We start from the raw sequence: 72,089 nt of genomic DNA on the forward strand, positions 1-72,089 counted from the left end.
GCGATCAAAACTCTTTGCATTTGCATATGTAGGTGTCTCATCAGTGTTAATTTTTGCATCCCATTAGGCATGCCATAACCCTGATGGAGGAGCTGGTATATTTTTCCCCTCTTGGCATTGTTGGCTCAGGTCATTTCAGTCATTAAGCTCTTTCAAGCTTGTCTTGTCTTGTCTTGAGGTCAATTTCCCAGGTCTAGGGTTTTGGTCAAAAATGTTTACAAGGTCATGTTTCTGAAGGTCAATAAATGTTCAGCAAGCCAGAGGGATGATCGTAAAGATGTTTATTCGAGATTTTTTATCTTGTACAGTTAATTTTCACCTTGGATTTAAAAACTCTGTTTTTAAAGCCAAGGTCATTTTTCAAATTTTTGTAAAAAGTGATGAAATTTCAAAAGACTTCAGCGGACAGCATGTAACCTTGGTCCCCTTGCCAAGATCCCTCAGATGATCTCCCTGCAAAAAGAATCAAGCCAAAGCACTAAATGAGTCAATTTCAGGACAAAGGAAACCAAAAAGTCAGTTTTATAAAGTGTCAAAGAGAAACATTAGAAAGTGGGTTTGAGCATGAAATTTTTTCAAATGAAACTTATAAAAACCCAATCTCCCTCCTTTCACTCTCATTGTGCATCCAAGACACTTGCAAGAGAAGTTTGAGTGAGTGATTGAGTGAAAGGAGCGAAAGCAGAGCAAGTTCGGGCGTTTGACAGGGGCGCGACCCGTCAGGCCAGGCGCGCGACCCGTCAGAGGCGCGCGACCCGTCAGAGGGGTTCCCACAGTGTATTTTTGCAACGGGCGCGACCCGTCAGGCGCGCGCGACCCGTTGGGCGTGGTGCGCGACCCGTCAAGCAATCTCCCTCCAAACTTATTTCAAATTTGCTCAAACGCCCTTCAAGCCATCAAATTGCTTGAGCATATAAATAAGCTTTTTACAGGCAGAAACAACAGTACATTTTGTCCACTTTGCTCCTTGAACAATGTCAGAAACCGAAACCTATGAGCAAAGTGATGACCAGTCATCAGCTTCAGAGATTGAGGTATAGAGGGGGCCTCATAAGGGTGGTAAAGGTGGACATCATAAGCGAGAGGAGCCCACCTCTTTAGCAGAGTTACAGGCTTGTCCTATGGCAGTCACATGTTTTCAGTATATGTCTTGCTATGAGTTTTGTGAGAGGATCTCTCGGATTCAGCACCACAGAGAGTTGGCTCGCCTATTTGTTTTACACTTGCATGATGGACATGTCAACCTTGCAGGGGTGAAGTTGACATTGACACCCGAGGTGATCTCACATGCCACAGGGATACCTAATGTTGGGGAGGTGTGGAATAAGTGCAAGGTGCTGGATAATGTTCACTTTGAGCCTTTTGTCCGGCCACCATTCATGAGACATTTGGCAGGTGTGTTTCCTTTCAGGTTTCTCAGGAGCGAGTATGCTCCCATGATGAGGCTCATCATGCACTATTTTACCTGTGAGGGCAGATTTTCACAGGTATATTCATATCATATTCGCCTCTTGATGCACTTCACCCGAGTGAGGATGATGAACATCCCTGTTTTCTTCTATCAGAACATTCAGAGGATGGTGCCCATGTTGCAGAGGAAGAGCCCGGCACAGCAGTATAGAAGACTGTACCATTATGGTTTGATTCAGCTTGTAGTATTGCATCAGTTGGCTCAGCAGGGCATCTCATGGGAGGAGTTCTCTCTCGTGAGTTTTTCACAGCACCACCCTCGCCACATCCTGAGGTTGTTCACGAGGAGGGAGGACCATCCCAACAGCATGACATCCCTGTCACTAGACATGTCAGCTCCTCACCCCTAGTTACCTATCAGAAAGGCCCGAGGACCTTATTTGCAGCAGCTCGGCGAGTACTATCTCCACACCAGGTGGAAGGGGTCTCGCCTTCTTCATCAGCACCACGAGTGTTATCTCCACACCAGGTGGAAGGGGCCTCGCTTTCTTCACCAGCACAGGTACCAGAGAGGGGCAAGCAGCCCATGATTGATGAGGGGCCATCAGGAGTTCCAGATATTGAGCTTGTTGATCTTGAGGCCAGTTCTCCTGACCGAGAGGCAAAGGAGATCATTCAGCATCTCAGAGCTGAAAATGATGCCTTGCAGAGGAGATTAGAGGGTGCACAATGGACCATCACATACCTGGAGCAGCGCAACAAACAGTCGGAAGATGAGCAAGCACTTGATGAGCTATGGAGGATTCGTAGTGACCGAATCTTGAACCGAAGAAGACCCGGTGACCCATTGCCCGCTGATCGAGAGTCCATGCTCATCCGGGTAAATGCACACTTGGAGAGGCTGTTGCCTAAGGCCAACCAAGAAAAGCAATTGCTAAGGAACATGAAGAACCATTACTGGGCAAGAATGCATGTGTGCAAGGCGAAGATGAAGATGTTTCAAAGGCGGTTGACCGAGGCACTAAAATGGAGAAAGAGGCCAAATCCCCTCCGTATCTTGGCTGAGGCTTCACTCAAGGATCAATGCACTAAATAGCCTAGCCACAACACAAATCCCAAGAAATTTTGAGAATTTTGGGTGAATTTTGGCATTTTTTGGCAATTTGCAGGTTTTTCCCATTAACGGGTCTCACCCCCCGCGCGACCCTTCATCATGGCAACTCCTTTTGACAAAAACTCAGAATTTCCAGATTTGTCATGCAAAGTTACACATGCTCATGGATGGACTTGAGATTTGGTGAAGTTTTGGGCCTCCAGAAAGTCAAAAAACTAGCAAAAAATGACTTTCTGCCACTTTTTTGAATTGCAGAAAGCAGTCTTGGGAGATTTAATTTTTGACAGGGCAAATGAACTCCAAATTCAAAAATTCCAGTTGGGTTGTAAAGTAGACTCACAGGCCTTTCCAACAAGCCTACTTTTGCTCAATTTGGCCACCTGAAAGTGCCCCAAAGATGGCTCCAAAGGCGCGCGACCCGTCAGGCAGGGGCGCGCGACCCGTCAGGCAGTTTTTTCAAAAAATGCACTGTACAGCCCAGAAAACGCAGATTTGACTCAGTTTGACTTTTTGGGATGAAATGTGATTCTTTTTTATGTAATTACTGTAATTTTTAGACACTTTTACTCTTATGTAACACTTCTAGAAGATTCATTCATGAAAAGGGTAAATATTAAATGAATGAATTGGTTTCCAAGTTTATAGAGGCAAGTTGTTTTGACTGCCTAGTTTGTAGTGCTTAGTTTAGAAGTGGTTGAAACAGCTCCTAGGATAGTGAGCTCGACCCATGGAGGTAGGGAAAGAGGTTAGATCATCTATATTATGTACTTTCTTTCTCATTTTCATGGTTGGACTCTTGAGGGATAAGCTATCATTGTATTATTCACTGTATCTCTGCAATTTTTGGCTAAGGAAGACCAGGGTTTTGCAGTCCTCTTTGGGATTCTTGTGGACTCATGTGTTGATGGTGTGTTTCTCAATGTACTTGTAAGCTTGTTATGTGACTCATTTCCTTTCTTTTACTTCTGCACATTAAACAAATGAAGTGTTAAAGTAAGAATTCATGCTTGCCATGCTCTGCTTTTAAGTTTGTTTAATTTCAATGTTTTCTACTGTCTAAAGAGAATTCAAAGTTATTGTTTGCTCTCTTTAGCTCTTCACCTTTCATTCCTGACCACCCACCTCAAATCAAAGGCATCAATACTGTCTCCTACCTCGCCCCAAAGAACCCCCTGCAGAAACTGTGTCCAATCCCCGCACCCAAAATTGCCCTCTCCTCAGTTTGCCACCAAAAACCCAAAAAACCCCAAATCAACCTCTTTGATCAGTTTACTAGCCTAATATCAGTGTTACCTTGTTGGTCATCTCATCCATTGAAGATTTTACCGAGATAGACCGGAGAGAGCCTTCTCCTGCCCCGTAGGGCTAGCTACGAGGCTAAATGGTTTGATGTTGCCTTGAGGTTTGCCTTTCTCAGCCTGAGGTGAAATTTCAAGCGCTAACACCATGGATGTAATGATTTAGTGATACGGGAGGACCTAGAATACCTCAAAATTAAAAGTCACTAAAACTCTATGAAAGTGTCACCATGATGAAGAGCTCGACAATATATTTCCAATGCAACTTGAACGAGATCAAATGGAATTCGTTTGAGAAAGTTATCATGTTTTGAAGTTTTGCAAAAATAGGCAAAAAGGGAAGGATAAGGTGGCATGTGGTAGTTCTAGAGGGTGACACGTGGTATCCCATCAGGGTAACACATGGAATATTGTACGATGACATGGTGATCATGTGGCATAGGAGATGATTGGATGGAGTGGCGTGGTAGAGCTTGGAGTTGACACGTGGCAAGGGAAATGATGTGGTAGAACGATGTGGCATATGGTGTGGTATTCTACGTGGAAGCTGACTCAAAAAATGATTTGGATTTGGGTTCTAAATGTGTGTTAGGTGGACCAATCCCGAAGTGACACATGGACCAATCACGTGGTGACATATGGCATCCTAATTGGACAAAATGGTTCTAACCTCTGCAGAATAATTAGGTAGAGATTCAAACTCTCGATCTCAGAGAAAACAAACCAATAGACCAACCATTGGGCCACACATTGTAGTTATTATCTAATGGGCGAATATTCTATTGAAAGTTTATGATTGGAGTAGATTACTGAAATTGGGAAAGTTTGCAAACTTGAACGCACGACCTCCCCCAACAAACAACAAACTAACATTCTATTTCAAACACATTAGCTAATACACCACACAAAGAACATGTTATTGGATTGAATGCAACTGTATGTTGGGAATAAAGAGCTATGGTGCAACACCTGCGGGTCGACCCTGGGTCAGGCGTGCCCCAAATGTTATATAAACAACCCATTTGCCAATGCACGAAAATCTTGTTTGTGTGATAGAAAGCTTGAACCCTTTGCATATTTTGGTGACTTTATCACTATAAATGTGGTAAATACACTAATTTTTTTCCCTTTTGGAGATCAAATAAAGGAGAGAGTGTTTTCTAGGCCCTTCTTAGAGGTTATTGTAGAACTACAAAGAAGAGTGATAGTTTTGAGATTAAGGATTTTGATGTAAAATTTGTTATTTTTCATTGTAATTGAAGAGGCCACTCCATTGGAATCATACCTAGAGACGTAGCCCACATTTGGTGAACTCCGTTATTAATATTGTTGTGTTATTTTTATTTCTTTGTGGTTATTCTCTTTTGTTCATAATCCTTTCAATGTTTTCTATCAAGTTTGGTATCTCACATTCTGTTTAAGAAGACAAAGCATAGGCTCATAAATAAAAAATCTTGATCAAGTTTGGTATCAGAGCTTAGTGAGCTAGTTTGATTTGGTTTTTGAGTGTGGATGATTACCAAGCCTAAGCTCAAAAAAGGATAAGGTGAACTTGAAGCTTACAATCTTGAATTTGATTCAAGGAGCTTCATGCAAAGAGGAGAGATGGCCTCACCATGATGAGGTAATCCTTTTAACTTTGATTCAATTTTTCTCGAAACATTTAGTTTGATGTAGGTAAGGGTGGAAGATCTCTACAGTGAAAGGCTTGGACTTCAAAGAGGATAAGGAACTAGTCAAGTCAAGAATGAGGGTGAGTTAGACCCCTCTTTCTCCTTCTTCTCATCCTCCTTCAAGACCTCCCTCTCCTCCTCATTCTTCATCTCCTTCTCCTTCTCATTCTACACCTCCATCTCCTCAGAAGAAGATTGCTTCAAAGAAGCCATTGTTAAGTTGGATGTCAAGTTTGAATTGCCTATGTATAATGGAAAGCTTAATAAATAAATATTATATAATTAGATTCGAAAAATAGAAATTTATTTCCATGTTTAACATATTATTGAAGAAAGGGTAAAGATTCAGCTGGCCTCTCTTCGACTTGAAGGTCTAACGCTAGTTTGGTGGGAAATTAAACTTCAATAAGCTATAAAAAATAACGGTTAGCTCCTTTATTCATGGTTATAATTCACTACTATATTAAATAAATAATTTTGTCCTTTAGAATACACCTAGAAAGAAATCATGGAATGGAAAAATTTGAAACATGGAAAAGGACAAAGTGTGCAAAGCTTTAGTGAAGAATTTAGGAAGAAGACATTGGCTTTAAATATTCCATTATATTTTCCATTCTATTCCATTATTTAATGCCACTAATTTGGATTAAGCATGTATCTAAGATACTCATGTTGAGTCCAGGGGAAATACTAGGCAAAGTGATTTCACAAATAAGAAACCATGCAAGTTCTATAAATGAAAATTCAAATGAAAAGGGAAAGCAAAGAAGACTACTATAGTGAAGAAAGAAGAGGCAAAGCATAGACATGTTCTCATTGTAAAAAGGAAGGGCATGATGATTCTCACTATTGGAAGATACATTGTAAACGAAGGCCTAAAAGGTTTGGAGGCAAAGGAAAGCAAAAGACTATTGCCACAATGCAACAAGATTTGGGATATAATTTAGGGGATGAAACTCAAATCATAGTTGTAGGAGTGCAAACTAAAACATCCTCTCATGCTAGTTTTAGTTCTTCTATTCCATATCCTAGTTTTGAAAGTAGAATAAGCTAAATTTTCATATAAGGGCGATAATTAAGCATACAAAAGTTGATACTCCTTTTTATACTGGTTCCCAAGTCAATTTAATATCTAAATCAATTATCAAGAAACTAGGATTTGAAACAACGCCTCACAAGAAATCTTATCCTCATGGTTGGGTATGTGATGATGCAAAGAGACAAGTAATGAAGCATTGTAAACTTAAATTTGTTGTCACTTCAAAATTTGTTGATGAGTTTGAATTAGATTTGGTTCCTCTTGATATTTATGGAATTATATTGGGAATCCCTTACTTGTATAATAGGAAAGCCATATGCTTCAATGAGGAGAAAAAATATCACCTCACGAAAGATGGGGTTGAGTATATTGTAAGAGAACACAACATGAAGACTAACTTATCACTTGTTAGTGAAGGGCAAAGAAAGAGGCTCATAAATTCTTGCAAGAACTTTTTACTTATGGTTGGGAAAGAAAAAGATGTCAAACCATTAGAAGATTTTAAGGGTTTTGATCCTTCTCATAAGGGTGAATTAGTTAATCTCATTTTTAACTATGATGAGATATTTTAGGAACTTGAAGGACTACCTCCCAAGAGGGAGATTCAACTACAAGAAAGTGACCCTCTTCCAAATTTTGGTGTGTATAGGATGAACATGATTGAGAATGTAGACATCAAAAGGAAAATTTAAGAATTGATTGAAAACAGAGTCATCATACCTAGTTCCTCTCCATATCGATCTCCTATTTTGTTTGTACTGTTACATTCCTATACCAATATGTGTCATAATTTATGATTGACTTAGTTTATCTTTGTAATATGTACATACCTTTGCTTTCTGCAAATGTTTTCCATATTCAAAAGTTCAAAAAAATTAAAAAATGTAAAGAGGGTATGTCCTAAAATAAAAATAAAAGGACAAAAAGAATAAAGAAAAGGTCAAAAAAGATGAAAAATGAACCCCAAGTAAAAATGAAAAGACCATGAAAGTGTGCAAGACCAAATGCCACTACTATTTACTTTTCTGCGTAATAATGATTGTGTGAAACTTGTTATTCATGCCACAATCCATGGTAACCAAACAATTTAATCTTGGTTATTCCATGTTTTGAATTTCATGCTTAGAGATAGAGAATAAAATCCGACCAAACAGTGTAATCTTGGCAGATAACTAGATTAGGTAGAGTGAATAAAAGGATCTCAACTATTTAATCTGAGCCCTTGGATGTAATAAGGTTAGACTTAGATATATTTCCATTGTAAAAGAAAAGAAAAGTTTGATAAGGGTTTGGCAGTTTAAGTGCACCCTAATAAAGAGTAGAAAAAATGGTAGGATGTGTAGATGGGTAAGTAGAGGAATGGTTGCAGAATTGTGCATGATGAATAGTTAAAACTCATATCATTTACTTTCATCATCATGTTGCTTTAAAAGTATGGATAACAAGGAAACATTTACACAAAGTCAAGTGTTTAATTTCCTCATTCATTTTACCCCTATTTCACTAATTTCCCACAAGTAATAGTCAAAGTGCCCAAAGCCTTAAAGTTAAAGGGGCTCAGAGCATTTCTCTGACTTTTGGAGGGACCGGACCCTCGGCCCAATAACTTATAAGGTCTAAAGAGCTAAAACCCCTCATCAACATTAACCCCCTTCATCATCCACTCATTTCCCCTAAAAACCCTTTTTCCTAGAGTAAAATCATTATTCGCTTAGGAAAAGTAATTATCCCTATACAAAACCCCTTCTCACAAAAAACCCACAAAATGCACCTAAACCTAAGTTATAATGTTTAAATGCGAAAATATGAATATATTTCGAAACATTTTACTTAGCGCACTTTTATCTCCGTTTCCATTTCATATTAACATTAATTTATTATAGTTAACTCCCGAAAAATACATCCCATCCTTGTCTATATTACTAAATTCCATTATGTTAATATCTTTCCCCAGTTTGAAATATAAAACTTAATAATGAAATAATCAAATGGATTAATTAATCGATAGATTAATTAATCGATAGATTAATTAATCTATCTGCGATTAATGAAGACCTATAACCCTCCACCACATTAAAAAGGAATTAATCAATCAACCTGTGATTAATTAAGAGCCTTCCTCCAATCACATCACCCCTGATGTCATTAACCTCCCTAATCCACATTTATTATCCTATCGGGCCCCTCCATTAATTCCCGATCAAATCCCTTCCCCGACCACTATGCGATCTGACCCCCTCAGATCTAATGGCTGCTGCTCATATTGGGCGGTCTCCAATGTCTAACTTTACCCGCCCGATGTGAGTGGTTTTATTGCTCACCCCGCCGCTACGTGTCAACCGATGAATGTCATCAGGCAGACCTCTCCCAATACTGCCAAGCTCTCAAAAGTGGTGCAATATATTCTGCTTACCGCCTCTGCATACCACCTTTGCTAAATGACAAAACATCACCTCCGTCAATTGGCGCCAACTGTCACTTTTCCATTATACATGCCAAAAGCATTGACTTTGTCAATAAACCCAAAAATGCTCATTATTTTTGATTTACCAAGAAAAGAACCTTCTGTTCTCCATGCACACTCAGAGTACGTTCGAACTGTCACCTTGCTTCCAACCGTCAACCTCCAGAAGCTGTTGAACTCCAGATTGCCATTGCAGACCTGTGTGCTCCATGCAAATAGTGCACCGGAGCCATTTTTCCCTTCATACAACCATAACCAGGTATTTACCCCATTTCAACTGAGAATCCCTATCTTTCATGCTAAACCTGAATTGAATTGCTGTAGAAAATAAAGGAATTTAGTAAAATTAAGTTGTTCGACAGTCCTGAGACTCCCTGAGACGACCCAATTTTCCATAATTCCCTGCAATTCTTTGCCCTCATCCTTGAATCCACAAGAACCAAGGATGGACACCTCGATCGCCTTAAATGTCATGCCAGTTGCCACTCCCCATAGAGATTTAGACCATCTTCCCTTGGCTAACAAAGATTTCCAGATAAAAGACCTCACCTTTGACGAAATCCCTCTAAAATTGTATTGCAAATACCAAGATATCTACTTGAACCATGCAGATAAGATAGGCCTCTGGGAATCAAACGTTCCCAAGTATCAATTCCCCAGCGTTCATGTCTTCCCAGAAATTATTCACTACTGTCATGTGAACTATGACCCTATCATGAGAGCTGTGATGTCCCCAGACCAGAAAGTCCTATTCACTATCACTCCTGAATCCATAAATGAAATGTTACAATTACAACCTGGTCAAGACCTCACCCCCTGTACATTTCTGATTTGCTTGAAAGATTCTCCAAGTTGTCTATTTCCAGAAGTATCCAAATCCTCCAAACTTTCATTTTTGAAGAAAAACACATGCCAAAGGACCCCCCTCCTTACATATCATGCTTCTTTTCTGACCTAGGCAGAGACATCACAACAATGCTATCATGCATTTTAGGTTATACCACTAATGAATATGTAGATGAGACTATTTTTGCTGGCATGTCTATTTTTACCCCCAGTCAACCTCCTGCAGTCAAGTTTGATTATGCAAAATTCATCGTAGATAAAATGCATGATTAGTTTATGAGATTAGAAATTGAAAGAGTGCTCAAATATTCATCAGTCCTGTACAATTTGTTTCTCTACTACCAAACTAATAAGTTTCCCTTCTTTGTCAAAAAGATTGATACTAGAGGGAATCCTAGATCTGTCATCTTCTGGACTACTCTATTCCACAGGTCTTGTTATTCTCACCATCCATACACAGATTTTATTGACCTATTTGTACATCCAGTGACTACAATGTTATTAGGAAGTCCCCCTCCCAGAATTAATGCAGACATTAAGAGGGTTCTCCAGCTGTCCAAACAATACAAAGTAGGGGATTGGTACTTGTACCAAAACCATACTGAAATCAGAATTTATGGGTGTGAGATTCCTCCTTACAAGTTACCTAGATATCTCCCCATGCGATTATTTGCTCTGGAGTACTACAGGAAAATGATCAAATTTGATGAGATTCACTTTGTCAAAACCAAGAAGAAAGCCCAGCTAAGAATAAAAGATCATCTAGGTCCATTTATTTGCAATAATAGAGAAGCAAGAAAGGAGGCTGATAAAATCCTCCCAAGATTGAAATTAAAACAGAGTTTCATATGGGCCTATGACCCCCATGGCTTCATTTGTAACATAAGGCATAAGCATAAGCTATCTCATATCCACCATAGGATCCCAAAAATTGAACAATATGCCAATCAATCAGAATGGGTGGAAGGCACTATGATAGATCAAGATAGCACACAAGTTGAAGTTGACAATGTAATGGTGGATTTAGAAAGAAGGCTTGATGAAGATTCATTTGTACAGGTGTTTGTAGAAACTTCATCACGAAAGCAGTCACAGGAACACAACACACAGTCATTGGAGCAGCAAGGAACCTCAGAGCAGGTAGAAGATTCAGAACAACAAGAAGATTCAGAGCAGCCTGAAATCTCAGAGGAGCTTGCTCAACCTGAACAAATCATGAGCAACCCTCCTATTTTGCAGACTCCTCTAAATGAGGAGAAAAATTTAAAGAGAAGCTGAGATGAGGCCACTCCTTCTACTATGCCTATTGATCAAACTTTTGTTAAAAGGCAAAGGTTAAACCCATATGTAGAGGAGGAGTATAGTGAGGCAGCAACAGGAAACACAACAGCCGAAAGGAATGATAGTAGACCAACCATTCCAACATGAGGGACACCATCTGTCTCATAGATACAAGCATTGGAAAGGCAACAGAGCATAGAGGTATCTTCTTTTAGAGCTCCCTCTGAATAGAGTTTGGACATTAAAGGAAAGTACAAAGAAATTAAAGCAATGAATGAGAAACTGAAAGCTCAAACCTATGCTCACTATCTCAAAATGGCTCCAACTAACCAAACTAGGCTTATGTTAGCTTTTGACATAAAGGAAGGAAAAATGCAGATGAGCTTCCTCAAGCCAACTATGCAACAACCAAGATCCATGGCTGATTATTTAAAGACTGATTTTGAAGTTTTGGCAAAGGATATCCATCCTATTGACCAAATAGAATTGCACAAGAAAACTAGTGAGATGGTCTATTCTACATTGACTAATAAGGCCATCACAACACATCAATTGCAAAATTCATTGCACAATACCACAACACAACTGCAATTGGAAAAGGCCTCCTCTCAGGCTAAAGACACCAGGATAAAAACTCTAGAAGACTTGGTGATAGAATTGGGACATGATACCAAAGATGTCAAAGCATCTTAACAATTGATTAAAAAGAAAAATGATGATATAGCTACACTGAAGAAGCAGCTCAATATCCCTCCTCTCCACCACCCTCAAACTACAGGAGTTATAGAGAAGAAAAAGGAGGAAGAACTTATGGACTTAGTCCTTAAGTTAATGGATCAGTTAAAAGAAATTGAAAAGGAATTGGAGAAAGCAATATAGTCTAAGTAGAGTGAGCTAGGCACCGCTCCACAGACTGTCACACCCACAGTTTCTACAGTAGTACCCTCCACTCTGGAAACTTCCTTGGCACCAACACTTCCACTAGTGACAAGATTGCTGGTAGCAGAGACTATTCCAACCATAGGTACATCAACTAGTGCAGGGACATCAGCAGAAAAGACAGACGAGATGATTAAAGCCATGGAACAAATGAGTATCCAGGCCACAGAACTGAAAAAGCTCAAAGAACAAATGTCAAGTTTGGAAACAAACTATGAGCTTGCACAAATTCAGAACAAAGAAGAAGAAAGGAAAAATCGGAGGATGGTGGAAAGAATCAAATTCTTGGAGAAGGACTTGACATTAAAAAAACCATTGGGAGACATGAGAAATATATTATGGGCCAATATCATTGATTCCATCAATGATATTTGGCCTTCTATCTAGGTAATTTTTGAACAGACTGAATTAATAAAAATAGTTGTAGAAGCTATACGGAAGACTAAAGAAGAACTGGGAGATAAGCCTGAAGAGGTAAATCAGTTAATTGATTTCTTGAACAACAGGAAGAGGAACCAACTGGATGAGTTAGAGATTGAAGATAGAACAACTACTATTATTGAAATAAAGAAGGTTCTTACTAAAAGGAACTTAACGCTTAACTTAGAGAAAAGGTGTTAGAGTATTCAGGCATATATAGATAGCTTCATGTTGAAGTATGCATTTTGAGAGAGAAAGGCCTTCCCAGTCCATTGGTTATACATGATAAGTTAATGACACAGGAAGATTATATTGAAAGGCTAAATAAATAGGCCATAAGTCAAGTGAGTTCTTCAGGAATAAAAGCATTACTTTCAGGAAAGGTACTTTATGATGGCTAGGAAAATCTATTCTACATATAACATGAAGTAAAACATTTGTTCACCAGCAAGCCCAATTTTGCTAAATATACAGAAGCTGATGAAGTTTACAGGAAGATGATCAGGATAAAATTACTAGATAACGAATGGTGGACCAGTTTGACTGATTTACTATAAAGTTACTATAGTAAATCTGTGAAGTAAAAGATATTTACCATGGTAATTTTGATAATACAGGATGAAAGCATGAAACAACATAGGTAAAAAGTATCAACACAGGTAAAGAGTATCAGTAGGTGAAGATAAAAGTGAAGTCCAGCACACAACTACCAAGGCAACTGCAAGAGGCAAATCCGAGTTCTAGTATCCAGCACATTCATAAATAAAGGGACAGCAAACAATCTATTTTCCATCTGTCTCTATCTTCGTGTGGAACATAACTTTTGTTTCCTAGAAAAAGTCTCTTATAGTTATGAGATATTTTGTATTAGTTTTTGTATAAATACTTCACAAATTGAAGTAATTAGGGTGGATTAAAAAGAATTTCTGTAGACTTTTGTTTTGAGCTAAAGGAGCTACTGTAATCAAGGTTGGACTGGTTTACTGGATTAAATAAAGCTGAGGACATTTCACTCGATTCATGTGCACTGTGGGAAACAAATAAGTATCATTTCTTTGAGTTTGATTATCTTTTTCCTTCTATGTTATGAAATATCATATGTGTTTTCTTATAATTCTTAAAAGCAAACAAGGAATAATACTATCAAAATTAGCTTAAATTTTCTCTGTTTTAAATGTTTGCTTATTTAATGTTTTCTACTAAATTGCTTAAGTCTAGGAATTTTTAGTTGCTCCCTTACTTCTATAATTCATTCCCTTTTGGATTCTTAATTTCCCTTGCTATTTTCCAATCTTACCTTCTTCACCTTGATCCTTGCTAAGGATTCTTCATTTCCCTTGGCCCTAGTTAAGTTCTCCATCCATTAAGACTTTCAGATTTGTCCTTGCTGTGCTAGCTTGCCTTGTGAACTCTTACATAAGTGATTAATCAAATCCTGATAAATCTTTCCGACTTGACTCCATAGCCCAATGGCCTGAATACCTTCTCTGCCCATCTGTTTCCTTAATTCCACCAAACAAATCAAAACAAATTCCTTAAGCATTAATAACTAGCCTAATATCATATCAAAACAATGATAAATTATAAAGAGAGAGCCCTCTCTGAGTATAGATCGGCTAGGATCTATACTTAAAAGATTGGTTTGTAGTTACCTTGGATCCTTTCCTTCTTTTAAATAACTTCTAAGGAAAATCTGAGTGATAACATGTACCAAAGAATAATGGTACATGGATAATGTGCGTTGAATTTCGTACAGTAAAAAAAATCATGGTAAAGAATCAATACCCTCTTCCTTGTATTGATGCTTTGTTAGATCAGTTAAAATATGTATTTTATTTTACTAAGTTAGACTTGTCAAGTGGTTATCATCAGATTCAAATTACAAAAGATGATGATTGGAAAATCACTTTGAAAATAAAGTAGGGTTTTTTTTAATGGTTAGTGATTAATTTTGGGCTTTGCAATGCCCCAACAACTTTTATGTGTGTGATGAATGATGTTTTTTGACCATTCATTGATGAATTCGTGATTGTCTACTTAGATGATATTTCGTATTTAATAGAACTTGGGATGAACATATTAAGTATGTTAGACAAGTATTTGATACCTTGAAAAAGGAGAAATTGCATGTGAAATGGTCAAAATGTGAATTTGGAAAGACATTATTAGTTTACTTGGGTTACATAGTAGGGGGTGGTGAATTGAAAATAGATCCCTCTAAAGTTGAAGTGATTGTAAATTGTCCCAAGCCTACATTAGAAATAGAAGTTAGAAGCTTCTTAGGAGTAGTCCTATATTAGAGAAAATGTATTGTTAACTACTCGTTTATTGCATCTCCATCACATGATTTGACTAGCATGAAAAAAGTATTCTAATGGAGAGGTAATCAGTAAAAGGAATTTGATACATTAAAAGGAAATATCAACACAACACCAGTGTTAGCATTACCATACTTGCAAGAACCATTTGAGATAGAGACAGACGCAAGTGGACATGCCATTGGAGCAATTTGGAAGCACCAACTTGTGGATAGGTTCAACAAAACATATTTTGATGCCTTGTAAGAAGCAAGTGACAACTGAAAAAACTACATTTATTATTTCATAATGTTTGGGTTCACTTTGGACTTCCCACTTCCATTATTTCAGATCAAGATTCCCATTTCTTCTGAGAATTTTGGTCAACCTTGTGGACATTGATGGACAAGCTGAGTATAAGTACTACTTTTCATCCACAAACTGGCATACCAACATAGGTAGTCAATAGGACCATGGTACATTTTCTTTAAGGATACTGTAATAAGCATTCTAAGCTTTGGGATGAACAACTAATCTATATGCAACATGGATACAACCAAGTATTGCATTATTCTACACATAGCTTTCCATTCAAAAATTATTTGGGGTACCTGCCAAAGTTTCTATTGGATTTAATTTTTGGACAAGATGTTGATTTCAATGAGCATAGAGATGAAGTCAAAGCCCAAAAAATCATTCGCAGGATCAAATTAGTGCATCGAATAGTATAGGAATTATTGGAGAAGAGCCAAGCTAAGTACAAGGCTAGGCATGATAAACATTGGATGGATCATCACTTCCAAGTTGGTGATCAATTTTGGTTGCATATCAACAAAGACAAGTTAAAAGGTGAAGGTAAAAATATCAAGCCAATCTGGTATGGCCCATTTACTATTTTGGAGAAGATTGGAACTAATACTTTCTACATAGATCTACCACCTTAAATGTAGATGTATTTAGTTGTAAATGGGGATAACTTGAAACTATATGAGCATCCAATGATCATAGACTAGGACGAGAATATTCAAGTTCCCTCCATCAATGATTTTTCTCTTGAGTATTTGAACGAGTTCCAAGAAGATGTCATTCTAGAGAGGAAGATGAGGACTTGACGCTGAAGAAATGTGGAGTATCTTTGAGTGGGACTTAAGGGACTACATCTAAGAAACTCATGATGGATCGAGATAGGGAGAGTGAGGGAATAATACCCTTTCCTATTTGCTCAATAATTTAACTTTTGGTTGTCCAATTTTTTTCTAGTGGGGAGGATTGATCTGGGAGGATCTAGTATACCTCAAAATTTGAAGTTCTTGAAACTTGATGAAAATATTCATGATATATTTCCAACACAACTTGAACACGCTCAAACAGACTTTGTATGAGAAAGTTATCGCATTCAATTTTTTTCAAAAAGTAGGAAAGGAAAGGAAGGAAAATGGTGACATGTGGTAGTCCTAGAGGGTGACACGTGGTATATTTTACGATGATGTGGCATAGGATCTGACTAGGAGGAGTCATGTGGTAAATGCTAGAGTTGACACATGGAAAATGAAAACGAGATGGAATTCTACGTAGAAATTGACTCAACAAGTGATTGGGATTTGGGCACTGGTTGTGTGCCAGGTGGACCAATTCTACAGTGACATGTGGACCAATAACAATATTTCATATGGCACCCTGATTGAAAAATATGGTTCTAACCTCTGCGGAATAATCAGGTAAGGATTTGAACACTTGGTCTTGATCGAAGCAAATCATCGACCCAACCATTTCGCCATGCATGGAAACTATTATCTAACAGGTGAATATTATATTTAAGTTTTATCATTGGAGAATATTACCAAAAATTGGGAAGGTCTATAGGCTTGAACTTGCGACCTCCCCCAACTAAGAACAAATGGACGTTATATTTCAAACATGCCAACCCATATAGCATGCAATGGACATGTGATTGTCCTATTGATTTGGGGTAGCATATTATGTTCTATAGCCATGAAAATTGGTGGAGAGGCTATAACACATTAGATCTCCAAGACCCAGAAATGGTTTGGGCAGATTCTACCCGGTTGAGGAGATATTAAAAATAATTAATATTTTTAATGGAGTTCCTAAGTCTAAACTTGGAAAAATAAAATATTAATGGGTCTTAATATAAAATTGGGTTAGAAGGTTCTAAACGACATGGATCAAGACAAATATAATCTTAGCCTTTGATTAGAGATGTAATCTTGTCTATTGAAGGACCAACATAAAAAGTATAAGAGGAAGCTTGAGGGTCAGTAGGAGATACACCAGAGTGACTAGTCAGTTCGATTTTCTAGAGCGGGGTTTGCTAAGAGAAATCAAACCAGTGATCAGAGTTATAATGAGGGGCAATGAGTGCAAGGCAGAGAGGCATAAATAGTGTCGGAAGACTAGCATAAAGGCAGAGAGGCAGACACAGAGCCAAAGGGAGCCACGCAGAGGCCAACAATGAATGCGCAAAGGCCAAATGGGCCTACGTGATTGACGCAGAGGCTGCAGAAGCCATGTAGAGGGCTGGAGAGGCTGCACAGAGCCTCAGAGGGATGACATAGAGGGTTTCAAGCTGACACAGAGGCTAGGAGGGCTGACACAATGCCTCAGATAGGTGCCAGATTATTTTCTTTGTTGGATGAGCCAGTTTGGCACCTAGTGTACTCAAGAAAAGTTGCTTAATAATAAAACCCTTAGAACTACTGTACTGGTTTTCCCAAGTTGGGTTTTTCTAGGGATGATTGTCCAAAAATAACGGTGTCCCTTGTGTGTTTGTCTATTTCTTTCAGCTTTTAATCTGTAGATGGTTGAGATTGTATTGTGTTTGTTTTAGTATTTATATGGTTAAATAACTTGTTAGTAACTAAAACAACTAGGCGAAATAAATGAGAGAATACAAATTTTTTTTTAACGGGTAATATTTATAAATTTCAACATGGTATTAGAGGATTGCAGGTCACATGATAGCTAAAGGCACCAGCTGAATCAGAGAATTTGCAGTAGAAATAGTTGTCTCGAGTGACAGAAGTTGTTCCAAGAAGAAAGTAGCAAAGAAGGGTTGACACAGAGGGCTTGAGTCATTAGTTTGAGCCAGAGAAGGGGCTAGCGTAGAAGCAGTGAGAGGCATAATAGGGTCATGAAGAGCCACATCATCCTACTTAGCCAAGTAGGAGTGATGTAGTTGGCTAGTGGAGAGATTCAACCATTGCCCAGATTGGGCAGAGCCTAGAGGCTCAATTCTTTAGTTGCTAGGGCATAGGAAGCTGTGGGCAGATTGTGAAGTGTGAAGATGGTGGGGTGCTATTGAGACAGAATAGTACCTAACAGGACAAAACCAAGGTAGTAGGGAGTCACTACCTAGGGGGATTCCTAGCCAACAAATCCAGACCAGTGTTGCAGGAGCAAAGGAGATCAGAGAGGTGTGATTCGAATATTGGCAGAAGGATTTCTAAGAGGGAAATCGAGACTCAGAGGGAGTCGAAGAGAGAAGTTCCAGGAGGGAAGTAGAGACTCAGAGGAGTCAAAAATAATATCAGAGAGATGGCCATGAATGGATTGAGGGATTAGGATAGGTTGGACGGGGAATCCAACTTTGTCATCCGAAAGGCCATGATCCTGTCTGTTCTAAATAGACATTGCTTGAAGGCCTTCGCCTTGAGAACCATGTCTATCTAAGTCGACCCAACTGATAACGAAAGTTATGAGGATGTGATGGCCAAGGTGAAATGCATAATCCTTAATGGGATCAAGGATCATATGGTTCAACATATTTCCGAGAAGAATATGGCAAAGGAAATGTGGGCCACCTTGACGACATTGTATCAGGGCACTTCTGTGCAGAAGAAGATGCTACTGGAGAATCAGCTGTAGTGGTATCAGATGTAGAATGGGGAGAAAGTAGATCACTTCCTCAATAGATTAAAGGAGATTCAGGACCAACTGACTTCCATAGGGGCCATGTTGGATCAAGAGTTAATGCTGAGGACTGCCCTGAGTGGGAGACATTTTTCCAAAGCATTTTTGGCAAAGAGAATCTTTGAGATGGGAAGAAATGTGGGCATCTCTTCATCAAGAAGGGATTAGATGGCTGACCAAGGCTATAATTAGTAGCAAAGGAGCTCGAGTCAAGAAAGAGGGGGAAGAGGATGCAGCTCTGGCATCTGCGGTGTAGTAGGAGAAGAGGAATAAAAAGGACCTCTCCAAGATAAAGTTCTTCAACTGTGGGGAATTGGGCCATTATGAAAACCAGTGTCCAAGGAAGAAGAATAAGGGAGAGGCATCTGACTCCAAGGCAACACTAGCGAAGGCGGAAAGGGAGGTAGAGGATGATGATGATTGTGCCATGAGTGCTCATGTACCTCTAGAGAAGAGGTGGCGTGATGTCAAGCTGTTGTCAAGAGGACTACATGAGATGTGCAGGATCCTTGAGGTACCCAAACCCTTGGATCATATCCAACTATGGGAAGTCCCGAAGAGATAGTAGCAGGATGGCAGATGTCGGTAAAAGCGGATGCAGATGAAGCGGTAGAGAGTGCTAGAGTGCAGTAGTCCCTGGAAGTGCAGAGAGGGTTGCAGCAGTGTGAGAGGCATAGAGGAGGTTGCAGCAATGTAGGAAGGTGCAAAGGTGTTTGCAAAAGTGTGAGAGGCACAAAATTGTTGCAGCAACGTAGAGGCAGCAAAGGGAGCACAGGATAGCGAAAGACATAGCTTCAACATCGGGAAGGTTTCTAGCTTGAAAAAGGATGTCAGTAGTTGGGTAGATCAGTTACTTACTTCTCAGTAACTAAGTTGCAGTGCAACAATAGTAGTGGTAGTGATATGGGCAACACGATGTAGCATGGTTAGAGAGAACTGTAGTGCAGATGTAGTGTTGGGAGGAAGGACCAACATCAGCACAGATGTAGAGGGAGCTTCCATATAGATGTAGTAGTGGCAGTGGTAGAGCCATGGTAAGCAGTACAGGATGCAACAGTGTAGAGGATGTTGCGCAGGAAAGCCTAGCATCATCATAAGTACCAGTGTCATATAATCAGGGTGATTCTTAGTGGTGGAGTATTATTAGAGCACATTCCTCGCTAAGAGGGATTGTTTGATTTGGGGTATCATCATATGTGCTCTAGCCATGAAAATTGATGGAGAGGCTAAAGCACATGAGATCTCCAAGACCCAGAAACGGTTTGGGCATATTCTACCCGGTTGATGAGATATTAAAATAATTAATTTTTTAATGGAGTTCCTAAGTCTAAACTTAGGAAAAATAAAATATTAATGGGTATTAATATAAAACTAGGTTAGAAGGTTCTAAAGGACATGGATCAAGCCAAATCTAATCTTAGCCATTGATTAGAGATGTAATCTCGGCTGTTGAAGGACAAACAGAAAAAGTATAAGAGGAGGCTTGAGGGTCAGTTGGAGATACACCAGAGTGATTAGTCAGTTTGATTTCTAGAGAGGAGTTTGCTAAGAGAAATCGAACCAGTGATCAGAGTTAAATTGAGGGGCAGTGAGTGCAAGGTAGAGAGGAAGAGATAGTGTTGGAAGACTAGCGCAGATGCATAGAGGCAGATGCAGAGCCAAAGGGAGCCACACAGAGGCAAAAATTGTTTGCATGATTGAAATAGAGGCTACAAACGACACATAGAGGGATGAAGAGGCTACACAAAGCCTTAGAGGGATGATGCAAAGGATTTTAGTCTGATGCAGAGGTCAGGAGGGCTGATGTAGTGCCTTAGGGAGGTGTTGGAGAGGTTTTCGTGGAGTAGACTTTCAGAATATCTGCTTCTGAAGAGAGGTATTACTACCAGATTATTTTCTTTATCGGGTGAGCCAGTTTGGCACCTAGTGTACTCAAGAAAATCTGCTTAATAATAAAACCCTCAACATTGTTGTACCAGTTTTACCAAGTTGGTTTTTTCTAGGGACGATTGTCCAAAAATAACAGTGTCCCTTGTGTATTTGTCTATTTCTTTCAGTTGTTGATCTATAGATGGTTGAGACTGTGTTGTGTTTATTTGAGTATTTATATGGTTAAATAACTTGTTAGTAATTAAAACAAGTATGCGAAATAAATGAGATAATACATAGAAATTTCTAACGTGTAATATTTAGAAATTTCAACATGGCCCAAATATAATTGTATATAAATTTTGCACATTGGGAATAAAGAACCATGTTGCAAACCTGCGAGTTCAACCCCTGCTTAGGCATGCCCCAAATGTTATATAACCAACTCATCTACCAATGCACTGCAAGCTTGTTTGTGTGATAGAATGGTTGAACCCTTCGCATATATTGGTGATTTTATCAAGTGGTAAATACACTCATTATTTTCCTTTTTGGAGATCAGATAAAGAAGTGTTTTCTAGGGTTCTTAGAGGCTATTGTACAACTAGAGAGAAGAGAGCCAACTCTTGAGATAAGGATTTTGATGTAAATTTTTTTATTTTTCATCATAATTGAAGAGGTCAATCCATTGGAAGTAGACCCAGAGACATATCTTACACTGGGTGAACTCTGTTATCAATCTTGTTGTGCGCTTTTTATTTCTTTGTGGTTATTTCTTTTTTTTCATAGTCCTTTCAATGTTTTTTATCAAGTTTGGTATTTCATATTTTGTTTAATAAGACAAATCATAGGATCATAAATAAAAGATCTTGATCATTTAGGTACCCAAAAATGAGATTGGGCTGGACAATGGTGTGCTTTAAGAGGAAGGTGGAGTAACAATATGAGCTTGAGGGTGATGGAGGGTAGTATCAACAAATTGGGAAGATAGTTGAAAGGATAAAAGAGTTGGGTAGTTTTTGATGGTGTTGTTCCCACCAAAATTATGGGGGTCTCCTCGATATGAAGTCCCAATTAGACGTCACACTGTTTGGAGTAGAAGCCCCATCCCTAAGATGGCTTGATTGTAAAAATAATGGGTTTTAGTGTTATGTCTTGGCTGCGATAACACATAGAATGATGTATTCATGACTTTGGTGAAGCAAGCATGTAACTCCATGAAGGGTCAAGTGTAATGCATGGTAGGTTCTAACACAACAAGGGGAAAGTAAGTGAGCCCCTTATAAGCTTGTAATAGTACATAGCTTGAAAGGAACACACGAGCATAAAAGGAATCATAAGTTATTCCGCAAAATAGTTCACCAGATAACCATGATTGAAAACATCACAACACGCATCCAAAAAGATTCTTACTAATGCAAACAAAATAATTCATAAGCGTTAGTGTAAATGAAATGACATATATTACAAACACAACAAGAGTAGTCCTACTATATTCACAATATATGCAACATGAAAATGTGCCACATTCGAGCTTTTATTAAAGTGAAAGTCTCAAGCATACATATACAATTGACAAACCACTAGTCCCAATAGAGGAACATGAAGCTAACACCTACTCCTCCAAAGAAAGATACTCCCTCTATGCTAAGGAGAAGTCAAGGCTCTCAACAAAAATCTCAAGCTTTTGATCATAAGCCAAAAGCCCCTTACATGAGTTATGAGGACATATTTATAAAAAATGAGATGGCTATTCATCTACCCTTTGTGAATCTTGGACTTCCTTCATGACTCTTTGACTTCCTTCAACCATGACCTTTAGAATTCATTACAAAATGACTCCCCACATTCCATAATTGACACTTGTAATTTCACTTACAATTAATTACAAAAGAATATTACAATATGCTCATACCCATATAGGAAAAAATTGGGTAGAGTCAACTAGACAACCTATTAAGACAAAACAAGTCAAGTCTGAGTTTGGGGAAACTCCAGCTCAGCCACTTCAACTTGTAGTTTCTCCATCACAGTGGTACCAAAATTTGTATTGTACGATGAATTCCCAAAAATGTGTGATGGGATCAATCTGGAGGTGGACTCTAGCCTTCATTGCATCTGGGTACACTAACTTGGAACCATTCTAAGTTTCCTTCTTTGGCAAGAGTGACATGGTATTGATTTGGACACGACCACCAATGTAATTCTACATATTATGTCTGTTCACCTCAAGATCTTCCTTGGTAGTGATTTGTCTGAGATGGTCCAAGTATTCTTCAACCTGTTTTCTAACATGATTCCCACGTTTTGCTTCAGTGAGTGAGCCAACTAAAGGGATCTTGTGTAATTTCGCCATGAAATCCACGCTATTGCATAATCATGCATATGAGGCATGAATGTTGGTGATGAATGAGTTGAGTTGTTTGTTACTGTGGCTGAGCATCCAAACTTGTGATTTCTCTAACTCAGCATGTTACCTTATTTTCTTTACCAATTCGGGAAACGCCCCTTTGTATTGCATTGACCACTCATGCATGACAAGGATGGCTATTTGAAAAAGCTTGCGGGCTTTAGCATTATCTTTTCACTTCTACTACATGTCGTGCAAGCAGCAAACTTCCTTATGCATGGTGACAAGCTCCTCATAAACATTCCGCATGGTATCTCCCAATGTTGATACTTCTCCAAGTATGGTTGCCTTAAGTTCTTCCAGATATACCCATGTGAAAGGTTCGTTCTAGACCTCTACTTGGAGTTGTTCCACTTGTTTCCTTGTTGTCTATAAGTTATTTTCCATTTGTATATTCTCGACCATGAGATACTCCATGTTTGACTTGGTAGCACTTTTAAAGGCCAAGTTTGTTGCAACAATGGATTCTAGATTACTCTTGGTATCCGTCACAATTACCCTTTCCCTGATGAACACAAGAGATGTAAGATTGTCTAAAAAGTGTTTCTTTCTTGCATATATGATCTTCTTTTGAAGCTCATCGTAAGTTAGATTGTACTTATCCATGACCAGACCATAATCAAGAGGAATGATTTCCTCTTCTTCACTTGGAGCTTGCTCTACTTTCGAATGAGGGGGAGACTGAATGGTGACCTACTGAGTGCTTGATGTAAGATCAACATCTTGGTTTAGTGGCTTTGGTTCCACATTGATGTCTTGAATTACAATTAGATATTCAATTTCTTGAGCAAGTTCCTTCTCTTGCAACTATTTTCTCTCTTTTTTATAAAAATTCCTTGTAGATTAAAACTGATAATTGTAATTTACTAAAACAATAGACTTTATTCTACTCTACCAATTGTGAAAACAATTAACGATCAAGAAATCTCGACGCATACAAGAGAAAGAATTCAATCAACACATTACACAAGGATTTCTTGGGGAAAGCCACAACTAAAAATCCTAGCTATCTGTAAAAATATTGCATTAGTCAGAAAATATGAAAAGATTACAATGATTTTCTCAAGCTCGAGCAAACTCTTGACTGTCTTGATCTGTTTCACAGCTTCCTAGACAAGCCTTGGCTAATACTTAACCAATTTTATTCTTTCCCAAGTCCCTATTTCCTTGAGGTGTTTCCTTGGGAATTATCCCCTATTAATTAGGGAAATTCCTCAATTGGAATTGCACAATCCATCATAGGCCTTCCTCTGACTACATGCACCACCTATACAATTTAGATGATTATAAAACCGATAATACACTGCCCTCAAACTCCAATCTCAACTGGGTAACTATTAGGTCCCTATACTACTAGTGTAACCCCTTTTTTTTATTAGTACAACCCCCTTATTATATTGTTGTGCCCATGTAGTCCCCATATTGTTATTATTGTGCTCCATAGAAGCCCACTAATGTTATTATTGTGCCCTTACATTATTATTGTTATGTCGCCTCTGATTATATTATGACCCCTTAGACTCCTATATATAGAAAAGAGGTCTTGTCATTTGTATCATCCAAGAATTATTCATTTGTATAATGTATAGGAGGTTGTCCCCTTGAAGAGGCTGAATTCTAAGGCGTTGATATTTCTTTTATATCTTTTTGTGAACTGGTTTCATAACATTTTGTATCAGAGCTTTGGATTCTAGGGTTTCGCTGCTCCAAATAGGTCATTGTGGAATTTTCACTATAACGTTTTTCCTGAGACTTTTCAGAAGCTAAAAACAAAACCCACTTGAGACAAAATCACACTAAACCTCGGGTTCGAATTTCAAATATTGCCTCTCTATATTTTCGGAGATATGATTTGAGGAAGTTAGGGTTTTTGCAAGCTCCAGAATTTCATATAAAACAGGTCATCGTGGAATTTTGTCTATAACGTTTTCGCTACTAAGTTTCAAAAGCTAAAAACAAAACCCAGTTGAGATGAAATATTTATAAACCTCGGGTACGAATTTCAGATCTCGTTTTGCTATATTTTAGTATATATGATCTGAGAAAGTTAGGGTTTTTTCAGACTCCCGAATTACATCCTAAACACGTGACCTTGGGAAAATTGTCATAACTTTCTCTCTGAGCATCTGATTGAAATTTTGTAAGAAGTTATAGAAAGAGGAAGGACCATGTTTTGTTTGGGTATAATGTTCAGAACCTAAGGTTGAAATAGTGACACGTGGTACTTCGTACAAGTTCACTCTATTGAACTAGTCTATAATTAGGTCATTGCGGGAGATTGGGAATAAATATTTCTTCGAGAATCCAATTGCGATCAGACTTGTGGAGTTAGAAAGAGGACTCAGAGGGATATTACAGGATGAAATTTTATAACTTAAAGATCTGAAATTACAGGGTTACAGTTATTTCAAGATCGAGCTCCTAAAATCAAGAAAAAGCGAGACGAGGAAGTTTGATGGCAAGGATCCCATAAATTGGATACTACAGATGGAGAAAAATTTCGATCTACATGGTGTGCCACTGTTACAAAATGTATGTATTGAATCCAATTATTTAGAAGCGAACCAATTTTTATGGTATAAACAACTTTTTTCTCATAAACCATTTGTTACGTGGTCAATTTTCACGGAGGAAATGATAGCACATTATGAGGATACAAAGAGAAACACCTTCTTTAGCTAATTGATAAATCTCAAACAAAAGTGTTAAATGGTAGAGCACATTGAGGACTTCCAAAAATTGAATATAAGGGAAAATGATATTACAGAGAAGCAGAGGATTGATGTCTCCATAGGGACTTTAAAGGATAACATTCAACATGAGGTTCGTCTTTGGGAACTTGATTCATTGGAGAATGCATTTAGGTTGGAAATAAGTGGAAAGAAAAATTATGGCAACAAGGAATTCCACCCCTCACAACTATAAAGATGGAAGTGTTGTTTCTCTTAGCTTTCCAAAATCTACAAGGTTGACACCCCAACAATTGGAAGAAAAAAGAGCAAAAGGGCTTTGTTACAATTGTGATAACAAATACATTAAAGGTCGTAAGTGTGATGAGAAGAAATTATTTTACATTGATTGTGAAGAGGAGGAAGAAAAGGATCAAGAAATGTCAAAAGAAGAGGATATACACCAGGAACCAACCCCAAAGAAATAATAAATGAATCCGACCATATCTTGTATAGCATTGGAAAGAATTACCACTCCTCAAACTCTCAAGATAGAAGGATATCTCAAGAAGAAAAAGGTTCAAGAAGTGAAAGATCACATCGAGAAAGAAGAAATGAATCCGACCATATCTTGTAATGTATTGGCTAGAATTACCACTCCTCAAACTATCAAGATAGAAGGACATATCAAGAAGAAAAATGTTCAAGAAGTGAAAGATCACAACGAGCATCAAGAAATGAATCCGACCATATCTTGTAATGAATTGGAAGAAATTACCACTCCTCAAACTCTCAAGATAGAAGGACATATCAAGAAGAAAAAGATCCAAGTAGTAAAAGATCACATCGAAAATCAACAACAAGTTCTCCAACTTTTAAAGGATAATGCCACTTTGGTGCAGAATTGAATGAAACAACATGCAGATCAACATCGCAGTGAAAGAAGTTTTGATGTAGGTGATTGGGTATTTTTATGGCTACATCTCAAGCAATCTATTTATGAGAAGGAAATGTTGGCAATACTACATGCACTTAGAACAAAGATTATCTTTAAAATAACAGAAAAAATGGGTCACAAATATGTTGGTTTATGACTTTGAAATCATCTGAAAAAAGGGAAGAAAATTTTTGTTGCAGATGCACTCTCAGGGAAGGATGAGGATGTGGAAGCATTGTTTTGTGCTATTTCTATTATCCAACCAGATTGGATAAAAAAAGCAAGGGATGAATGGAAGAAGGATGAAGAAGTGTGGCCACTCATTCAAAAGTTGCAAAAGATCCTAGTTCAAACAATATTTCCAGAACTTGACGAGGAAGGAAAATCATATTGGAACCTGGAGCAGTCGCAGAAACAAGAACCCGACAACTACAAAATCAATCAATTTAAGAGTATCTCATCAAGTGGAAGAAATTCCCTGCTCAAGATCCCACACGGGAGGACAAGAATTTTATACAGAATCATCAAGAACTACTCAAGCATTGAGGACAACACTTTTTGAAGGAGAGGGGAATGTTAGGTCCCTATACTACTAGTGTAACCCCTTATTGTTATTAGTACAACCCCCTTATTATATTATTGTGCCCATGTAGTCCCCATATTGTTATTATTGTGCCCTTACATTATTATTGTTATGTCGGCTCTGATCATATTATGACCCCTTAAACTCCTATGTATAGAAAGAAGGTCTTGTCATTTGTATCATCCAAGAATTTTTCATTTGTATAATGTATAGGAAGTTGCCCCCTCAAAGAGGCTGAATTCTAAGGCATTGATCTTTCTTTTCTATCTTTTTGTGAGTTGGTTTCATAACAGTAACTCATAGACCACACATGCATGAGTTATTTATGGATGAACTATGAGTTAAGTGGTTAAACACTGACGCTGAACCCCACTGCTAGATCTCCTACTAGTTCCTCCAATAGTTGGAACTAGTTTAATTGACTTTAACTCAGTTAAACTGAATTAATTAATTACAACTCAAAATAAACTGAAAAAGGGCTCCTATAAAGTAGGAGACACTCTAAATGACTCAAGTTAGATCCTCAACTCAATTTAAATAAACAAAAATAAGTAGAATTAACTTATTTAACTCATCCAAGTTGTCTTATGATGTGGAATTACATTTTTTCTCCTAATTTAATTCAAGGAAAAAATTAAATCAGGATTTTCTTGTTGCATTTTCAACACTCCCTCTCAACAAGAAAGGGATTATTAGATACCCCAATTGTGCCTCTGTGTAACTTGAATTTTCCTCTTGATAATTCCTTAGTCATGATATTTTCATCTTGTTCCTCTGTAGGAATGTACTCTAGCAACATGATCTGCCTTTGCACACAATATTCGAGATGGTGATATTGGATGTCAATATGCTTGGACCGATCATGAAAAACTAGATTCTTAGATATTTTGATACAACTTTGATTGTCACAATAAATCACTGTAGGATCCATCTGCTGACCAAATAACCCAACAAGGATCTTCCTCATCCAGATAGCCTTGCAAGATGCTTGAATAGAAACCATGTACAATGCTTCTGCTGGACTGAGTGCAACTGATCTCTACTTCATATTGTACCAAGAAACTGTTGCTGACCCAATATTGAATATTCCCCCTTACGTGCTCTTCCTGTCTGATGGACTCCATACCCAGTTTTCATCTATGAAGCCTTGAAGCTTCACTCCCTTTGTCCATTTGTACAAAAGACCAAACTGAGTGGTGCCTTCGAGGTATCTCAACACATGTTTAGTTGCCTTTCAATATAGTTTGGTTGGCTTAACCATTTCTTGAGTAAGTTGATTAATTGCAAAACACATGTTTGGTCGTGTGTTCACCAAGTACATAACTAAACCCACAAGCTTCTTGTAAATAGTAGCCTCCACTACTTCACCCGAAGTACCATTTTCCTTCTCCAATTCCCTGCTAGAGGAGTCTCCATGGATTTTTTGCTTTCCATGTGGAACTTCTTCAGTACCTTGTTGTCATAATTTCCCTGATAGACAAACAGTCCCTCATCTCCTTTCCATACTTCCATACCAAGGAAATAATGCATGAGCCGCAGGTCCTTCGTATCAAATTCTCTTGCAAGATCCTCTTTGCAAGGTTTGACCAGATTGTCATCACTTGCTAGAATTAAATCATTGAATATAATACTATAATCAATAATTTACCTTCAACCACAATATGGTAAAGGTTTTCATATGCTTCACTTTTGGTGAAGCCCAACTTGGTGAAATAGTTGTCAATCCTGGTGTAGCAAGCACAAGGTTCTTGTTTCAATCCATACAACGTTCGCTTGAGTCTGCACACATGAAAATCTTTGTTGAAGGTATCAAATCCTTCTGGCTACTCTGTGTACACCTCTTCCTTGATCATTCTGTTGAGGAAGGTTGTCTTCACATCCATCTGATGTATTTTCCATCCCATCTGCACTAAAAGTGCTAGAATAGATCTGATTGAAGAGTACATTGCTACTTGAGCAAAGGTCTCCTCGTAATCAATTTCCTCCACCTGAGAGAACCCCTTGGCCATAAATCTGGCATTGTGTTTCTCGACACTCCCATATGATACTTTCTTCACCTTGTAGATCCACCTGGAGCCTACCATTTACTTTTCCTCTAGCCTTGGGACAACTTCCCAAGCACTGCTCCTGATAATGGAGTCATACTCCTCTACCATCACTTCAACCCACATTGGTTGTTGCAGTGCTTCCTAAAATGAGTGTGGCTCAGTCTCTAGACTCTCGCTCATTAGATTCATGTAGACAGTGTATTGATTTGGTGACCTTCTCTACCTCTATTTTGATGTGGGTGCTCCCACATTCTCTCTAGCATCATGCATCAATATGTCATCTTCTCTAGTGCGCTTCCTTCCATCTATTGATGTATTTGCATGAGTGGGTGCTTCCATTCTCTTCTCCTCTGCTTGTGGCTACTCCACCTCACCCTGAATTTCTTCCTTTAGAGCTAAAATATCCTTATCTCCATGCAAATGAAGCTCCCTCTCAAGGGAACATATCATGGCATTCTCTTCATCGAAATTCACATCTCTACGAACAACTGTCATCCTGTGAGATGGAAGGTACACTCGATAATTGTGAGGTTTATTAGTGTACCCGACAAATATTCTAAACTCAGCTGTCGACTCTAGATTTTTCCTTTCATCCTTAGTAACATGATAATAAACTGATGAACCAATGATCTTGAAGTGTGACATATCTAGTTTATTCCCTAGAAAAAGCTTCTTCTGGTGTAATCATCTTAAGAATCCGACGGGGACTCATTTTTTGCACATGTATTTTTGTATTGCATGCTTCAACCCATAAGTGCAACAGTAGGCCCTGATCATGTAACATCACTTGTGTAACTCCGACAATACTTTTGTTCTTCCTTTCAAAAACCTCATTCTGTTGTGGGTTATGGGGTGCTATTAACTCTTGTTGAATGCCTTCTAATGCACAAAAGTTCCCGAACTCATTTGACACATAATATCCATCATTATCGCTCTTGAGAGCCTTCACTTTCTTGCTAGTGTCTTTCTCAACAAGAGCTCTAAATTCACAAAATTTTGAGAATTTATGGTCTTTCTTCTTCATGAAGAATATCCAACACTTATGTGAGAAATCATCTACAAATATCATATGATACCTATGCTTGGTCGTGGAAGCTGTCGAGAATGGTCCACACACATTTGAGTGAACTCTTACAAGGTTCTCTTGCGTTCAACTATCCTTATCATGAAATGTATCTTTGGTGTACTTGCCCAATGTACACCCTTTTCATGTATCTCGCTACTCTACTACACCCTTGGAAAGTTTTGTAGAAATATGTTGCGTGATCTTTAAGGCTCCATGGTGCAAATGGCCCAATATTCTATGCCATAATTCATCGATGTCTCGTCTTTGCACCTTCTCTACTTTCATGCTCAAAGCAACACAATCTTCTCTATCCAATTTGTAGAGGTTCCTCACACAAACCCCGATCCACTTCACTTGTCCTATGGCTATGTGACGAAGCAAAGCCTTTCCTTTGCTAAGGATTTCTGTTGTTTGCCTCCCCACTGAAACACCTTGTTCAATCTTGTTAAAGCATGTAAGGGAGTTGCAATCAAGGAAAAGTTAGCAATAAACTTTCTCCAATATTGTGCTACTCCTAGGAAACTCCTAACTTCTGTAGCAGATTTGGGTTTAGGCCAGTTCATAATGACTTTGACCTTAGAGGGATCTATCTTCAATTCACCACCCCCTACAATATGACCCAAATAATTTAAAGATGTTTTGCCAAATTCACATTTTGATAACTTTACATAGAGATTTTCTCTTTTCAAAACATATAAAGCCTGTTTTACATGCTTCAAATGTTCTTCCCATGTTTTAATGAAAATAAGAATGTCATCTAAATATACAATTACAAAATCATCAATAAAAGGTCTAAGTACATCATTCATAACTCTCATGAAAGTGGCAGGAGCATTAGTTAAGCCAAAAAGCATAACCAACCATTCATACAACCCTTGCTTTGTTTTGAAGGCAGTATTCCATGCATCTTGTTATGCTAATCTAACCTAATGATAGCCACTACGCAAGTCTAGCTTGGAGAAGTAAACTGCCTCTTTCAACTAATCTAATAGATCATCAATGCGAGGAAGAGGATAACGATTCTTGATCGTTATTTTATTTAGTGCTCTGTAATCAATGCACATCCTCCACGAACCATCTTTCTTTCTCACCAACACGATTGGAGATCTGCATGGTGATGTGCTTAGTCTTATGAACCCTTTATCGAGCATCTCCTATACCTACTTCTTGATCTCTAAATTCTCTAAAGCGGATAACCTGTACATTCCGATGTTAGGCAATGGAGCATCTTGCTGCAAATGAATATCATGTACTATTTCCCTTCTGGGTGGCAGACCTTTAGGTTCTTGAAATAGGATATTATATTCTGAAACAAACTTATCTAAATTAGCTTTCTATTGAGCATCATAGCCTTCAAATACATTGGTTTTATCAGGGTTTTTTTCCTTTACAACCATTAATAAAAATTGCTTGCATGAGTTTACAATTCTTTTCATGTGCCCTGAGTTTATGAGAGAATAGTTATTTTTGAGTTTATGAGCTCTTACAATTTATTCTATTCCATCTTTAGTGAGTTGATACTTATTTTTAGCTCTGTAGAAAATGGATTTTCTATCATACAAGTAAGGACTTCCTAAAACAATACCACATATATCCAAGGGAACTATAACTAACTTAACCTCATCTACAAATGTTGACCCAATAGCAAACCTAAGTTTACATTGTCTAGTCACTTGTAGCTTTGCTTTATCACATTCCCAACCTAATGGATATGGCTTCTTGTGAGGTGTTGTTAGTAAGCCCAACTTCTTTACAATTGTTTCAGAAATCAAGTTTACTTGTGATCCACTATCAAACAAAGTATCGATCTTTTGGTGCTTGGAAATAACTCTAATATGAAAAATCTCATGTCTTTTCCTCTCATTATCTTCATTATCAATAGATTGTGCAGAATTACTTGTAGATGCTTCAGAATTTTTACCTTTTATACCTGTGGCTGCGACTGTTGTTTCATCACCTGAGTCTGACCACAAATATTTCTGAATAATAGCAACAATCTTCTTCTTCTTACTGTCAGGCCAGGCAATAACTCCATTTGGCAGAAAAGATGATTCATTTTTCATTCAATCAGGTAGGTCTATTATATACATGAGGGAGAGACTGTTCAGTTCATCTCCTAATGACTATTCACATTTCTTATTTATTTATTTACATAAAATTCACCCAATCATGAAGATTAGATGTCAAAATTCCCCCCCTTAATCTGAAGGAATGTTGGTGAGTCCAAGCATCATTCTGAATCGTTCAAGCTTTTCCTTTCCAAGTGCTTTGGTGAAGATGTCTGCAATTTGCTCATTTGTGGAACAATGACGGAGATGAATTGTTTTGGCCTCAACATGATGTCGAATCAGATGATATTTAGTATTGATGTGCTTTGTTCGATCATGGAACTTTGGATTCTTGGCCAACTTTATTGCAGAGGTATTTTCAATCATGAGTGGGGTTGATTGTACTTGTTTTACTTGCAAATCTTCAAGAGTTTTCCTGAGCCACACAATTTCTTTTGTTGCTTCAGCTGCTGCCACGTATTCTGCTTCTATTGTGGAATCTACTGGAATTGATTGTTTGTGTGATCTCCAGGAGATAGCTCCCGATCCATGACTCATAGTATATCCTGAAGTAGATACCCCAGTTTCTTTTTCTCCATCGAAGTCTGAATCAGAGTATCCAATCAAGCTGAATCCGTCCACCTGTGTATACTTGATTCCAAGGTCTTGAGTTCCCTTCAAGTACCTTAGAACTCTTTTTGCAACAGACCAATGTCCCTCACAAGGCTTTTGCATAAACCTGGAGAGGATTCCAACAACAAATGAAATGTCTGGTCTGGTAGTAGTGAGGTAGATGAGACTTCCTACAAGCTGTCTATACTTTGTTGCATCCTCAAATTCTTTTCCTTCAATAGATGTGAGCTTTAAGTTTTGTTCCATTGGAGTAGTGAGAGGATTGCACTCTGTCATGCCAAACCTGTTCAACAAATCTCCAATGTATTTCTTTTGAGAAAGAAATATGGACTTTGGATGTTGGGTTACTTCAATGCCAAGATAGTAATGAACATAGCCCAAATAAATCATTTCAAAACTTTTCCCCAATTCCTTCTTTATGGATGCAATGTAGCTTTCATTTTTCCCTGTCATTAAAAGATCATCTACATATACCACAAGATATACAACTGTTTTGCCAACTTTCTTGACAAATAAAGTTGCATCATCAAGATCAAAATGATTGAAATTGAGTTTCAGAAGATGCTCAGTTAGTTTTTCATACCAGGCTTGCGGTGCTTGTTTGAGGCCATACAAGGACTTCACAAGTTTGCATACTTTATGTTCATGTCCTTTCACAGCAAATCCTTCAGGCTGGGACATAAAAACATTCTCTTTTAGATCTCCATTCAAGAAGGCAGTTTTTACATCCATTTGATGGACTTTCCAACCGTTCTGAGCTGCTAGTGCAAAGAGTGTCCGGATGGTGGTCCATTTTGCTGTGGGGGAAAAAGTTTCCTCATAATCGACCCCTTCCTTCGGTGCAAAACCTTTTGCCACAAGCCTAGCTTTGTGCTTGTCAAGTGAGCCATCAACTTTGTACTTGTTCTTGTAGACCCACTTGCAGCCAATTGGTTTGGTTCCAAATGGAGGATCAACCAGCTTCCACGTGCCGTTCTTTATGAGGGCATCATACTCCTTTTGCATCACTTCTTTCCATTCATCATGAGAAGCAGCTTCTTTAAAGGAATTTGGTTCAAAATCTATAGACAAGTTCAATTCACAATCATAAGAAACATCCATATCAACAGGTGAATTAGAGTCATCTACATCACCTCCATTTTAGCGGTTTGAATTTTTGGTTCCTGTTTTTCCAATTTCATCAGGATGAACACTTTCAAGTGTCTTCGTTAGCCACTTTGGGGGACCTTTCTGAGATGGTCCAGGATGCTCTGTTGATTGATTTGGGATTGAATCAAGATTGAGTCTCCCAATTCTATCAATTACATCACTTAAAGCATCATCCGTTGTTGGAGTTTCATTTGGGGGAGAGTGTTCTTTAGAAGAAGATTCCACATGTTGATCTAGAATAGGAATCCCCCCTTCAAGATGTGGAATATGATTATCAAATTCTTTAAATGATTTTGTTTTTGCGAATCTATCCAAGCGATCAAGTTGCCGCTCAACAACATTGTCAGATTTGGATGATTCAAGAAAAATTACATCTCTAGATACAACAAACTTTTTATTTACTTCATCACAGAGGCGGTATGCTTTGGAGGTGTTTGAATACCCTAGGAAGATACACTTATGACTTCTAGCACCAAGTTTGTTTCTATGTACCTTTGGTATCAAAGCATAACAGGTGGAACCAAAGATCCTGAGATGTTTTACCAAAGGAACATGTCCATACCACAATTCATAAGGAGTCTTGTTTCTTATAGCATTAGATGGACATCTATTCTTTATATATGCAGCACATAGAACAGCATGAGCCCAAAACATTATCTTTACATTTTTGAAGAAAATCATGGATTGTACCATATTCAAGATTGTTCTATTCATTCTTTTAGCTACACGATTCTGTTGGGGATTATAAGGCACAATTGTTTGATGTTTGATCCCATGTTGGCGAAGATAGTTTTCAAATTCATTTGATGTATATTCTTTTCCATTATCAATGCGAATAGACCCAATATGAGATTGTGCATAATTTTCAATCCATTTATGAAAATTCTTGCATGTTTGAAAAGCATCAGATTTGTTCTTCAATAAATAAACCCAACACATTCTGGTGTAATCATCAATAAATGTCATGATATATTTATTTCCATTTGTAGAAGGAACAGGCATTGGACCACATAAATCTGAATGAATGAGTTCAAGCTTCCTATGTGCTCTTGAATGTGAATCATGAAAAGACTATTTGCTATGTTTTCCTAGAATGCAAGAATCACATTGCTTATGTTTCCTAGGAATTGTAGGCAAACCAACAACACCATTTTTCTTCAATAAGCGGAGACTGTCATAGTTTAAATGTCCAAATCTAGCATGCCATAATAAACTTGATGGAAGTGTACCTTCTTCATGATGAGAAATATATGAGAAATGTTGTGCATGAGTAGAGGTTCCTTGTAGTTTGAGAAGCCTTTCTTCTTCTATTCCCCTCATGACAAGTGAGTTGTCAGATGCTTTTCTTACCTCAAGCTTGCCATCAAACATATGAATGGAGTGACCTTGCTGGCGGATGTGGACCAAGGACAACAAGTTTCTCTTGAGCTGTGGGAGATATAGAACATGATCCAGAAGAAAGTCTGGAAGACCAGGCAGTTTAAGCCTAATTGTGCCAAGCCTTGATGGCTTGATTTTTGATTGATCTGCAAAGTATACTGCTCCATCAACATTGTTAGTGAAATATTCAAAAAAATCTTTTCTAGGAGTCATGTGACAAGTTGCTCTTGAATCAAGCAACCAATCATTTTTCCAAGAAGCAATTGAAGCATTAAACAAATCTTCATTTACTCCAATGTTACATTGTGCCTCAATATAGTGAGCGGATTCAGGTGCTTTACCTTTTTCTATATCATCAGTTTTACCTTTCTGCTGGTTTCTTTTCTGCTCAATTTTTTCCCATGGTAGCTTGCATGTAGAGGCATCATGTGATCCATTTCTTTTGCAGCGAATACAGTGTAAATCTACCTTTTCTCCTTGACAATGTCTGCCCCCCCTGCCTCTGAAATATCTTCCTCTTCCTCTTCGTCCACCTCTTCCTCTTGTAGAATCTTGAGCAGGATGCTTTTCTTTATGAGCAAGGCACACAGTCTCTTCAAAAGATTTAGGGGTTGTCTTCTTTCCAAAAGCTTTCTCTCTTTCAGCAAACTTTTTCACAAGAGAGTCAAAGGTTATATCTTTGAGATTTCCATTTGCTTGCAAACACTCAAGATAATTAGAGTAAGTAGGATAGAGTGCCTTGAGAAAAGAAATAAGAGGGATATCCAGCTCAACCTTAGTGGAATTGATATCATGCATTATAGACTTTACTTCAAATGCAAGAGCAAGAGGATCATTATTTTTTAGTTCAAGAGTGAAGAGTTTAATCATGAGCTGAACAACTTCAAGTGCAGAATGTGAGTCATAGAGTTCTTTCAGCTTTTGTAAGGCTTCAAAGGCAGTTGAATATGATGAAATATGGCGACTCACCTCTTCATTTACAGATGCTGCGATTAATGCATAATCTTTGTTGTTCTTGTTTTCTCAAATGATGAGCTCTTTGTCTGAGGTAGGCTGTACTGGGTCTTTGTCTCCTTCTCTGACACACACTCCTTTCCACAACTCATTGAAGATGAGGGTGTGTTTTATCATCCGGGACCATTCAAGATAGTTCTCCTTGCCAGTGAGAACTATTCCTACCATAGATATGATTGAATGCATTGTAAAATCCAAGATCTGTAAAAATACTTTTGCTGGCAAAATTGTGCTTTTGTGGAGAAAAAAAACTTCTGCTGCTAAAAGAAAATTGATTCAAGATATCAAAATGTATTCTGGCCTCAAACAATATATTAAACATAGTCAAATGCAAGAGCATTAACTATGTTAGTCACATTGAAAACAACTTTATGAAAACAATACTATGGTAGCCAAGCTTCAGATTCACAATAATCCTGAAGAAAAATTTGATGTGTTCTCTTCAAAGGAATCATTTTTTTTTCTCGCACAATAGCATTTGCCACCGACCGGTGCATGTAGTTAACTGAAGGAAGGCGAGGGGATAAACTACCAGTGCATTTCGGACTCGCTTTCCATCTAAAATTCGGGGGCTTCGAGGAAGAATTTGAAACAAAATAATAAAATGTAAAGAAGCGGTGATTCTGCTCGGCTCCTAGAACTCTGATTAAAAAATAAGAGATGCTCGCAGGGAACCGAAGAAGCCCTGAGAAGATCCGGCGATTAAATAATTGACAAAAAATACACACACGCACATACTGTCATAACTTAAATTTCAATACTATTCAAGGGTACTCGTTTGGGCGACGCCACCACTTAGAACAAGGTCTCAGTTTTGTGTGTGACCACCTGAATAACCTCAACGCAGTCATAAAAACACCGATAGACAATTTGATTACAGTAGAACCATCAAAATATAAATAGAGTAAGTAATCTTTATTGTCTAGTATTCCTTACGCACAGTAGCCATCGTGCCATTTGGTTGGTGAGGAAGAAGGGCCGCTACCAAATTCACAATTAACATTGGTTAATTATCACCATTAATCTATGCGCTGTGATAGTCCTGAGCCTCGAAACCGCTCAACAAAGAATTGATCAATGTTATGTGAAAGCGTTAAATTTCGAAGAAGACATAAATCATGCAAACGTTCGAAGGTGGCCTGTACTGATGGATAGAAGGGTAGCAATGGTATACAACGCTTCAATCGAATGAAAAGAGCAGCGTTCACGTTTGAGACACAGTGTTTACGTTAATGTCAAAACAACGTTCAATAATGGTGCGATTGACGGATAGGAGGGGGCAGCGCATTATGGACAGAGCAACGCTGGAAGGGAATATGGCAGAGGCAACACATTATGGATAGAGCAGAGAGCGTAGGTAACTCAGGACTGTACCATGTCAGGACAGGGCAGAGGAGTTACAGGAGCATAAGAGCTAAACAAGGAGCTGGCTCTGATACCATGTCAGGCCAGGCAGTAACTCCATTTGGCAGAAAAGATGATCCATTTTTCATTCAATCAGGTAGGTCTATTATATACATGAGGGAGAGACTGTTCAGTTCATCTCCCGATGACTATTCACATTTCTTATTTATTTATTTACATAAAATTCACCCAATCATGAATATTAGGTGTAAACATTTACCACCAAAATTCTTAGGTTTTAGCTCCAGATGCAAAGACCAGTAGTGTTCATCATCGTGCCCATCCTTCTTGCAGTGAGTGCATGAAGGTTTGTCTTTCTGTACAACGTTTTTCTTCCTCTCTTTCCATTTCATCTTCTTCTTTTCCTTGTTCTTGCTTGCAGAGGGTTTTGATGATCCCCCAATCTCTGGGTTCATATTCTTGCCTCTAGCTTCTAGATGTGTAGCCGGAACTGATACATCATCTAGGCTAGTGGGATTAAACATGAGAATGGTGTGCTTCAAATATCTATGCAGACCACCTATATACTTCAACAAAGTTTCAGGTGAGTCTAGAGATATGCCTAGTGTTAAAGCTCTTTTTCTAAATTCCTGGGTATAACATTGTACACTTTGAAGCTTTAATTGGAGAAGAGTTTGCCAAGTCATCATTGCTTTCTGCATATAAGCTAGTGGATAGAATTGTTTTTTAATGGCAGAAACAAATTCATTCTAGGTAGAAAGAATTTTACCATGTTTCTTCAGATCAGCTTGTGTCTTGCCTTCCCACCACACTAGTGCAGTTCGTCCAAGGCGAAGTCTAGCCAATTGAATCTTTCTCCTCTCTAATCAATGTTCTACACCCTGCAATATACATCAATCTGTCTAAGCCAATTATCTAGCTTTTCTGCATTTAATTCTCCATCATAAATTGGCAAATCAAATTTCACATCTAATTTAATCAAAGATGTTTTCTTCTTTTTCTTTTCAGGGCTAGTTTTATGTGAAGAAGATGATGAGGATGGTGATGATGGAGTAGATGGTGGAGAAGGTCTCTCTTATTTTCCTTTGCCTTCTAGATGGGAAACTAGAAGAGGTTCCTCTGCTCCTTTATCTGGTTGAGGTGCTGAAGTTCTTTCACCTCGACCTTTCTTAAACTCTCGATACATCTCTTCCACCATGGCTTGCATGGCCATAAAAATTTCCATGAATTAGGCTTCTGATTCCCATGGAGTTTCTTCTCCAATCATTCTCCTCTGAGAGTAGACTCTTCCAATCTTTGGGTTAGCCTCAACAAGTTCTACTTCTCCTAGTTTTAGGTTTGACATAGTTAGCATTCAACAATTCAGCACAAGCTTGTCTAACCTTAGCAAACCTAAAGCTCTGATACCACTTGATATGTAAATGAGATCTTAGACTAAAATAAGGTATTACAGACTCATGTGCAGGATTTTCATATATTATTTAGTGCAACGGATCAAAAATATTGTGAATAATATAGACAATGAAGTAGTTATAGAAACATAACAGATACACACATAACACAACAAATAATCAAGGGGTTCACCCAAAACTCTTGGGCTACGTATCCTGGTCCATATTTTAGTGGTGACATCTCTATTATGTCTTCAAGAACAAAATTTTTACAAATGTGAGCTCAAATTGAGTCTCAACACAACAGGAACAAATAATAGGGTTTTGCTTGAATCCCTCAAGTCTTACTGAGTACACAAACTCTCCCTCTCGCTCTCTACCTCTGTCTTCTCTCTGTCTCAGCACTGCCTGCTCCTGTCTTTGTCATTCAGTGGCTTTTAAGCTAATCGATGCTTTTCTGTTCGTTTTCCTCTTCGTGATTTCTAGCTCCCGACCTCTATCTGTTCAAATCCCTCTGCACATTAAACAATCATTGTGGAATGCCTTCAGGTATGGTGGCCACCTATTTTTTTAAATGGAAGGGACCCTGGCACGGTTGAAATCCCTGGGAATATGTTTCTCTGTTTACATAGAGAAATACATTAAAAAATCTGAAAAATCTCGCAAAAACTCTTCTATCGGACTTCAAAAATCATTGAATTCCACCCTAGACTCCTATCGGGTCCAACTTTAAATTGCTATCACAAATCGCAAGTGCCCTTGTTTCTTGGTTTCCTTTGTAATTGCGAAATACATTAAACATTGAAATCCTGATGATTGGCTTTATGAAGGACTCCAAATATTGTAATATCACATTCCTAAACCCTTTCGGGTCCGGTTTTATCGCATCGACGCATTTTCTTTGTATTTTGTTTATTTAACAAAAATGTGAAAAATACATAGAAAACCCCTTTTTCTGGAACTTAAAATATATGTATTTTTATTTATAAACCCCATTGGGTCTGGCTATCGCAAGTCGCAAGTGTGACGGCCCCACTCCATTGTATCGCTCTGATGCAATATTGCGATGCGACATATCGCAATTGCATAGTCCCCGGGCCTTTGGTAAGAGCTCCTTTGTATTTTGCCGATGTGATATCGCGAGTTAACCTGGGTCGTCGATTTGCATGCTTGATCGATGATCCTCGTTGACTTGCGCTAATCACTGTCGCAGTTATCATATGGTCGCCCTCGATAGACTCCGCTTGCCACCGCCGATTGCAATATGCTGATTGGATCTGGACCGTTGATCGGCCAGATCTGATGGCTCCTGTGCAAAGTTCTTTTGACCTCCTATATGCTCTGTTTTATCTTTTTTCTTCATGTTTTTCTCTCATGATAGTGTTTTCCTCCATTTTTAAAGGTTCATCCTTTTACGATAGTTTTTTATTTTTGAAGACTTAGAGGGTTTTAGGATCCATTTTGGATCACAAGACATTCTCCCTACAGGAACTCTCACTCAAATGGGATTTCCTTCAGCATGACAAGCTAAAAAAATCTCACATGATGTGGCAACAAGTATCCCTCAACATAATGTTAACCAGGGATCTCAACAATAAAGACATCATCTCAGTAAATCACGAAGAAAGACATGGCATAATTGCATCATATACCTCCACTTTTGAAGAGGTTCGAAAAATGCAAAGCCCAGCTGCTAAAATGGACTGCACCAATGAATTCTTGGAAATGAGTGGTGTAAAATTGACTATAAACTTGTCCAATTATGATACCGTCAAATTTTGGATTCTCAGGAATCTTGAAGATTCCTCAAAAGATTCCTTCCTGAAGATGGTCGAAAAGTCTGCTACTCGGATGAAGATTCTAAGAACACCACTGTGCTCCTTGTGAAATTATGTGAAGAATGACTATAAAGTTGACAACATTCTTCCTCGGTAAAAAATCAGCCTCCAAGGGAATCTTTAAGATTCCACAAGATTCTCCAAAGATTCCTTGTTGCTGGACACCTCCATTTTTGCTACTCATATGGAAATTCTGGTTGCATGACTAGACTCTTGGCGAGAAAATGTGTAAAAATGACTATAGGCATGACAAATTTTGTCATTGGCATCTCTGGCTCTTAAGGAATATTTTCAGCATCAAAATATTCCCAAGTACGTGGTTCCACTATTGTGGCCCACTCATGGTTTTGCTAGTCGAAACTCCTCCTTCAGTTCGCCATTTGGGTTCCACCTCCACTCCGCCATGCTCCACCCTAAGTCTCCACTCAGTCCCCCTGAGTCAAATGGGAAAGATGAGTTTATAAGGACCTAGGTTGTAAAGCCACCAAGGAACAAGGAAATGCCCTGTTGGTGGCAAACTCCACTAGCCCAACAGAGTTTATGTACTTGGATCCCGGAGCGCCAATTTGTTGGTGAGTTTTATAATTTTTTGGTTTGAATTAAACCGTCGTTAAATTTTGTCGTCAATCGTTGCATTGTTTTGGCTAACGGTTATGTATTAAATGCATTTGGTTATAACCATAACCATATAAATCTTTAATGTATTCATTTAAGATATGAAGTTATGGTGGTACATTAACCACACTTTTAAACAATACAAATATTTAATGTATTTTTTTAATATATGGTTCCATAATATGAATGAATGCTTTCAATTTTTTGATATGGTTTGTTTCTTTTTTTTTTTAAACTTTTGTTTTATATGGTTAATAATAATTATATCTTAATATGATTTGGTATTAAAAGTTTAATATTTGTGTTTTGGGTTAATATGGGAGTGCCATTTGTCATTGGCCTATTGTCCAATCAGTTGCCACATAAACTTAGTAGGTCCCACTTGTTGATTGGGATGCCATGTGGCATGCTGTGTGCCTCACTTTTTCCCTATCTCGTCAAACTTTAAAGAGCCATAATTTGGTCATACTAACTCAGATTTGAGTGTCATCCACGTAACCGGAATCATAATTATGAACATTACAACTTGGTATTGGTTTGGCTACATTTTGAAGACTTTGATTTTCAAGTCTTCTTTGACTTCTGAGTGTCTCTGGAGCCCCCTAGATCATGCAAACACTTCTTGGCATAGTGTCCCAACTCATGACAGTGAAAGCATTTAATCTTTGACAAGTCCTTCTTCTTGTCACCCTGACTAGAATATCCTTTGGATTGTGATTTCTTCCCTTTCTCTTTATTTTCCTTTCTAGCCAAGGAATAGTTCTCCTCATCGTCATGCTTGGATGAGGTTCCATTTCTAGTTTTCTTCCTTGTCTCTTCTTGCACCAAATCGGACCACAAATGCTCCCACTTTGGTTGCTACTCCCTCCCATTTACCGAATCCTGGTAGTTTTTCCAGCTCTTGGGAAGGCCTAGAAGTGCTAGACTAACCAAATCATCTTCAACAACTGTAATACCAACGGTCCCAACCTCATCCCAACATTGGGTGAACCTGCTCAAGTACTATGGTATTGTGTTTCCCTTCTCCATTTTGGTCTTCCAAAGCTTGTCCTTCAGTGTCAGCTTCCTGTGGTCACTGTTGTTCTGAAACAATTCTATCAAGGCTTGCCACATTTCATATGGAGTTTCCTTCCCGTGGAGGTTCAAGAAAATATTATCTTTAACTACTTCCGGTATGATCCTCCTCGATTTTGCAACACACTTATTCCACTCTGCCAGATCTTGAGCATCAAATGCTAGAGGTTTAGGAATATTAGTATCTACGAGTTTCTTCAGCCCATTATCTTCCAACACTACTTCCATCCTGTCCTTCCAAGAGATATAATTCAAACTACCCTTGAGCACATATTCGAGTCTCAATCCATAGAAGGCTATCCTTTTAGCTCTTAAGATTTGATTTTGCAAATTTGATCCCACAAAGACAAACTCGTATTCTTCTCTTCTATTTTGTTTTCAACTTGGATACCATGTAGAAATTCCTTGTATATTCAAACTGCTAATTGTAATTTACTAAAACAATACCCTTGAATCTACTCCACCAATTGCAGAAATGGTTAATGATTGTGAAATCACGAAGCATACAAGAGAAAGAATTTAATCAACACATTACATAATGATTTCCGGGGAAATCCATGTCTAAAACCTTTGCTATCTGTATATTGCATTAGTCATAAAACATGAGAATGTTACAATGCTTTTCTCAAGCCCGAGAAACCTCTGTACTATCTCTATCTGTCTCACAACATCCTAGACAAGCCTTGGAAAATAATTAACTAATTTTCTATTTGCCGAAGTCCCTATTTCCTTGTGTTGTTTCCCTGCAAATTAGCTCCTATTAATTAGGGAAATTGCTCAATTTTAATTGCACAATCCAACATAGGCCTTCCTCTGACTGCACGCACCACTTGTACAATTTGGATAATTATAAAACTAATAGTACACTAACCTTGAACTCCAATCTCAACTAGGTAACTTGTAGATCACACATGCATGAGTTATTTATGGCTGAATTATCAGTTAACCGGTTGGACACTAAAGTTGCGCCCCACTGCTAGACCTCCTACTAGTTCCTCCAACAGTTGGAACTAGTTTAACTAACTCAAAATAAACTCAACCAGGGCTTCTATAAAGTCGGAGACACTCTACTTGACTCAAGTTAGACCCTAAACTTGAATAAATTGAACCAACTAATTCAAATTAACTTAATTAACTCATAAAAATTGTCTTGTGATGTGGAATTACGATTTTTCTCCTAATTTAATTCAAGGGAAAAATTAAATCAGATTTTTCTTATTGAATTTTCAACATTCTTCTAGTAGCTAGTTATGTTTTTGTTCTCTGACCTGTTTTTGTGCTATTTCTTCCTCTTCTGCTCTCCACCTTTATTCTTCTTATTTCTTCCTTTGTTCAGCTACTCTCTTATGATCTTGTTCTTCCCTCTAGTTTAGTCCTTCTTTTTGGGTGTGTGTTATATTCTTTCCACAACTAGCTCCATGTGCAGATCGGTGGGTTATAGGGGCGGAGGTATCCCCCCCACCATTGCATTGGGTGCGATGGGTGTTGAAAACAACAACAAGAACTAATAAAAATAGAATCCAAAAATTCCAATTTAATTTGTCATTGAAATAAACTGAGAATCAAAATTGAATTCTATTCCCATAGCAACTTGTAATAGTTAACTAGAATGAGTTGACTTAGTTAACTTAGGAATTTTGAGTTGGAAGTTTTTCCGAAGTCATGTATATGTTATCCCTATATTATAGGGGTCCAGGATGAGTTAAGTATGAGTTGTAATTAGTTAACTCAGTTTACTGAGTTAACTTAAGTTAAATTAGTTCCAAACTATTTGAGGAACTAATAGTGAGTTAACAGTTGGTGCACTAATGCATTAACTAGTGCTACTCCAGTCAACTGAAGATTCCCTCATCAGAAAATCATGCATGTCGATTCTAAGAAAGACCCGGTTGAGACTAGAGTGGAAGTACAATGTACTATTTGTTGTATAATTTTCTAAGTTGTACAGATGGTGCATGAAATCAGGAACTGAACCTAGAAGAGATTGCGCAGTTTTGGATGCACTGATTTCTCTGTAAGATGGGATAATCAATGATAGGAATGGGAAAGGAAATAGGACTTGGAAAAATTCAAAATTGGCTAATTTCTAGCCAAGATTTTTCTTGTGAGTTGGAGATTGATCATACTAAGTGTTGGGATTGTTCTTGTGAGAACAAGCATTGTATTATCATCTTGGATTTCTGGTTAATGCAACACAGATAGTGGGGTTTTGAGCTGTGGCTTTCCTTGGATATTTATTGTGTTATGTGCCATTGATTTTCTTCCTCTTGTCGATTATTGTTTTGCTCGATCTTTATGTGCTTCCGCTGTAAAGAGTAGAAGTAGATTCTTGTCTCTTGTTTTAGTAGATTACTTGATCTTGTGAATCTACAAGATTATTTATAGTGGGGGGGTAGAAGCCCCCCCGTTGATGGGTTGAGGGGGTTGTAGCTCCCCTCTATGGGGTCTAGGGTAGTGCCTCAGGAATTATTTCTTGGACACTATATTAAGTGGGAGGACCTACCTATGGTTCATGCATGGGTTTTTCAAATGGTTTTGGGCATGATGGTTTTCTGCCCATGGTATCTTGTAGATCCGATCAAGGGAACTATAGTTATGTTGTAATCTAGGATTAATGGATTTGGGTTCACGAATGCTTCAGAATGTATATATATGTATTGTAAGATTGTCCCAGTTTCTCTCCATTGTTTATTTTCTGTTTTTAGGAATTTGTTTGTAGGTAATTTATGTACAAGGTTAATACCTACATTTGGTATCAGAGTTGTTTCGGCTTCAAGGAGACACCTTTGATGCCGAGGAGTTTTTCTCAGGCATGTGGTAGACCCTATTCAGTGGGAGATCTACGGGATTGATTCTTGCGGTGAAAGAAGATGACGAGTAGTGGAAAGATAAAGATTGAGAAATTTAATTGTCTGCTTTTTGAGTTGTGGAAACTCAAGATGGAGGATCTGCTGGTGGATAAAGATTAGTGGATCATGGTAGATATAGGTGCTAAACCAATGAAAACGTCAGATGGAGACTGGGCTAAGTTGGGTCAGAAATTAAAGAGCGCAATACCGTGGTTGTGTATCTCAAATTCAATATTGTTGAATGTATCGGGGGAAGCTACAATGGAGGATTTATGGGACAAGTTAGGGAATTTGTACCAATTTAAGTCTCTGGTTAATAAACCTTTCCTACGAAAAAATCTATATAACCTGAGGATGGAGGATGCAGACTCGGTGAAAAATCATCTAAATGCCTTTAATATTGTGGTAAGCCTATTGTTATCTGTTGATATTAAAATTTCAGATGAAGATAAGTGCATCATTTTGTTGTGTTCTCTACCAAATTCATGGCATAGTTTGGTTGCTACAATAGGTAGTAATACAAATACCTTGAAGTTTGATGAAATAGTCTCATCCTTGTTTTTGGAGGAGATGAGATGGAAAAATATGGAGGGCCAAAATGGAGATGCCTTGTTTGTACGAGGATGGTTACAAAATAGAAATAAACATAAGTTATCTAGTGGGATATCTAAATCTAGAGGGAGATCTGAATCGCTAGGAAAATCTGTAAAGGTGTGCTGGAAATGCGGAAAGGAAGGGCACTTCAAAAAGGACTATAGATCTAAATCTCATGAGAAAGGAAAAGGATATGATGATGTTGCTTCTGTAGAGTCGAAAACCACCTCAAATGAAGGTGGGGATGTATACTTGGATTCTTCTTCAAGTACACATGTAGATCATGGGGCATGGTTGATTGACTCAAGTGCATCCTTTCACTTCACTCCCCATAAGGAGTGGTTCTGCGAGTATGAGAAATATGATGGTGGTGATGTCTTCTCAGGGAATGACAGGAAGGCTAGAATTGTCAGACGCAGAAAATTCATGTTGAAGTTGCAAGATGGAAGGATTAGAACACTTTCATATATTCTACATATTCCTACATTGGCCAGAAATATGATTTTTGTTAGCAAGATGGATGATGTAGGTGTAAAAATAGTGTTTGGGAAAGAAACCTGCAAGATGGTTCAGGGAGCACTGGTATTGATGTGGGAAGTTTGGATTGGAACTCTGTATAAGGTTCTGAGTAGTACTATTACTGATGGGTGCAATAGTTCTATGGTTCCTGAAAGTGGAGCAGAAAATCTAGTGGTCTCTAGAGAAAACACCACATTATGGCATCAAAAGCTTGGACATATTGAAGAGAAGATACTTGAAATACTTCATGGTAATGGTATGGTAGAAGGTATATCTAATTTCTCCTTGGATTTCTATTTCTGTGAACATTTAGTCTATGGGAAGCAAAATTGGGTGAGTTTCCCCTCTGGTGCTAAGTGGGTGAAAGGAATATTAGAGCTCGTGCATAATGATTTGTTTGGACCTGTGTCGGTTCCATCACTGGGTAAGTATGTTTACTATGTATCATTTATAGATGACTTCTCAAGGATACATGGATATATTTCCTTAGGAATATAGCTAAAGTATTTGACAGGTTTAAAGAATTTAAGACTCTCGTGGAAAACCATAGAGAGAAGAAGATAAAGGCACTGAGGAAAGATAATGGCGGAGAGTTCTATAAGAAGGAATTTGAAGAGTTATGTAAGAAGTGTGGTATAACATGGAAAAAGACTGCTCCATACACACCTCAACAAAATGAAGTTGCAGAAAGAATGAACATGATGTTGATGGAAAATGCAAGAAGCATGCTTAGTGGTGCCAGGTTAGGACATGAATTCTGGGTGGAGGTGGTGGAGATTACATGTCACCTCGTTAATAGATCACCTTTGTCAATGTTGGAGGATAAGTCTCCACAAGAGTTATGGATTGGTAAGAAACCCTCTCTTTTACATTTGAGGGTATTTGGCTATGATGCATATGTACATGTTCCAAAGGAGAAAATAATCAAGTTGGATAGTAAATATAAAAAGTGCATCTTTATTGGGTATATAGATGGTTTAAAATGTTATAAGCTTTGGAGCCTAGAAACAAGAAAGGTTGTGTATAACCAAGATGTGGTGTTTAAAGAGGTGACAGATGTTATTAAACATGAATTCCTACCAAAGGAACCTAAGAAGATAGAGTTTGAGCTAAAGGAGGAAGAATCAGACTCTACAATAGAAGATGAATTAGAAGATGAAGAGCCACAAACTCTAGTTGTAAAAAGATCAATTCGAGAAAGAAGGCAATAAAAAATGTAAAGTCCATTTGCTTTCTGTTTAAATTTTTCTTTATCTATTACTGATGATGATCCCAGAATTGTTTGGGAGGTAGTAAATTCAGAGGATGGAAAACTTTGGAAAGAGGCCATGGTTGATGAAATGGAATATTTGAAAATGAAGCTGAGGATCTGGTGGAGTTGGCGGCTGGAAGGAAACCCACTAGAAGAAAATGGGTGTTTAAGAAGAAGATGAATGAATAAGGCAAGGTGGAGAAATACAAAGCTCGGTTGGTAGAAAAAGGTTATTCCCAGGTGTCAGGAATTGATTTTGGTGATATTTTTTCTCCTGTTGTGAAGGTAGCTTCAATTAGATTAATGTCATCTATTGTTGTTTCTTTTTATTTTGAGGTAGAACATATGGATGTGAAGACATAATTTCTTCATGGGGATATGAAAGAAGATATCTACATGAAGCAACCTAAAGGCTTTGCGGTGAAGGGTAAGAAAGAATTGGTATACATGTTAAAAAAGTCTTTGTATGGGTTAAAACAATCACCAATGATGCGGTATCAGAAATTTGATACATATATATGGCGACATGGATTCAACAGAGCAAAGAAAATCACTATGTATATTTTAAATTAGTTGGTGACTGTATGATTTATCAAGTCTTGTATGTGGATGACATGTTTCTGATTGGAAATGACAAAGAAATTATCCGGGAATTGAAGACCCAATTGTCCTCCAAATTCGACATGAAAGATATTGGTGCTGCAAACTTAATTTTTGGCATGGAAGTTAAATGAGATAGGGGAATGATAAAGCACTAGTTAAACCAGAGGACTTATGTCGAGACAAAACTACAAAGGTTTAATATGTAGGATAGTAAACTGGTGAAGGTTCTGTTGTGCTAAACAACAACCCCCCATTTCTTAAAAAATATTTACATAAAATTTAAATAAGAAATGGGTCCCTTTATTTCAACTTAGATAAGATTTGTGTGTTCATAAATAAGATTGGTATTAACCCATCATAAGAAAAAATCCTTATTAAAAGGCTTAAGGTAAATGAATAATTTTAAAAGCCTTTTGAATGGAAATAAAAGCGTTACTTTAAAAATATTATAAAACTCTTCATTATTGCGATAAAGCAATCAGAAGATCGCATATCGCAATAACAAAGGAAACATACGCAAAGCCACAATGAACCTTATCCATTCTCTCTGATCCAAAAAGGCGATCGCAATCGGAAATCAGAAAAGCCAAATACCAAGTACAATATAATAGAGCCCCTTAATTCCTACGATGCGATAAAGCATATCGCAATCAGAAAATCGACGATGACAACAACAAGCCAACACATAAACGAATGCAGACTCAAATCCTCCGATGCGATAAAGCATATCGCAATCGAAAATCGGCAAAATCACATTGATAAAACAATAAATCCCGAGTCCATTCCTGATTGCGATATATTAATTAGGCGCACATCTCGAGAACATATTTAAAATGGTTTGCATGCATTGTATCACCTTTCGGTGATCGGAAATATTTAAAAACAGGCATTAAAGCCTTTCCCTTGATGTTCCCGATCACCGATTTGAGATTTATCATTGATCATCCATCAAAGAAATCTAAGGCACACTTGAATGAATCATTCCGCATATAAGCGACATGATGGGAATTTAAAACCTTCTTTACCACGATTTACAGGTTAAATGGCTATTCAATGAAGTAGTTAAGGGTAGGTCTTTTCTTTAGATTTTATCTACGGTAATCTTTTAACTATATTCCATTATCACCTGCTGATCGACGTAACTCTTTTTCATTATCATATTGGTCTGTAGCAACATTTCTCTGTATTACGGTTTTTTAATTGCTTGTGCAGAATTCTGCTAAAAACATAAATCTGAAGCAAAATGGAAAGAAATCAAAGAAATCCGTAGCAGCGGCTCCTGCATCATCATCTCAGCCAGTGAAAGATCCCATACCAAGCAAAAAAGGATTAATCTCAGACATGACTTGCCTCGGTCTAGGAAACACTAGCTGGGAGAGCATTTACAATCTAATAGAAGTAGAGGAGCCTGAGAAAGTATCAGAGGAAGCCACAGCTGACTCAAGTAACAAATCAGAAGCAACCCTTAAAGAGTTAACTTGTTCTTATCTTCACAGGATAGTAATGCGGGAAAAAATCCCGCTATATATTGACGTAGTGAGATGGGTGGTAGAGGAAATCCCAGTCTCAAGCAGAACATTTTGCTCAGCTGATGGGAGGATATTCATCTCATTTTAGGCTGATGATCTAAGGAAAATGTATCACGTACCTGAGCCTGAGAAGCGGTACAAAAAAGTGTTCCTAGAGGCGTTTGCAAAGGAAAACGAGTCAGAATCAGCCTCGATTAAGTAGTGGAGACCTTTCCCTGAGAAGCACAAGCACGAATCATCGGGTAAGTACTCTGTAGACTCATTGGCTTTTCCTTACTGTTATGTCGGAGCTATGATGTGTAGAATGTGGGGAATACATGACTCTTCTAAATTCAATATAGAAATGGTTCCCCTAATGGAAGCTGCAATAAATGGATATGTGATGGATTGGGTAAATGTTTTGTCCGATAAATTAGTCACAACAATTCTTGAATACGGATCAACTGCACATAAAACTACCAGGACCATTCCCCCTTTCTATTACAGTGCTTATATTATGGATACTATTTTCTTTAATTCTGAATATCCGATTCTCGGATGGAGATGGACTCCCCAAGACCCTAAGCCAATCCATATTTATCATCAACTGTTATGGAAGGCTCACTACACAAATCATTTGTATAAAATTTGCAATGGTTTTATGTTGCCTGTGTATTATGCTATTTTTAATAAGCCTGCCTCCAGGATTTCCAAGGAAGCATGGATTGACTTGACTACAGTAGGTAATTGGTTCGGAGAGGACAAGTTCACTTATATAAAGCTTTTTGGTAGCCTTACCAAACCCCATGTTCTTCCCTTATATGCACCTGATAAATTATTATCTCGGGAACTGACTTATAAAATAATAGTAGAAGGGACATCAAAAACCCTTCGAAATTCTAAGAAACATTAATGGCCTATATTCCCTTTACGATGTGGTGTTTTCACTCTTCATGATTACAAACACGCAGAAAAGGAGGCAGAAAAAATACAAATGCTGAATCTTGCCACAATTCCTAACAGACAATATGATCCAAGAAAAGTTGCATATAATGTTCTTGAACAAACCAAACTTGCAAAGTTCGATCATGAAAATGATGACTTTGATGATCTATTTTCCTCAGCTGAGTCATTATTCCAGGTGAAATCATTGGCCAAGATCAGGTATCAAGATGAAGGGCTTGAAATGTTTAATATGATTAGAGACCAGAGGTTGCAAACTCTACCTCTAGACCTATTAGCCACCACCCCGATAGTCTAGTCAAGCAAAACTGAACAACAAACTGTTGACAAAGCTCCCGCAGTGAAAAAAGTTCCTGAGAAAGAAAAAGCGCTAGAACAGGAGAAAGAACAGGGAAAAGGTAGTGAACACATGGATACAGATACTCAGATTGATCCCAAGCTTCTTAAAGAATGACAACAGTTCGATTCCATTATAAGCAATACTGAGAACTTATAGGGATTTAGCACGCCTGAAGTGACAACTGGTCATAAGACAGCAACTAATACGGTTCCAACTGAAGGAACCAGTGGCCCACCCATGAGTCAAAAGGATGTAGAGATGATTCCAAAGGATCCATCAGATGAAATTGTTCTACATATAGAAGAAATACCACCTTTAGATGTCTTCTACAGCCCTAAACATAGGGTTGTAGTAAAAAGACAAAGGAAAAAGAGAAAGCTTGATCAATCTTCTCTTTTACTAGCACAGATGGAGATGGCTAATGTGGTATGGAAAGAGGAATTCAATCCTTCGGAAGACCTTACAAAACTCTCTCAATATGCTGGGGCATACTAGGCAGCTACTATGGATAAAGCATCGGAAGTTAGCAATTTACTCAAAGAAAAAGATCAGACAATTGTTTCACTGGAAGCACAAGTATCCGAAAGGCAGCAGAGGATAGAGCAGTTATAACAGCAGTTAGCAGCACAACAGTAATAAAAAAAACAACTAAACGAGCAATTGCTCAAGGAGAAGCAGAGGATAGACCAAAGTGTAGTTCAGAAACAAAAAAAAATTATCCCTAGCATTGGCCAAGCTGAAGTCAATGAATGAACAAATGAGCAAAAAAAAAGATGAGAAAATCGCTCAACTATCACAATAAATAGAAAAATTCAAAGGTTTTCCTCAAGTAGCAGAATTCAAATCCAAAGCTCTCCAGATCAATAAGGCATTGATTAATCAATTAAAATTACTATGTCATAATATTTCTCTTATTGAGCCCCTCTGTGAAATTTCTTCATCAATGATTGACAAATTAGATGACGCAAGACAGAATTTGGAGCATGCCGATGAGACATTAACAAACTTTCTTTCTTGGCAAGAAACCAATAAAGGACAAGCTGCAAATCTGCCTAAAATTCTAGAATCACATAAGGAGATTTTGTTCCTAGAATGGCAATCTCAATTGATGAAAGCGGAGAGGGAAACTTCAAGATGTAGATCGGCGACTCGTAATTTGATTGATTTAATTAATGATACTCTTTATCTGTCTAATTTGATTTCAGAATGCACTCCAAGTAAACTACCATTAGCCAAAGAATTGGAATAGACATGCAAACAGGAATTGGAAAAGAAGGAGAGATTAATCGCGAGCATCCAAAGTTTAACTTTGGACACCTTTTGGTTCTTCCTAGTTAAACCATATAGTCAAAAGGCAGCAATGAAATGTTTAACATATGTAATTGATTACATGATTCCTGAAGTCAATGGTGCTACGTATTCAGCCCAACTACATATACGTATAAGTCACCCTCCAGAATTGCAACCAATGCTCGCTATATGCCAGCATAAGCCAAAGGATAATCAGCCGAAATAGTGAATCATTCTACCGACTGCAAGCATGTATATTTCAAGGAGATTTTCATGATTTGGTTATACCACTTCACAACATTTTTATTTCATAGTTAGTTAGCTTAGATAGTATTTATAGACCCTTTCATGTCTTTAGAAAGGGTCCTCAATTTTTGTATCAAAACTTGGATCAGAAGTCGCACTATTGTGTTTCCAATATATATATATATATATATATTTATTTATGAAGACTGGGCCTATATTCTGAATTTTGATGAAGAATACTTTGATGAGACATGCACTATTGCTTTTTGTGAGAGTATTTCTAAGTTGGAAGATGGGATCTGAATGTAATTAATATCGGAAGAGATTCAAATTACATATGGTACTATTATCTATGTCTTTGCTCCATTCTTTTATCTGAATTAGTGTTTATTCAATCTTGCTATCATTTGATATATGTATGTGTTTTAACAGCAGTCCTTATACTTATCACTATTGGATGTTTAAGGAATGTTATTCTTTCAATCATATTTATGTCAATGATATATGAAGAATAGTGTAATAATGTTTTAATTGTTACTTTGTTCAACTACTCGAAAAAAGTAATTATCATATGAATGAATGTCTTTATTTATCAATAGAGTCATCTATATGCCTATTTGTAGATAAAAATCATCAAGAGTTGCACTAAATTGGAAATTTCCTGGGATAGATTAGTTGTTTATAATTTTGCATTTTAGAATAAATCATCCATCATTATCATTAGATAATAGAAAATCAATCACTTATCCATCCTATTTACAAATCATTGGGAAACTGGTTCCATTATATCCAGTTGGAGCCACCACACCAAATGGAAAAGGAGCTGCATTTAAGGTCCGGATCGGGTGGTTTTCCCTGATGTTGATGCAGTGATTTTCTAGGCCTCAATATTTTTAGTGCTAGAAGGAGGGCATGAACTGTGAATGGTGAGAAAACCCAAATCTACAACCCATTCTGAGAGTAAACCTCCCTCCACCTCACCTCCGACTTCTCCTTTGCATGTTGGAACTCCAGTCTTCAAACGAGAAGAAGAAGAGACAACTGCCACTGCTCAACCCCAACATATCTTAGATAAATTAAGTCCTGAATCTCCTGAAGTATAGTCTCTCATCCATAAACTTCAAGGCTTCTCAATATCATCATAGAAATCTAAGGTATCTCAAGGCAGTGTGACTTCGCAATTCATTCCTTCTCACCCCCTCACCAGACTTTAGAGCAAAAATCTTGGTATTGAACCTACTGAATTACCTCTGCCTAAAAGAAAATGGGCAAGGAAAAAAACTAAAGGATCTGATACTGAGACTTTCTCATCATCATCCTCCATTTCATCTTCTCCAGTGTGAAGTCAACCATCCACTCCTCCATTACAGATTGTTGTTCAATAGGGAACTGGAACTTCAACATCTGCTTCTCAACCTCCTCAAACTTTAATATCTGCTCCTTCCTAATCATTTGGAACTTCATCGGCAATGTCATCTAGTAGTAGTTCGACAATGGCATAGAATCCATGGAATAATCCTGGTGCAGTCACGATTCCTGCACCATTACACCCATTGCCAACACATCCTAAAAAATGGTTGCCGAAATTTAATCCAGATGTAGGCATACAAGCTGATGAGCATATTAACAACTTCATGTTTGCAGTTAACTTAAAAGGAGTTACAGAGGAAGATGTTGTTGTTAGGATTTTCCCTTATACCTTACAAGGATCAGTTGGGTCTTGGTATTTTTCCTTGCCATCAGGATCCATTACTAGTTGGAACATTTTTCAAGAACAGTTCTTGACTAGATATGGTGATGACAGATCTCTAGCAATGTTAATCAAGGATCTTTCGAGTCTTAGCATAGAGTCTAAAAAACCTAAAAAAGAGTTCAATTCACGGTTTAATAAACTCTTGAATAAGATTCCAACTGTCTCTAAACCTAGTGATCAAATCAGAAGCGAATGGTATATAACAACTTTACCTTCAAATATAGCTATCTTTGTAGATAGAGCTGCAAAACCAACTCTAGCAGAAAATATGAAAGAGGCAATTGTTGCAAAGAAACACATTATTTCATTAGAAAAGAACGTTGCTCTTGAAGAAAGAAAATAAAAAAAAAGGTCTCATTCAAAGATGAATCAAAGAAGAAAATCGCTAAAGACCCATATGATATGGAAGGTCTTCAAAAAGTTCTCAAGACTTCAACAAAAAGGCAATTTAGAAACTTTAAGAAACCTAAATCAAAGACACCAAATGCTATATCCAATGCAGACTCAGATCCCGAAGAGGAAGAAGAAGAAGAAACAGTCTTATCATTTGAAGAACCTGAAGAAGAGGTAACTGTAGAATGTCATGGAATGTGGGACTTTATTTTGCCTAATTCTGATACAGAAAATGAACAGGAAGCTTTCCTTGTAACTACCAGGAGTAAGGGTACTCCTGAACCTGTTCAAATAACTCAGAAGAAAAGGAATACGAGTACTACTACTAAAGAAAAAGTTCCCATAAAGAAATCCACAATGATACCTTCTCAAAATCAGCCATCAACTTCAAATCCATCTCCAACGTCTAAAACATTAGTAGTTACCGATTCTATGGACTACAACATTATTGAAGACATAAAGAAAAAAAGGCAAATATCACTATGTTTGAGCTTAGTAAACTCAAACATAAAAAAAAATTCTGCTTAAGGAGTTAGATGTTGTACCTTATTCTCCTCTTCCAAACGCTGTATTGTCTAAAGCTGCTAATGAGGCAAGTAAACCACCTCCTAGTAGAGTAGAAGGTACTGATGTTGTCTTAATCGGAGATAGATCGAATTCACATACTCCTCCTTTTCTCTTAACCTATGAGATCTATAATAGGAATCTACACAACTGTTTGATTGACTCAGGGGCTTCCTCAAATATAATGCCAGCTTCAGTTTATTCCAAACTAAACATTAAACCCCAAAAGTCTGCAATTCATATTGTCCAGTTGGATAGAACTAAGGTCTAGGCTTTAGGAGAAATCAACTCAGTTACTATTAGGTTATCAGTTGATCCAAGGGTGGTTAAGAAAATTGATATTTTAATCGCTGATATACCTGAATTCTATGGTTTGATTTTGAGTAAAGACTGGTCTGAGAAACTTCATGGTTATATTTCCACCGATTGGTCTCATATGTGGCTGCCTTATAAAGGAAAGCCAAATCAGATCAAGATTGATCAGGAGAAACACATGACTCATACTGTTACTGAGTTCGAACAGGAAAATCAACCAGTAGCATTCAATACCAACATTTGGGGAATTACTCATCTGAATCATTCTTTGCAATTTTACTGCTCAACCGTCACCCTTCTCAGTTAATAATTTCACATCTCAAATCGAAATTTTTTCTCAAACAGATACATTAAGGTGTGTTAAAATTGCTGAGGAAACTGTAAATAAAACTGTAGATAAACCTTTGTTTTGGTCATTATATTTTGATGGATCTAAATCTAGTGAAGCTGCAGGAGCAGGATGTATTTTAGTTAGTCCCGAGGGAGAAAAGACCATGTTATCATGCAGGTTGGAATTTGAATGCACAAACAATACAGCTGAATATGAAGCCTTGATTCAAGGACTTTACAAAGCAATTGGTCTTAAAGTTCAATATTTGAAAGTGTTCGGTGATTCGGAAATTGTTATAAAACAAGTCAGAAATACTATTCATTGCCTTTCCAATCACCTTAAACACTATTAGTCCTTGGTACAAGGCCTTATATCTCAATTTTTAGCATTCAATATTTCTCCCATCCCTAGGTCTCAGAATGTAGCTACAGATTTACTAGCTAATGTCGCTTCTAAGCTCCTTCCATCTGAAGATTACAGTCCCGATAGATTTTCAGTAGAGTTAATTTTTAGGCCATCAATTCCTGATAATGTCACTAACTGGCGAGTGTTCAATCATGATGAGGACATTTTAAATTTCTTAACTTTTGACAAATCTTATGATGATCAAATTATTGATGAAAGTGAACATGACCTTCAAATCAAGGAAAAGCTTGAAGAAAACTCAATACCTAAACCAGTGGTCAAGCTTGAAGATCTTTATGACATCAAAGACAGGTTTAAACAGGTTACTAATTCAAAGCTCCAAATTTCTACTTTGAGATTTGAATTGATAAACCTTGGTATTGAGGAGAATCCACATAACATCAATTTGGGATTAGGACTTTCTTCAGAAGAAAGAATTGCATTCATTAGATTATTGCATAAATATAAATATGTCTTCGCTTGGAAATATGATGATTTGAAAACATATGATACATCTATCATACAACATATGATTCCAATGCTTTCTGGACAAAAACCAGTACAACAGAAATTAAGGAAGATTCATCCTAACTTAGAGAGTCAAATAAAAGCTGAATTAAACAAACTCTTGAAAGCTAAGATAATTTTTCCTGTTAGACATTCAAATTGGGTGTCCAACATGGTCCCCGTAAGGAAGAAAAATGGTGACATTAGAACTTGTATTGATTTTAGAAATCTTAATAAAGCAAGTCAAAAGGATAACTTCCCTTTACCTACCATGGAGCAAACTCTCCATTCAATAGCTGGTTCTGAACTAATGTCTTTCTTAGATGGTTTTTCAGGGTATAATCAAATCTTTGTCCACCTGATGACAGACTTAAAACTACTTTCATAACTAAGTGGGGAACTTATGCTACCAAAAAATGCCTTTCGAGTTAATCAATGCTGGAGCTACATCCCAAAGAGCAATGGACATAGAATTCAAAGGACTGATCAATAAATGAGTAGTTGTCTATTTAGATGATATTACTGTGTTCTCTAAGAAAAGATCAAATCATTTGCATGATCTGAAACAAATCTTTGAACGTTGCAAAAGGTATGGTATCTCACTCAATCCAAAGAAGTCCTTTTTTTCTCTTGATCAAGGTAAGCTCTTGGGTTTCATTATTTCAAAGGATGGTATTTATATTGATCCAGATAGAATCAAAGATATTTATGATATTCCATTCCCTCATAATAAAAAATCCATGCAATCATTTTTAGGTCAAATTAACTTTGTAAAAAGATTTGAACTAGATTTTTCACAGATTGTTTTGCCATTACAAACCATGATCAAGAAAAATTCAGTGTTTAAATGGGGGCTTGTAGAAAGAGAGGCATTTGATTCCATCAAAAAATCAATCATAAATGCCCCTGCTTTAAGCACTCCTAATTTTTCAAATCATTTCATGTTATATACTCTACGTAGCAGTGCTAACGCAAATTAACGATCAAAACTTGGAAGCACCAATCTCATTTTATAGTTCAAACCTTCAAGGTGTTGAACTTAATTACTTGGAAGTTGAAAAACAAGCATTTGCTATATACAAAGCCATTAAACACTACAGACCCTTTCTCTTAAAAGCTCATACAAAAGTTATAGTCCATTTTTCAGCAGTAAGACAGTTACTAGTTCAAAGGGAATTGGGAGAAAAGAGAGCAAAGTGGGTCACAGCATTACAAGAATATGACTTGGAAATTAAATCAGCAAAGATTGTCAAAGGCCAAGGTTTTTGAAGGTTGTTAGCAGGAGCTTCTAATATTCAGGAACCTGAAGGTACAAAATATACTGAAGAAATCAATTAGATAAGTACCACTAATCTTGAATCCCAATACACAAATATGATTTTCTATTTGAAAAATGGATATGCTCCTTCTAATATTTCCTATAAAAACAAACGTGTCATAAGATTGAAAGCAAAAAAATTCATAATTATAGATGATGTATTGTTTAGATGGAATTATGATTCAATTTTGTTAAGATGCTTAGAAAAACCTGAAGCGCAAAAGGTCTTGTAGGAGCTACATGATGGACCAACAAGAGGACATTTTGGAGCTGATACAATAGCTCACAAAATCATTCATGTTGGGTATTACTGGCCCACCTTGTTCATAGATACTCATGAATATGTAAGGAAATGCCAAAATTGTCAAACTTCTAGTGGAAGACAAAGGAAGCCAGCTTTTCCTTTGCAACCAGTCAACATTGAACAACCTTTTGAACAATGGGGATTGGATATCATTGGAGAAATCATGCCACATTCGTCCAAACAACATAGGTATATCCTCATAGCCACTGATTACTTTACTAAGTGGGTCGAAGCAATTCCTTTGAAGACAACAAACTCCGAGGCAATCATTGAATTCATAGATTAGTACATCATTACCAGGTTTGGTGTCCTAAACACTCTTATTTTTGATAATGCATCTTATTTCTCTGGTAATTCTATATTTGAGTTTTCTATCAAAAGGGGATTTAAATTGAAATATTCTACAAACTACTACCCTCAGGGTAATGGTTTAGCAGAATCTACCAATAAAAATATTATCAAAATCATTAAGAGAACTATCGAGCAGAATCATAAAAACTAGCATAAGTCTTTGATATTTGCACTATGGGATGACCGAATAACACAGAAGACCTCAATAGGAACTTATCCATTTAATTTAGTGTATGGAAAGGAAGCTGTCATACCATCAAATTTAGTACTTCCATCACTAGCTTTAGCGCAGTTTGTTGAAGAAAGTCCCTCATCTTATATTCAACCAAGACATGATCAGATCCTGAAACTAGAAGAAGAAAGGGAGAAAGCCTGAATTATACATGCAAAACATCAGTAGATAATTAAGTCATCTTTTGATGCAACTTCAACTGGTTCAAAACATTTATAGGTTGGTGATCTAGTTTTGAAGTGGGACAAAGCCCATGAGGATAAAGGAAAACACACTAAGTTCCAAAAAATGTGGCTTGGACCATTCCAAATCAGCGAGAAGATAGGCCCTTCTACATTAATATTGCAAGATCTATCAGAAAAGAGAGATTCTCTTCCTATCAACGACCTTATTCTGAAAAAATTCTTCAATTGAGGAGGTAACCCCTTCTCCCTTTGTAAATATTCAATTTTCAGCAGGATTTGTGTTAATAAATTAGTTTATTTAAAATCCTAGGAAATAAAGTTGTGAAAAGCCTTCCATTGGTCTTTGCTATATTGAAAAAGTTACTCAAAAGAAAATATTTTTAATATTTACTTTTAAGAAATGGAAGCCTTAAAGGAAAAAGAAAATTCTAGGAAATTAGGTATAATTAGATTCTAAAAACCCCATTTTATTTTTTTGAAATCTTCTCAAAACTTAGAAATACTGTAAATAATTTTAAAGTTTTAGAAGCCTAAAGACGGTTATCAGTACAAAACAAATACTGATTCAATCTTATCATCTTCAACTCTCATCCTGTCATCCATATTCTCTTAAGGAGAAAATTGTTCATCCCATCCATCAAAGTTTATAATTATTCAGAGTGTAATTCTAAAATATATTTGATATAAAAGATAAGAGGTCTTATTACAAGCCTGCTTACCATGATCATAGGGGAAAAGTTCAACTGACATTACCAACACTGCATACCAAAACAAGGTAATGGCTTATAATTATAAGACAAGGGGTCTCATCATGAGCCAGCTTGTTCAGTTAAATTACAACCAGTGAATGGCATTGTCAACAGCTAGCCACCAAACCAGGACAATGGCTTTTTATCTTACAAAATAAGGAAAAAAGGAAAATGCAATAAAAAAAGTATGGAAACATATCTTTTGGATTCATTCTTTTTAATTATACTCTCAAATGGATGGAACAATGAATGATCAAATGGTTAAAAGGTAACCCTGCCGAGACTATAGACATTTGCTGGTAGCAGAGGCTCTACCTATGACAAAGGAGTCGTTATAAAAGTTAAGTTGGAAAAGTCTTTTGTTTTATCATTATCAACCAATTAAAGTTTATTTAAAGCTTAGAATGTATTTAATTTTAATAAGAGAAAGAAATAGCAAAAATAGTTATCATTACTTTCAAAATCTATGATTATCTAGTTATATTAGATTTTCTCTATCAATTAAGGTTTTCAGATTAAGAAAGTTAAAGTATTATATTACTTTCTCAGAGATAATTGTTTCTCCCAGTGAATCGCCAATTGTTGTGCTAAACAACAACCCCCCATTTCTTAAAAAATCTTTACATAAAATTTAAATAAGAAATGGGTCCCTTTATTTCAACTTAAATAAGATTTGTGTGTTCATAAATAAAATTGGTATTAACCCATCATAAGAAAAAACCCTTATTAAAAGGCTTAAGGTAAATGAATCATTTTAAAAGCCTTTTGAATGGAAATAAAAGAGTTACTTTAAAAATATTATAAAACTCTTTGTTATTGCGATAAAGCAATCGGAACATCGCATATCGCAATAATCGAAAAATCGGTGATGACAACAACAAGCCAACACATAAACGAAGGTAGGCTCAAATCCTCTGATGCGATAAAGCATATCGCAATCGGCAATCGGCGAAATCACATTGACAAAACAATAAAGCCCGAGTCCATTCCCGATTGCGATATATTAATTAGGCACACATCTCGAGAACATATTTAAAATGGTTTGCGTGCATTGTATCACCTTTCAGTGATTGGAAATATTTAAAAACAGGCATTAAAGCCTTTCCCTTGACGTTCCCGATCACTGATTTGAGATTTATCATTGATCATCCATCAAAGAAATCTAAGGCACGCTTGAATGAATCATTCGGCATATAAGCGACATGATGGGCATTTAAAACCTTCTTTACCATGATTGATAGGTTAAACGACTATTCAATGAAGAAGTTAAAGGTAGGTCTTTTCTTTAGATTTTATCTGCGACAACATTTTAACTATATTCCATTATCACCTGCTGATCGACGTAACTCTTTTTCATTATCATATTGGTCTGTAGCATCATTTCTCTGTATCACGGTTTTTTAATCGCTTGTGTAGAATTCTGATGAAAACAGAAATCTGAAGAAAAATGGGAAAGAAATCAAAGAAATCTATAGCAGCAGCTCCTACAGTAGCAGATCAGCCAGCCAAAGATCCCGGACCAAGCAAAAAAGGATTAATCTCAGATACGACGTGCCTTGGTCTAGGAAACACTAGCTGGGAGAGCATTTACAATCTAATAGAAGCAGAGGAGCTTGAGGAAGTATCAGAGGAAGCCACAACTGACTCAAGTAACAAATCGGAAGCGACCCTTAAAGAGTTAGCTTGTTCCTATCTTCACAGGATAGCAGCGCGAGAAAAAATCCTGTTGTATACTAACGTAGTGAGACGAGTGGTAAAGGAAATCCTAGTCTCGAATAGAATATTTTGCACAGCAGATGGGAGGATATTCGGCTCGTTTCAGCCTGATGATCTAAGGACAATATATCACTTACCTGAGCTTGAGAAGCGGTACAACAAAGCATTCCTAGAGGTGTTTTCAAAGGAAAACAAGTCAGAATCAGCCCCGATTAAGCAGTGGAGACATTTCCCCGAGAAGCACAAGCACGAATCATCGGGTAAGTACTTTGTAGACTCATTGGCTTCTCCTTACTGTTATGCCGGAGCTATGATGTGTAGAATGTGGGGAATACATGACTCTGCTAAATTCACTATAGAAATGGTCCCCCTAATGGAAGCTGCAATAAATGGATATGTGATGGATTGGGCAAATATTTTGTCCGATAAATTAGCCACAACAATTCTTGAATACAGATCAACTGCACGTAAAACTACCAAGACCATTCCCCCTTTCTATTACAGTGCTTATATTATGGATACTATTTTCTTTAATTCTGAATATCCGATACTCGGATGGAGATGGACTCCCCAAGACCCTAAGCCAATCCATATTTATCATCAACTGTTATGGAAGGCTCACTACAAAAATCATTTGTATAAAATTTGCAATGGTTTTATGTTGCTTGTGTATTATGCTATTTTTAATAAGCCTGCCCCCAGGATTTCCGAGGAAGCAGGGATTGACTTGACTACAGTAGGTAATTGGTTCAGAGAGGACAAGTTCACTTATATAAAGCTTTTTGGTAGCCTTACCAAACCTCATGTTCTTCACTTATATGTGCCTGATAAATTATTAGCTCGGGAACTGGCTTATCAAATAACAGTAGAAGGGACATCAAAAACCCTTAGAAATTCTAAGAAATAGGTATGGCCTATATTCCCTTTACGATGCGGTGTTTTCACTCTTCATGATTACAAACATGCAGAAAAGGAGGCAGAAAAAATACAAATGCTGAATCTTGCCACAATTCCTAACAAGTAGTATGATCCAAGAAACGTTACCTATAATGTTCTTGAACAAGCCAAACTTGCAAAGTTCGATCATGAAAAGGATGACTTTGACGATCTATTTTCCTCAGCTAAGTCATTATTCCAGGTGAAATCATTGGCTAGGATCAGGTATCAAGATGAAGGGCTTGAAATGTTTAATACATTTAGAGACTAGAGGTTGCAAACTCTGCCTCTAGACCTATTAGCCACCACCCTAATAGTCTAGTCAAGCGAAACTGAACAACAAACTGTTGACAAAGCTCCAGCAGTGAAAAAAGTTCCTGAGAAAGAAAAAGTGCCAGAGCAAGAGAAAGAACAGGGAAAAGGCAGTGAACACATGGATACAAATACTCAGATTGATCCCAATCTTCTTAAAGAATGGCAACAATTCGATTCCATTATAAGCAATACTGAGAACTTACAGGGATTTAGCACGCTTGAAGTGACAACTGGTTGCAAGACAACAACTAATACAGTTCCAACTGAAGGAACCAGCGGCCCACCCATGAGTCAAAAGGATATAGAGATGATTCCAAAGGATCCACCAAATGAAATTGTTCTGCATATAGAAGAAATACCACATTTAGATGTCTTCTACAGCCCTAAGCATAGGGTTGTAGTAAAAAGACAAAGGAAAAAGAGAAAGCTTGATCAATCTCCTCTTTTACCTGCACAGATGGAGATGGCTAATGTGGTATGGAAAGAGGAATTCAATCCTTCGGAAGAACTTGCAAAACTCTTTAAACATGTCGGGGCATACTTGGCAGCTACTATGGATAAAGCATCGGAAGTTAGCAATTTACTCAAAGAAAAAGATTAGACAATTGTTTCATAGGAAGCACAAGTATCCAAAAGGCAGTAGAGGATAGAGCAGTTAGAACAGCAGTTAGCAGCACAACAGCAATCAAATAAATAGCTAAACGAGCAATTGCTTAAGGAGAAGTAGAGGATATACCAAAGTGTAGTTCAGAAACAAAAAGAATTATCCCTAGCATTGTCCAAGCTGAAGTCAATGAATGAACAAATGAGCAAAACAAAAGATGAGCAAATCGCTCAACTGTCAAAACAAATAGAAAAATTCAAAGGCTTTCCTCAAGCAGCAGGATTCAAATCTGAAGCTCTCTAGATCAATAAGGCATTGATTAATCAATTAAAATTAGTATGTCATAATATTTCTCTTGCTGAGCCCCTCTGTGAAATTTCTTCATCAATGATTGACAAATCAGTTGACGCAAGGCAGAATTTGGAACAGGCCGATGAGAAATTAACAAACTTTCTTTCTTGGAAAGAAACCAATGAAGGACAAGCTACAAATCTGCCTAAAATTCTGGAATCACATAAGGAGATTATGTTTCTAGAATGGCAATCTCAATTGATGAAAGCAGAGAGGGCAACTTCAAGATGTAGATCAGCGACTGGTAATTTGATTGATTTAATTAATGATACTCTTTATCTGTCTAATTTAATTTCAGAATGCACTCCAGGTAAACTACCATCAGCCAAAGCATTGGAACAAACATGCAAACAGGAATTGGAAAAGAAGGAGAGATTAATCGCAGGCATCCAAAGCTTAACTTGGGACACATTTTGGTTCTTCCTAGTTAAACCATATAGTCAAAAGGCAGCAATGAAATGTTTAACTGATGCAATCGGTTACATGATTACTGAAATCAATGATGCTACATATTCAGCCCAACTGCATTCACGTATGATTCACCCTCCAAAATTTCAACCAATGCTCACTATATGTCAGGTCAAGCCAAATGATAATCAGCCGAAACAGTGAATCATTCTACCGACTGCAAGCATGTCTATTTCAAGGATATTTTCATGATTTGGTTATACCAATTCACATCATTTTTATTTCATAGTTAGTTAGCTTAGATAGTATTTATAGACCCTTTCATATCTTTAGAAAGGGTCCTCAATTTTTGTATCAAAATTTGGATCGGAAGTCGAACTATTGTGCTTCCGATATATATATATATATATATATATATATATATATATATATATATATATATATATATATATATATATATTTTATGAAGACTGGGCCTATATTCTGAATTTTAATGAAGAATACTTTGATGAAATATGCACTATTGCTTTTTGTGAGAGTATTTCTAAGTTGGAAGACAGGATCTGAATGCAATTGATATCGGAAGGGATTCAAATTACATATGGTACTATTATCTATGTCTTTGCTCCATTCTTTTATATGAATCAACATTTATTCAATCTTGCTATCATTTGATATATGTATGTGTTTTAACAGCAGTCCTTATACTTATCACTATTGAATGTTTAAGGAATGTTATTCTTTCAATCATATTTATGTCAATGATATATGAAGAATAGTGTAATAATGTTTTAATTATTACTTTGTTCAACTACTTGAACAAAGTAATTATCATATGAATGAATGTATTTATTTATCAATGGAGTCATCTATATGCCTATTTATAGATAAAGATCATCAAAAGTTGCACTAAAGTGGAAATTTCCCGGGATAGATTAGTTGTTTATAATTTTGCATTTTAGAATAAATCATCCATCATTATCATTAGATAATAGAAAATCAATCACTTATCCATCCTATTTACAAATCATTGGGAAACTGGTCCCATTATATCCAGTTGGAGCCACCACACCAAACGGAAAAGGAGTTGCCTTTAAGGTCCGGACTGGGTGGTTTTCTCCGATGTTGATGCAGCTATTTTCGAGGCCTCAACAAGTTCCTATTCTTGTAAGTGTAAAGTTATCTCTTCAACAGTGTTCCAAGACACAAGAAGAGGAAAAGGACATGTCCCGTGTTCCATACACAAGTGCAATCAATATCCTGATGTATGTAATGGTTTGTACTAGACTAAATAGTGCACATGCAGTGAGAGTATTGAGTATGTTTATGTAAAAAACAGGGAAGGAGCATTTCAAAACAATGAAGCGAGTTTTTAGGTATTTGCGTGGCACTAGTGATTATCGTCTGTGCTACCAAGGAAGACCAGGATTGGAGAGAATTTTGGACATCCGTGGCTTTGTTGATGAATATTGGGTTGGAGATATGGATCAGATAAGATCTACAAGTGGGTATGTGCTTAACCTATTTGGAGGTGCAGTCAGTTGGATGAGAAAGAGATAGTTTGTAGTGGCACTTTCAACTACAGAGATTGTGTTCAAGTATGGGGTTATGTTGTAGCGACTACAACCACCCTCCAAAATTTGGCCCTCACCCAATTTCGGAGCCTCCCTTGAGAGTTTGACTTGATGGCTACACACACTTGGGTTCACTCCATGGGCTCGTGTGAGTCTTCGCACCCTCCTTGCTTGATCATTTCACCCAAGTTTTTGCATGTTGATGTCAAAGTTATTCTTGCGACCATGTTCTAGTTATACTCAAAGTCTTCACTTCATGTGTACTTGTTGTGTTCGATATGAAAACATCTGTCACACTAACACATAGAGTCACATTCACTATCATGCAAGCATCGTCACGGTTGACCAAAAATCAATCACAAGTGTCGCGCTTGTCGCTTACACCGTCGGTCAGTCATGTTGAGCATGTGTGTCTGGTTGTTTGAGTCATCTCATCGTCAAGTCATGTAAGTGCATGTTTGTAAGATCACATATGCATCTGTCACTTGTTCACACACTTAGTCACTTTGTTGAAGTTTTGATGATCGGATTCCCATCTAACAATCGGACCATGGCCCCGCCATCGACTCAATTGACTGTCACCAAAATAGTGCAAAAGCACCAAGCAAGTCATTTCAAGTTGCGTTGTCCACAAGAAAATAAATCAACCTTCATGCTGGTCAATCAGAGAGTTTGACCCGACATCCACCCTGGGACTGACTCCCCTCAAAAATTTCACATAGGCTGCAGACCTTGCCCACTCCGCTGACTACGAAAATTGCACAGCTGGGCTGGACAGACACCCAATGCACGTCCCTGTCTCCCTCATAAAATTACGCAGTTTTTCCAGCTAGCCCTCATGAGAGTCGACCAACTGCTCACCCAGAAAATTGCATAGTTTTCATGAGCAAGTCCTCTGCTACCCAGTTATCTGCTCAGCGCAGAAACTACGCAGAGGTGACCAGCAGACTAGCCTCCTAGCATCAGCATAGTTTTTCCCACCAGCATCTCCCGACAGCTGACTGATAGTTCCCTCCATGAATTGCGCAGTTTTTGCGGCCAAGATCTAAGAGTTGACTGCTAATTCCCTCCAGGAATTACGTAGTTTTTGTTGCCAAGCTCCCAGTAGATGACTACTAGTTCCCCTCAGGAATTGTGGAGTTTTTGCTGCCAAGCTCCCACTGCCCGCTCGTTCCTAAAATTAAGAAGATTTTTCCTACCCATTCTTTTTGCAACCCAGACTGTTCCTCTCAAAAACTACGAAGTTGTGTCCTCTAGCTGAGCCAAACCCCACGGATAGTCACTGTAGATCTGGATTTCCCATCTTCATCACCCAGTGACTCCTGTGTAGTTTTCATCAGTAGTGCTCAGAGCCTTTATCCCGCCTCGCAACCTTGTCACCTCTCCCGGTCACCTGCATCCGAAATGATCATGCATCATGGTAGACTAGGAGGTTTTTGGATTTGATGTCATCTCGTCATGAGTGGTTGCAAATGACGGATGGGATGAACAAAGGGATCATATGAAAAAGGACAGATTCACCAACAAATGAATAGATGATGCATACAAAGGGATGTGCTCACGAACAGATGATTATGCAAAGATGTGTTCGCGGACGAACAAACGAGCAAACATGCAAGATGTGTTCATGAATGGATGGATGGACGAACATGCACCTTTCGCAAAGAGATGAACATGTCAAGCTTACCAACATAAAAGCAAGGAGCAATGTGTTAATGCAACATCAAGCGAACCAATTACCATCGAAGACTCCACGCACTTTGCCATGCAGAGGTGAAATTGTGACACACCATGAAGACATCCATCACCCAGCAGCATTGTAGCTCAACATGCACACCAGCAGTAGCATGAATGTACCAGCACTGTCATGAGTCATGCCATCCAGATATCTATTGTGGGCCATACTATAAATCAATGTAATGTAGCGTGGAAGTATAAGAGACCCACTTGTTGTATGAAGAGTCATGGAAGTCAAATAGTCATGAGGGTAGTCGAACAACCACAAGGGTCAGTTTCACCCTTGGCTATAAATACCCCCTCATTTATACATGCAAAGGACTTTTCACCTCAGCTCCTCCCACATAGCCTTGAGAGTTTGTAATATTTTCTTTGATGAGTAAGTAGTGGCTCCAATGCCCTGCTCACGGGGTTAGTGATGTATGGTGTAACGATGTGTCTTGGAACTTTCGCTTAATTCAAAAGCCTGCTATCAGGCTAGTACATTTTCACACATATGTTGTAACTGTTGTAAGACTAATCTTAAACACTTATAATGCACATTTCTTTAACCTGTGTTTAACACATGAACTATTTCACTTGTTGTATTACATATATGTTAATGAAAATGTGTTGTATATGTTGCTAATGTTGTCTCGCTTGTGTTGACTACTCACCCGGACATCAAACAAACCTTTCACAGAAAAATTGCTATAAAAACCATTGTACTCATGCAAACTAATCCGCTGAGTGTTATACGTGCTATCTTACCTTGTGTGTTGTGACTGTCGCATCCGTGTGGACTGTTTCGACGGAAGCTGTGCATGTCCTGTTGTGTTGTGTGTTCCTAGCAGAGTTGGGACTACTCCCAACCGACTTGGGACTCACTCCCACCCTATCCCTCTACGGTGAAAGAACCATTGACACAAGTGACACTTACAATCACCAAGCACACAAACCTCACTTCTCGAAAGATAAAGTAGACCACTCTCCTGTGCTAACAAGTAAGAGTCGAGGCAAATCTTTAAGATAATGGCAACCGGGCCATCATACCAGATGGGACTCCCACACCAAATGGTGTGAGGTATAGTTGGGACTTCATACTAGGGTGATCCCCTAAATGTTGGTGAATCCAGCACTGTCAAAATTTTTGGCGCTAGAAGGAGGGCTAGATGACAAGTTGAGTCACAATCTATTTTGAATCTCTACATATCTATCATGACCAACTACAAAGTTTCTCTTATGGAGTGTATGTCTTATGGAAACGACTTTGAAATCTTGGAAGATCTCTCAGATAATTTGTCACATAAAACATATGATGGTGGAGGCTATGTAGCATTGGTTAGGCACACAGTCGGTGTTGTAGGCTCATGCGAAAGACATGGAATCTTTGAAGAACACATGACCTGTGCGTTGTTCATCTACACACTTCGAGGGAACCCATTGCATTGGTGTGCCACACTGCTTGAAAAATCTATTCATTCTCTTGCTCATCTCGTCGCAGAGATTGACTGTGCTTTCAATCAGTTTGACCGTAAAGAACTCGATAAAGAAATTCTGAAATTACGAAAAGCACCCAATGAATCCATTGAACAGTTTCACACACACTTTTCTAATCTTGCTTGCTGATTTTTCAAAGATGAAATTGATTGGGAATTTCTCGATGGAAGATTTGAGTATCTTATTCACATATCTGAAATCCACAATTCTTAAAATCATTCAAATCCCTCTCAAATACCTCAGTGATGGAGCTGCGCAATCACAAGCAGGCACAGTTGCTAGCACAAATGATTGTCTGCCTTCACCTCATCAAACAATGCAGAGTGATGTGGGAGAACATGAACGTGCGTCCTTTGAACTGTCACATCCTCCCACCCCACTTGCTCTTGATATTTGCGCAGATTTGGCTTACAATCCTATTGGTTGTCAAGTGGATTCGTTCCCTCAACCTCCATCCCCGTGTTCTATTGATCCTTCGGATTATACTGTCTTGTGTTCTTCCATTCCGCACTCCTCACCTACTGTGAACAAGGATCAAGTTGTCGACAGAGTTAGTACTATGAAGCCAACCTTCACAATAATTCATGATGAGTCTGTGAGGGAACCTATAGAAATATCCGTAGGGAAGGATGACTCCCCTCAATTCGCACCTCACCCACTTTATCCTCACATCCCTTGTGATTCTTCCACTGTTGATTTCCCCTCTGAAAACTCATTTTCGGATGTTTCTACTTCCGATCATTCATAGGACACATTGGATGTTAGTATGTCATTACATTACGAAGAGGACACATCTTCCTCTGAAAAATCCATCCAATCTACCATCTGTCATTTTTTGAAAAGACAGAGGGTGAATATCCTTGCTTCTCATCTACCCCTATATGCGATTCATCAAACAATGTCGACAAACATCCTAATTTTTCTAATATTGGTTGTTGTGATCTCTTTACTTCTTCATTTGATCACGATGTTGATTCAATCATTGTTAATCTGTCTAAGACACTGGTCTATGATGATCTATCTGTCAATGAAGTCGAAACCCCCTAGAATGTCGAGGCACTTCAACCCAAGTTGATCGTTATGTCGGGTCCTCACTATCCTGAGGTTGGTTTCACTTCCGATCAAGAAACTGTTGAAACACGTAAGACTTCTCATCACTCTCATATTTGCATTGAATATCAACCAAACACCCAGATTTCACTTCCTCCACTCGAACTAAACGATCCCATTGCTCATACATTGGAGGAATCTTACACAACAAGAACACTTGCACAACGTAAGTGGTCTACCTTTCTCAAGTTTTCTTGCAAGTCACAGTTAAGAGAATGCATACACTCAACATCTATATGTAGTGTAGCACAACACCATGGCAAGTCCACAGAGTGCATGACATGTGCTTTCACTCATTTTTGTTATGTGGATGCTTGTAATCTTGGAGTGTGTACGTCTTCATCGTTATATCTTTCATGCTTGCTGGTTTGCACAATTGCGATGATAACAAACAATGCCTTCACCAACATGGGTTGATCAATGCGTGGTGGCTACATTGGAAGTATCACTTCACATGAGACGAACCATGCACTGTTAGCTTAGGAGTAGGAGTAGTATTTTCTTTCAGTTGTTTTCTTGCTTGCTTGTTTGTTTGCTTACTCACTTTGCATACACATTTTCTTATGCTTCTTTCTTTTCTTTTTGGTTTGTTTGTTTGTTTATGTCCGTAGGTTAGTTTTGCATGGACCATGTGCGACTCCTAAAACAAGCTAGGTGAAGTACATGAGGACTTGTACAACTATCAATACTTGGTTATATGTTGTCCTGCCTCTTATGTAAGAACTTGTTGCCTTCAGTCCATGATACATTGATGGAAAATACGTACACAGTCTAGGAGAATCTTGGCCCACACAAGTGCCAGCTGCAATCACTTGATGGGAGGGTTGACAACCTTCCTGTCAACAACCAAGATCTCAAGCATTATTTCCAGTAGGTCGGGCTGCACCCCGTGCCATGTACATAGTCTGCTTACTGCTTCTTGTTTTCATTTTGTTTGCCTTGCTTACTATCTTTGTTCTTATTTGGTTTGTTCTGCTTACTTTTTTTTTACGTTTGTTTTGTTTTCTTGATACCTTATTATTTTTGTTTCCGGAAATAATTGTTACCAACTTGTGCATTCTGGCTTTTCAATAGAGTATGTGGCTGAGGTTTGAAGAAACTCGTGACACTGTAGCACTTGGCCAATCTTGTGTCTGTATTCTCTGTGCTTGGTTATAACCTTCGACCGATGAAGTCTTGACAAAAAATATGAGCCATCTACGAGGGAAGTTTTGGTCCAACCATGAACTTGTGTCCACACTGGGAAGCCCCATGCCTGCACTCAGCCTTCTACTCTGTGTGTTCAAGCTCATCCAACTAGTAGAAACAGAGAATGGGAAAATCTAAACGAGCAAACCTATGTTAGAGGTCGTACATGCTTCTATGAAGGAACAACTTCTTCTGATCTCAATAAGTCGAGATCCCTCTTCCGCCCCAAAAATAAATAAGTTCCTATGCACAGTCCTCTTGAAAAATAAAAAGGCAAAAGAAGAAAAACACTTCATGCGT

Source organism: Pinus tabuliformis, chromosome 8 (genome assembly GCF_031772625.1).
Source record: "Pinus tabuliformis cultivar Carrire ecotype Pingquan chromosome 8, CPIR1, whole genome shotgun sequence".
Classification (NCBI taxonomy): domain Eukaryota; kingdom Viridiplantae; phylum Streptophyta; class Pinopsida; order Pinales; family Pinaceae; genus Pinus; species Pinus tabuliformis.